The sequence below is a fragment of the Chiloscyllium plagiosum genome, unplaced genomic scaffold (genome assembly GCF_037043375.1).
Source record: "Chiloscyllium plagiosum isolate Xiang-an unplaced genomic scaffold, Cpla_swu_hap1 HiC_scaffold_18, whole genome shotgun sequence".
NCBI classification, from domain to species: domain Eukaryota; kingdom Metazoa; phylum Chordata; class Chondrichthyes; order Orectolobiformes; family Hemiscylliidae; genus Chiloscyllium; species Chiloscyllium plagiosum.
In genome coordinates this window covers 22,859,586-22,912,256 of record NW_028270156.1, presented here as the reverse complement: position 1 = coordinate 22,912,256, position 52,671 = coordinate 22,859,586, and the positions used below count along the sequence as shown (strand labels likewise).

Here is a 52,671-nt window from a genome sequence, read left to right as displayed (position 1 = left end):
TGTAGAGTATTATTCTTTCCCACGAACAAAATTCAGGGATTATAGAGTCATACAGCATGGAAAAAGGTCCTTCAGTCTAACCAGTCCATGTCAAACTGAATTCCAAAATAAGCTAGTCCTACCTATCTGCTTCTGGTCCATGTCCCTCTAAACCTTTCCTCTTCACTTACTTATCAAACTGCCTTTCAAACATTGTAAATGTGCCCACATCCACCACCTACTCAGGAAGTGATTCCATTCCAGGGAGGGGGCAGCATGGTGGCTCAGTGATTAGCACTGCTACCTCACAGCGCTAGGGACCCAGGTTTGATTCCAACATCAGGTCCGTGTGGAGTTTGCACATTCTCCCCATGACTGTGTGGGTTTCCTCCGGGTGCTCCGGTTTCCTCCCACAATCCAAAGATGTGCAGGTCATGTGAATTGGTTATGCTAAATTGTCCATGGTGTTCAGGGATGTGTAGGTTAGATGCATTATGTATTATGTAATACAGGGGTTAAATATAGGGTAGGGGAATGGGTCTGGGTGGGTTAATCTTAGGAAGGCTGATGTGGTCTTGTTGGGCCGAAGGGCCTGTTTCCACACTGAGGGGATTCTATGATTCACTCGCGAACCATCCTCAGTGTAAAAAAAATACCTCTCACTTCTTTTTAAAACCTCTCTCCTCCCAACTTAAAAAATACTCCCTAGCCTTGAAATCCCCCATCCTAGAGAAAATACACCCACCATTCACCACATCTATCCACCCCCCCCCCCCAACCCCGTGGTTTTATAAACCTCTAGAAGGTCATCTCGCAACCTCCTACACTGCAGTGTAGAATGTGCCAGCCCATCCAGATCAGGTTTGAAGAACCCTGGACAGACCTGTGAAACAGCGGAGTAAAGTTAGCACAAACTCTGCCTGCCAGCAGCCAGAAATACTCGGAGCAAATCAAACGGAAAATAACCCACCCTTAATATACTGAACCAATGAGCTGAGCGAGACAGGAGGGCGTTCCCCTACTGGTTGGGAATGTTATCTCCAATACCCCTGAATGGAAAGATCCCACAGGAGTTCGATTCCAAACAGGTGCAACGTGTGCCCACTGACCGGAGACTGTTTCAACTCTCACGGGGAACGTGTTCCGGATAAATATGACTTCGGGGGGTCGGTTCGTCTCTCAGCTAATGACAGTGGGAACTGTCCCTGGGAACTGTTCCCAGCCGCGTGTTTACAACTTCAGTTCCACTTTGTGGTAAACAGGACTGCAGAGAGCGAGGGGAGCGAAGGGGTAAGTGCGGATCAGACCCATTCCCCAGGGAATAATCAGCTTTCCTTTGGTATTGATGCAGGTGGGGAACTGTAACAAGACAGAGTGTCGGTAAGGGCAACTGATCGTATGCCATAAAGATGAGGAAGTGTAGGCATCAATCCCAGTGAATACCAGAAACTAGGAGCTCACAACGTTCTCTGAATGATCTAAACATTTCCCCTTCCTCCCCATCCTAATTGCACAGTTTCAGCAAGCCCATGAAGTATCTGCAATTCCAATAAACCGACAGCTATATCACAGTGACTGCACTAAACGGTAGGTCAAACTCTCAGATTCGCCGAGAGTGTGTTGTGACCATGGTAAATAAATCAACCCCTTCTCACAGCACACATACCTCAGGTTTCAGCTTGGCTGCTTTTTCTGATCTGCTCCAGTATCTGCATATCCCTGTTATGTTGCAGTCACCAGATTTATACATAGCTTTCTGTGTGTGGCCAGACCATTTTTACACATTATTCACGCCTCTTTTATATTTGGAGCCAATTTCCGCCATTTCACTGTGTTAAAGGCGCTATATAAATGCGACAACAACCCTTTTCACTTACATTGTGCCCTTAACAGTAAGATTTGCCTAAATGCCTTTTGGGCGCATTTTATCAAATAAAACCTGAAAGTTTGCGGACAATAGGACAACTGACAAAACACTTTGGCAAAATAACAGTTTAAAGGAAAATGTTAAAGGAGGAGGAACGGGAAGGGGAGGTGGAAAAAGTTTGAGAGAGAATTTCAAGAGTTTGAGGCTCTGGTAGCTGAAAGCATGGACATGACAGATGAAGCGATTAAAATCAGACAAGGTTTATAAGAGGGTTATGTTTTGTGACTCTTTTTTAACTGCTGTTACAGATACACAGCATTGTCTTTAAACATAATTATACTGACCTTTTCATGCAACCTAACTTTCACATTCTCTGTCACACCAGCATCCCTTTCTGCTTAATGAACCAACAAGATCGCCTCCACCATTAATATCCCATTCTAATGTGCCCTTCCAACCTTTAGCGCTCACTCTGTGTGATTCTCCATTCGTAACAACCAGACAGCCAGGCATCATTGCTACCCGAGTAGCTGTTTCCTTCATGTAGCTGATTGCCTATAGCCTTGAAGATGCAGCCCAGTCTGGGCTCTCTCACTCACATTGTTTAGTGCTATCATGGGCAACAATGTGTATATTCATAATTGTGGGCTTCCAGGAACGGTTAGGATACACAGTCCTCTGTACAGTGGGAGTGTAACTGTTGTTGAGGCACTCAGATGTAAATCATCATTTGGAGCTTTGAACTACCTGCCTTGCTGGTGCCCTGCAGCTTTTGCGGCAGAGGCTGTTTCTAGTTTGAGAGTGATCTGGTTTAGTGTCAGATGGTAGTCATAGAGCCAGACCTAGTGGATGAATTAAAGAACAGAGTTTTCACTGGAGATCAAAGAAAATGGCTGGGCTTTCCCAGTATCTGATTAGTGGAAATTTCTGCTCACCCAATCGAAAGTGTTGGGCATGCAGCTTGACAGAGTAAAGGCAATGATGGAAGTAAGAGATGTGTGTTTAGATAGAACTGAGTGTCATCAGGGTACATGTAATGTTGCAGGTTGCAGGGAGACTTGGGTAAACTGCAGAATTGGGCTGAAAGGTGGCAAATGGAGTTCAATGCAGATAAACGTGAGGTAATTCACTTTGGTAAGAATAACAGGAAGGCAGAATACTGGGTCAATGGAAAGGTTCTTGGTAGTGTGGATGTGCAGAGGGATCTTGGTGTCCATGTACATAAATCCTTCAAAGTTGCCACCCAGATTGATAGTGCTGTTAAGAAGGCATACGGTGTGTGAGGTTTCATTGGTAGAGGGATTGAGTTCCGGAGCCGTGATATCAAGCTGCATCTGTACAAAATGCTAGTGCGGCCTCACTTGGAGAATTGTGTGCAGTTCTGGTCGCCATATTTCGGGAAGAATGTGGAAGCATTGGAAAAGGTGCAGAGGAGATTTACCAGGATGTTGCCTGATCTGGAGGGAAGGTCTTATGAGGAAAGGCTGAGGGACTTGGGTCTGTTCTCATTGGAGAGAAGAAGGCTACGAAGGGATTTAATAGAGACATACAAGATGATCAGAGGATTAGATAGGGTGGACAGTGAGAGTCTTTTTCCAAGGATGATGACATCTGCTTGTACGAGAGGGCACAGCTGCAAATTGAGGGGTGATAGATTTAAGACGGATGTCAGAGGCAGGTTCTTTACTCAGACTGTGGTAAGGGTGTGGAATGTCCTGCCTACCAATGTAGTTAACTCAGCCAGATTAGGGGCATTTCAACAGTCCTTGGATAAGTATATGGATGAAGATGGGATATGTAGCACGATGGGTTAGGATTAGTTCACAGGTTGGCGCAACATCCAGGTCCGAAGGGCCTGCTCTGCGCTGTATTGTTCTGTGTTCTAGGAACTAGCTCTGGTATTGGCCATCCTTTTTCAATAGTCAATCAACTTCAGCTACTTACCACCGATGGAGACAATAACATCTATTGCATATTCAAAAAAAAAGTGGATAAAAGTTAGCCAAAAAACTACAAATCCCTACCTCTCACTCAATGCCATGAGAAAATTCTTTGAATATATAGTTTGTACTCATGTTTTGCAGCACTTTGAGGCTTACAATGTGCAGTAGTCAGCAGGTTTTCAGTTTTCATAGAGTTTATGGCTTAATCTCAGCTGTCTAAATGTACAAGACCCCTCATATGGCAATACAAGCTTTCTCAAAGCCTTTGACGAAGTCCCTCATGAGAAACTCTTGGTCAAACATCTCCATATGGAATCTGTGGTCATGGCTGGACTTCCTTACCAACAGAGGTTAACGATGGGGAATCATCCTCTCCTGAAGATGTTGTCTCCAGAGTGAACCCGGGAACCGTGTTGAGACCCATATGCATAAAAGACCTTCCCAATAAGTGAAAAAAACAAGGTATGACTGCATACAGATGACACATCAGGATCAAAACTCAAAGCCCAATCAATACACTGCAAGATGATCTTCTAGAATTGCAGAAATAGCAAGACCAATGAGTGATAGCATTCAATACCAAATAAAGCTATGTGATGTGCATTACCACGTAAAAGATAGCCTTACATTCTGTCATCAAGTTTTCTCAGGTAGATACAAAACCATACCTTAAAAACAATCTTTATTGGGGATTCTACATTTAACAGTTAATACCCAAAGCAAACCGAGTTCTTGGATGTTTGCAGGAATGCCTTTTGCTAAATAATATTAGAATTGCAGCATATCAAAGGTTTGTTCGTTCATTCAATCTTGGAGTGTGCACGTTGTATGTGGAGAGAGATATAAGGTTGAAGTTACCGAATATGTACTGCTTAATTCTGCATGAAATCATGAAGGGAAATACACCAGAGTCACATCTATCAGTAAATATGGGAATCGTTACAGCGAGGGAGGGGAAAGAAATTGACTGACCATGTTCTATAAAGTATGGAATGGATTGGTGGGATTTGGCACATACATGTACCTGGTGCCCTCTGGTGGTGACAATGTAAGATTGCCATCCACACAAACGAGAAAGACCATTTGTTTTCAAGACAGTATATATAGGTGCTTTACTGGCATGGAATGATGGGCCAAAAGGTCTCTGTGCTGTAATACACTGTGACTGTATGACGTTGTATTCTTACATTGATGCTTTATATTTAATTTTGCTGGTCAACTTCAATTTTGTAGGATGGTTGACAAAGACATTTATTTCAAGCTTTGTAAAGCTACTTGCGACAGTTCATATAAAAGAGATCAGTGAATGTTCACTGTGGACATTTCAGATTTTCTTTAGCAAGGGTTCCACGAAATTATATGACTGGTGGTAACTGCTTATTTTGCTGTCGACCCTGCTCAGGCTGTTTTGAACAGTGACTGCTTTGGTGAGATTCTTGTTCTATTTGGTTCAGTTGAAGGAAAGCTTGCGAAGGCGAGATGAGTTGGAGGAATGCTTGCTGTGAATGAGCTGCCCAGCTGATCTCTTCCATTTCCAAAATTAGAACATTTCCAGGAATAATTTTGTGTCTGTTGCAAGTGAAACCTACTTGCATTTTTGAAGAAGCGATTGAAAGAATAATCTAAAACTGTATTTCCTAAGCGAGTTGTATCTGCAAGATTTCAGATATTATCATACATGATTAGCAACATGACCACGTGTCAGAACATCAAAGTACCGGACTCTGGAACATTCTATGCTTTACTCTTCTGCTTTTAAGAATAACCTTTTGGCCAAACTGCTTTTTCCAGAAAGCCAATCTCTGTAGAGAATTTTTTGTCTCTTTTTCTGAAGTTTATGCGTGCAATTTTGCGTGTGTATTTGGAATATTTAGAGGATGAAGTATTTATACTTCTGTATCGCTGATCTTATGTATGTTAACAAAATATTGCATGTTTATTGAATAAGCTTTGTTTTGATAATAAACTGATAATTCTATTTATTAAAAATCTAGTTGATATAGATAAGATAATAAAAGCAGACAGTGCTGGAGAAACCCAGCATGATTCACTGAGGTCATTCTTACAAAGAATGAGCATATGAGAAAAATGTAACAGTGTTAACATTTCAAGTCTGAAGAAGAATCCTATTGGATTGAAAACATTTACTTTGTTTCTCTCTGCACGTGTGTTACCAGACCTGCTGAATTTCTCCAGCACTTCCTGTTTTTATTTCAGCTCCCCACCATCTGCAGAACTTCAGTTTTATATAGATAAGTTACCTTAATAATTAGAATAAATACTTTTATGTTGTGACTTATGAGATGGTGGGTCTAGAGCAACAGTGAACTTTTCCAGCCTCGTTGATGATAGTATTAACAGGCTTTCTTCACAAGAGCAATGCCACAATAGAACAAGCTGCCAAAGTAAATATATACAGGTGAAGAAGGGCTTATGCCCGAAACATCGATTCTCCTACTCCTCGGATGCTGCCTGGCCTGCTGTGTTTTTCCAGCACCACATTTTTCAACTCTGGTCTCCAGCATCTGCAGTCCTCACTTTCTCCTAATTATATACTGCCCCAAGATTTGAAATCTTCAAGACCCTTCTCCAGATTATTTCCATTTGTAAATTTTCTTTGTAAGAATGACCTCAGCGAATCATGCCTGGTTCAGCTTGTGCTACATATATAAATGTTGCTGGAATGTGGATATTAGTCTGTATTGCTCACCCATTAAAGCAGAAACACAAGTGGCGAGGCATTGGAGAAGATTCATGTGATTATTGCAGAACAAGAAGTTAATGGAAATCAGTCAGTGATGTAACTGAAGGTACAATCACGACATAAACAGAGGTCTTGTGAGAAGAATACATAGAGGGAAATGGCACTGTTTATTTCTTTCTTGAATATTCAGTGTTGGTCTCCATAGCCTTTTGTGGTAGAGAATTCTACAGGGTTACCACTCTTTGAGTGAGGAAACATCTCCGCGTCTCAGTCTGAAATGGCCTGCCCACTATCCTGAGACCATGACCACGTTTCCTAATTACTCAGCCAAGAGAAACATTGTCCTGCATACAGTCTGTTTAACCCTGTCAGATTGTTATATGTCTTAATGAGATCCCCTTTCATTCTTCTAAACTCCAGGATATAAGGATCCAATCTGTCCTCATACAACAAGCCTGCCATCCCAGGAATCAGTCTGATAAGACAAAGTGTTGGTTGTAATGGGGGAAAGGCTAGAAAATGATGATGGGATTGAGTAGGTTGGTAGCTGCAGAAAGATGGTGATTGCATCAGTTAGGATTGCACTCACAGGAGTCCAGGAGAATGAAGGGGGAATCTCTTAGAAATCTGTAAAATTGTAATAGGACTAGAGATATTAGATGCAGAAATGTTGTTCCCGATGGTGGGGTGTCCATAACCAGCTGCAGTTTAAGGATAATGAGTAAACCTTTCAGCACTGAGAGGAGAAATTTCTTCACCTAGAGAGTGGTGAGCCAGTGGAATTCACTACCACAGGAAGTGGTTGAAATCAAAATATTATTTATTTTCAGGAAGGAGGTAGATATAGCTCTTGTGAGTAAAGGGATCAGGGATAAGGGGGAGGGCAGGATTAGAGTATGGAGCTCGATGATCAGCCATGATCATATTGGGTTGTGGAGCAGACTCGAGGGGTCACATAGTTTATTCCTGCTGCCATCTTCTATGTTTAAGAGTGACAGCAGAATGGCAGTTTCTTTTAAAAGGGAGGAGAAAATACCCAGAACAACAGCAAAAGTTGAGGTTCAAATATATAACATACATTTGATATTTGTGCTTTATTCTTTAATTCAATTCCAATATAGTTCAAATACAATACTATAAGTTATAATTTGCTGTTAAATTGATTTTAATAGTAGGTACTTATTGTAATCTGTTTCAGATTATGTCTCAAGATAGACAATGGAATATCATTGTCCACCTCAGTCCTTCTCAGATAACTTTGTTGTGGAATGTTGGGAGTGGGATGTTAATGCGAAGTCACCAGCAGTACAACTTTCTCCATGTCGGAGAGCAGTTTACTTTCATATTGATCCCGTCCTGCAAAGTGAAGGTACAGCCGGAGTTAGAGGAACAAAAGGTGATATCAAAATAGACTTTGCTGTGTTCTGGTTTTTAGTTAATATCTGAGAATAAGGGAGGTTTTTCTTTACTTCAAATGTATTGTTAAAATGTTTCACATTAATGTGTTTCCTAGTGTATGAATGGTCCTAGCTGTAGCCATCTACAGCCAAGATGTAGATGGTGATTGCATGATTGCATTGCTGTGTTGGGTGTACTGACATTGCCCTGTGCTTTATATTTATGCTTCATCAATCAGTATTAGACCAATGTAAATAAAATCAACAGTTGCATCAACTTATACTAAATTGGCAGCAATGCTGAAGTAAATTGCATTGCCACAAAGCATTCACTTATGTTTTAATAATCAGCCACAATACACAGGGCAATACGTTTTTAACATCTTCTGTTTGATGTTAATGTTTAACAGATAGTGTGGGCAACAAACACAATGCAGTTTGATATTTTTTCTTGCTGTCTAGTTAGCTCATTAAACATTCCCTTCACTGAGCACTCTTGTTACTGCTGCTGCCAGTTAACATTGTGCACTTATATGCTCAAGCCGAACAACATCAGATTATTTCTGGATCATTTACTTGCAGTTCCCTCCGATTCAGCAACCACAATTTTTAGCAGTAATTTTATGTTGGATTCTCTTTGCCTTTTCAATTTCTTATTTTACAGTTATTTTACAAAAATGTACAAAAATATAACCATGACTATGTGGAGTCCCAAAACTGATTCTGACAATATTAGTTGACAATTATTTAATACTCCTCAATATGATACTGCAGAAGGAGACCATTGACCCATTGTGTCTGTACCAGCTCCCAAAAGAACTACCCATCTAGTTCCATGCTCCACCCTTACCTCCGTAGCCTCCTAAATTAATCACTTTTGAATATATATCCAGCTCTCTTTTGAAACGTCCTGTGGAATCTGCCTCCATCACTCTCCCAGACAGTGTATTCCAAATCCTCACACTCTCTGGGCAAAGAGGTTTCTCCTCATCTCATTGCTAGCTCTCTTGCTGACAATTTTGAAGTTGTGATCCCTAGTTACTGACATACCAACTAGTGAAAATAGAATATCCTTCTTTACCCTGTCCAAATTGTTCATCATTTTGAACACCTCAATAAGGTCGCCTCTTAATCTTCTCTGCTCCAAGAAGAACAAGCCCAATCTCTGTAATCTTTCCTTGTATTGAAAATCCCTCATTCCTTATATCATTCTGCTAAATCTCCTTTGCACTTTCTCTAGGGCTTTAACATCCTTCCTTAAATAAGGTGCCCAGAATTGAATACAATGCTCCAATGATTCGTAGAGGTGTAGCATCACTTCCTTGCTGTAATACTCTGTGCCCCTATTTATAAATGCAAGGATCCTATAAGCCTTCTGAACAACTGTTTCCATTTCAGAGAATTGTGCACATAATCCCTGAGGTCCATCTGCTCTTGTACTCTCTTCACACTGATACAATTGAGCCTGCATTGCTTCTCTGAGTTTCTCCATCTAAATATATTTCCTCACACTTCCTTGCATTGAAACTCATCTGCCAGGTGTCTGATCATTTAGTCAACTTGTCAATGTCCATCTGAAGCCATAGAGTCATGCAGCACCGAAACAGACCATTCAGTCCAACTCGTCCATGCTAACCAAGTTTTCTGCATTTGGCTCATATCCCTCTAAACGGTTCGTATCTATCCAAATGTCTTCTAATGCTGTAACTGTATCTGCACCTACCACTTCCTCTGGCAATTCATTCGTCTGTGTGAAAAAGTTGCCTCTCAGGTCCCTTTTAAATTTTTCCCATCTCGCCTTAGAAATATACCACATAGTTTTGAACTCCCCGACTCGAGGCAAAAGTGATTTTATAAACCTCTCTAAGGTCATTTCTCAATGTCCTACGCTCCAGTGAAAAATGTCCCAGCCTATCCTTATAGCTCAAATCCTCCATTCCCAGCAACATCCTGGTAAATCTTTTCTGAACCCTCTCCAATTTAACAACATCCTTTCTGTAGCAGAGCGACCAGAATTGCACATAGTACTCCAAATGTGGCCTCACCAACATCCTGTACTACCTCAATATGACATCTCATTTCTTATACTCAATGGTCTGAGCAATGAAGGCAAGCGTGTTAAGTACTGGCTTAACCATCCTGTCTCCTGTGATGCAACTGTCAAAGAACTATGTACCTGAACTCCTCAGTTTCTCTATTTGACACTACCCAGGACCTAGCATTAACTGTATAAGCCTTACCCTTATTTGTTTTACCAAAATGCAATCCTTCGCATTTATCCCAATTAAACACCATCTGCTACTCCTCAGCCCATTTGCCCAATTGATCAAGATCTATTTGTAATGTTAGATAACCTTCTTCACTGTCAACTACAGCACAGATTTTGGTGTCGTTTGCAAACTTACTAACCATCCCTCCTAAATTCTCATCCAAATCATTTATATTAATTACATCCATACAATTCACTGTTCTCCCTATCTTTGTATCATCTGCAAATTTATTGATTTTGCTGTCAACACCCATTTCCAAATTGTTCATATAAATCAGAAAAGGCAAGGGTCCGAAAACCGAGCCCTGGGGATCATCATTTGCAACTTGTCTCCAATCTGAGAAATGTCCATCTATACCAACTCTCTGTCTTCTATCTTTTAGCCAACTTCTAATCCATGCTGCCAAGAATCTGTCAATCCCAAACATTTCTAATTTGCCAACCAACCTGCCATGTGGCTTTATAGTAAATACTTTCTGAAAGTCCAAAGATACAACTTCCACAGCACGACACAAATCCACTGCCCATGTCACTTTGTCAGAGAATTCAATTAAATTTGACAGACATGACCTGTCCTTTGACGAAGCCATGTTAACTGTCTGGAATGAACTTACTTTTTTCTAAACGTATATTTGTCTTATCCTGTATTATGCCAAGCCGACAGGTCTATAATTTTCCTTTGTCCTTTTCTCAACAGTGGCATAACGTTTGCAATCCTCCAGTCCCCATGACTAATTCTGTGATAAGAGAGATCTGGAAAATTTCTGTCAACAGCTCTACAGTTTGCTATTTTACATTAGAGTAGTATACACAAGAATATTGAATGGAAATAGTTGTGATTATTCACTGACATTGTCAGCAATGATTTCCTGACTGCCGAATTTGTTTAGAAATTACTATTGTGAAGATGTGGAAAATGAAGAAGTCAATACAATGAATTGTTATTCCAAAATGTTCAGGCACAAAGGAGCATTGATGTGGCAGAAATATAAACCTGTACATTGCTTGAATCAGATGCTTAACATATTGATCCATTGAAAATATCTTTATGAAATGCACCCTTTTATTCATTATTGTGCTGTTTGAACAGGCTTCATCCATGGAGAACATTATTGGGAGGTTAAGTTTCTTGAACCTCCATATGGTACGTCTGTGATGGTGGGTGCTGGAACAAGACATGCACATCTTCATCTTGGCAATTACACATTTATAAACATGCTCGGTAAGTAACCTTAAGAATTCTGTAAAACTTTTATCAGTATGTTAAAATCCTAATGTGTCCAGTTCATTATATATGAACATGGTTCTTTTGTCTGCTCAATTAACCTATCTATATCCCTTTACAGAATTCTTTGCATCATCCTCACAACCGTTTTTCCTACATATCGTTTTTAATTGTCTGCACTCTGGCTGCAATACACTGGGTTCCTTCATTCAAGTAATTGATACAGATTGTTAATAATTAAGATTCCAGCTCTGATTTCTGCAGTACTCCACCAGTTACAATTAACCAAATGAAATGACTGATTTATGCTGACTCTCAGTTTCCTGTTTGTCAGGCATACCCCTATGGCAAACTATCATTCCCAACACCATAAGCTCTTAACTTCTTCAATAACCATTTATATGGCATATTATCAAATACCTTTTGGAAATCCAAATACATCTCATCTACTGATTTCACTTTATCTACTCCACACATCACATCCTTATGGAAATTATTATAGATTTATTATATATTTTTTCCTTTTTACAAAATCTTGTTGATTTTGCTCAATCATGTTATGATTTTCTAAATGTCACACTGCTACCGATTTAATAATGAATTTGAGCTTTTTTCCCAATGATAAATGTCAGGCTAACTGGTCTGTAGTTTGGACTCCTTCCTTTTTTGAATAGAGATGTACAGCCATTGGAATGTTTCCAACGTCCAGAGAACTTTGGACGATTGCAACCAATGCGTCTGTTAGCTCTGCAGCTGCTTCTTTTAAGACTTTGAGATGCTGGCCATCAGGTCCAGACTTCATGTTTAATAGTTTCCCAGCATTATTTCACTGGTGATGGTTGCTATTTTTGAGTTAACGTCCTCCTCTTCACCTTTTGTCCAGTGTCTTCAAGTTTTTTAAGTCTGCTCTTGTGAGAATCCAGTGAATTAAGCAGAGATATAAAATTCACAAGTAGCAAGACACAAGAACTGGTTATTTATGACATTGTGAGCACAGGTGAGCAGTTTCAATCAGGATGGGGGCGTGCTATTCTATGTGATGAGGATCCCAACTCACCATTTGGTGTATGAGCGGTAACTCAGATTTCTCTCCATGATCCTTCCAGACCTGCTGACTTTTCCAACAATTCCCATTTTTGTTTCTGATTTCCAGCATCTGCAGTTCTTTTGGTTTTTATTGAGCTGTTTCTATATTTTTTTCAGTTTATTTGAGGTACATGGGCATCTCTGGTAAAAACAATGACTGCAGATGCTGGAAACCAGATTCTAGATTAGTGGTGCTGGAAGAGCACAGCAGTTCAGACAGCATCCAAGGTTTAGCAGTAAAATCGACGTTTCGGGCAAAAGCCCTTCCTCAGGAATACCCGAAACGTCGATTTTACTGCTAAACCTCGGATGCTGCCTGAACTGCTGTGCTCTTCCAGCACCACTAATCCAGAACATGGGCATCTCTGGCTGGGCCAGTGTTTATCTCTAGTTGCCCTTGAGAAGGTGGTAGTGAGCTACCTTCTTGAACCACTGCAGTCCACATACTGTGGGTCGACCACAATTCCCTTGGGGGGAATTTTCAGGACTTTGAACCAACGATTGTGAGGGAACAGTGATATATTCCCAAATCAAGATGGTGAGTGGCTTAGATGGTGTATCCATGCATCTCCTTCTATTTTGGAAGTGGCAATGGGTTTGGAAAGTGATGACTGAGGGTATTTGGGGAATTTCTGCAGTTCATGTTGTGGATGGTACACACTGCTGCCACTGAGGCCACCAATGGAGGGAGTGGATGCTTGTGGATGTAGTGCCAGTTAAGCAGGCTGCATTGTCCTGGATGATATCAAGCTCCTTGAGTGTTATTGGAGCTGCACTATCCAGGCAAGTGGGGAGTATCCCATCAGTCTCCTGATTTGTGCCTTGTAGATGGTGGACAGGCTTTGAGGAAAGAGGAGGTGAATTCCTCGCCACAGAATTCCTAACCTCTGATGTTCATGGAACCGCTATGTTTATGTCATAGTCATAGAGATGTATAGCATGGAAACAGACTCTTCGGTCCAATCCGTCCATGCTGACCAGATCATTTGAGTTTCTGGTCAATGGTAACCCTAAGGATTTTGATAGTGGGCGATTCAGTGATGGTAAATGTCAAGGAGCAATGGTTGGATTGTCTCTTATCGGTGATGGTTATTGCCTTAAGTTTGTATGGTGCAAATGTTACTCGCCACGTGTAAGCTCAAGCCTGGGTGTTGTCCAGATCTTGTTATGTTTGAACATGGAATGCTTCAATATCTGAGGAGTTGTGAATGGTGCTAAACATTGAGCAATTATCAGTAAACATCCCCATTTAGCACCTTACGATGGAGGTAATGTCATTGATGAAGCAGTTGAAGATGGTTGAGCCTACCCTGAGGAACGTTCATTGATAAACTGCTCAGAGATCAAACTGCTGAGCCTCGTCCAGGATACGGCCAGAGACATTCAGTAAAATAGATGTGAGTGATCTGTAGACAAGTATTTTGAATGTGAAAATGCAGGCCATCAACAAATCAGCATGCAGGAAAGCTACAGTCTGTGTGTCAAATGTTGTGTCTGCCTATGTCAAGCAGGTACATCACCTGTTACTGGCTGGTTCCCAAACTTGCTGGGTTGGATATAAATGGGAAAATCCCTGAGGATTTTCCATGAAACTATTTTGGCTACACTGTACAGCAGTGTTGAGATGCAGGTACCCAGGTAAAACCCTCTCAGAATCATCACCTTGTTAAAATGCTAAATGCAACTTAAATAAAATAATTTGCCTTACCAGTCCTATTTAATAGGTTTATTCCTTACTTGTCATCTTTCCTTTTCTTCAATAATGAGGTGCACCTCTTTCTGACACTCTCATTTCTCATTTCTTTTTTTTAATAGATATTTTTATTAGAAATTTAACATTTTTACAAGTTTACAAAAATAAACAAAACTCTCAAGTACAAACATTGATATACAATTAAATCAAATATACAATAGCCAAAATTTAACAAAAGAAAAAACACCAAGAAAGAAAAAAAAACAAAACTCAACTAACTACTAATCTAACCTACAACTAACCAGAGTGTATATTTAAGTCTCTTACATGCTCGGAATGTGTTAACATCAAATGTAATAAAACCCGTATTCATGCGGGATTCCTCTCCTAAGGGGTCCCGAACCAGCCAAGTTCGTAATCTCAATTAAATAAAGCCCTTGTTAGGATAGCCGAAATATCTGTATTTATGTAATTCAAGAAGGGCTGCCATATTTTATAAAATAATTCGGTCTTTCGGTGCACCACATTTGTAAGGAAGTCAAGGGGAATACATTCCATAATTAATCTGTGCCAATTTGGAAGTCCAGGGGGACCCTCAGCCACCCAGTTCACCAAAATATTTTTCCTTACACAGAAAGAAAGAATACAAAATAGTCTCTTCCCATACATGTTCAGGGAGGGAAAGTTCGAAAAGCCCAAAAGGAGAGATACAGGGTCCACTTTAATTTCCGTTCCTAAAATTTCTGTCAGGGTACTTGCTACTTTAGTCCAATATCTACAGATCTTATGACAGGTCCATAGGCAATGTACAAGAGTGCCCACCTCTATTTTACATTTGGGACACATTGGAGATGCTCCTGCCTTAAATTTTGCCAATCGAACTGGTGCTATATGGGCCCTATGAAGTATCTTCAGCTGGATAGCCTGGGTTCTGTTACAGATAGTAATTCTTCTAGGATGCTGCCTGACCTGCTGCGCTTTTCCAGCAACACATTTTCAGCTCTCAAGTAAAATACCCACTTATTAACCTTTTATTTTCAGACAAGAGGAAAATCATTACAGATCATTGTAAAAACCCTATAATACTAAACACAATTAAGGCTTGGAACATAATGAGGCAAAATGAGGGCAATTCACATAAAACATCCCCCTATGCACCGAAAGTGGGAATATGGGGATTCCAACCGGGGTTTACAGATGCCACTTTTAAACTCTGGAGATCCAGGTATATCTCATGTCTAGGGGACCTATTTAAAGATGGGGTCCTGATGTCTTTTGAACAGCTGCGTCAGAAATTCGGATTACCTAATGGAAACCTCTTTCGATACTTCCAAATTCGAGACTATATACAGAAGAAGACTACATTATTAGATAGTCTTTATAAATCAGATAGAGAATGTAGAGTCCTACGACCAGTGAGGGTATCTTCCGTCAGTACTATTTATCATTTACTACATGATGAAGTATCAGGAGATATGGATAATCTGCTTAAAACATGGGATCAGGATTTGGGACTAGAAGGGCTTATGCCCGAAACGTCGATTCTCCTGTTCCTTGGATGCTGCCTGACCTGCTGCACTTTTCCAGCAACACATTTTCAGCTCTGATATCCAGCATCTGCAGCCCTCGCTTTCTCTCAAAGATTTTACTTGAGAGGCCTCGATATCCAGCCAGATTGATTGTGGATCAGACAAGACCCAATCAGCTATGTAACTTAATAGGGAACTTAACTGATATTTCCTAAAATCTGGGAAGTCCAATCCTCCCCTTGCCTGTGGAAGCTGTAGCTTCTTCAGCTTAATGAGGGGCCGTCTATGATTCCAGATAAAGGAACCCAGCCAGCCATATAATTTACGTAGTGCCAGCCTCGGCAGCATCACCGGAAGCATTCTCATAGGGTATAGGAGACGGGGCAGGACATTCATTTTAATTAGTGCTATTCTACCCAGCCAGGAAATTGGAAGGTCTCCCCATCGCTGGAGGTCCTGTCTTAGCCTTTCCAGTAAATGCACAAAATTATACTTGTACAACTGACCAAATACAGGGGTAATAAAAATACCTAAATATAAGAAGCCCTCCAGGGACCAACGAAAGGGAAAAAGGGATCCGTCCACTAAGCGGGGTATCATAGCAAGGCCACCCATTGGCATAGCCTCCGATTTTGAAAAATTAATTTTATAGCCTGAGAATGCGCTAAATGTATTAATAACTTGGATTAAGCGAGGTACGGACATCAGAGGTTACTGAGGAATAGAAGGACATCATCTGCATAAAGGGTAATTTTATGTTTACCTGTACCAATCCTCGGGGCCGTTATATTAGGATCAGCTCGTATAGCTTCTGCTAGTGGTTCAATTATTAGCGTAAATAACAATGGCGAAAGAGGACATCCCTGACAGCAGCCCCTACCCACACTGAAGCTATCCGAACCTAATCCATTGGTAACCACAACTGCTTTGGGATCACTATACAATGTTGAGACCCATTTGGTAAACACCTGTCCAACGCCAAACCTTTCCAATGTGTAAAACAAATATGACCATTCAACCCTATCGAATGCCTTTTCCGCGTCTAGTGAAACTACTACTCCTGGTATCTTTCTCTGATGACAGGCTTGAATCATATTCAAAACCCTTCTGATATTATTGGATGATCTACGGCCCTTAATAAACCCCGTCTGATCCTCCTTTATGATATGTGGCAGTACCCTTTCTAGTCTCAATGCTAACGTTTTAGAGAGGATTTTAGAATCTACATTTAGCAAGGATATTGGTCTATATGATGTACAATCTTCTGGATCCTTTCCTTTTTTAAGGATAAGAGAGATATTTGCCTCTTTCAGCGAAGGTGGGAGACAGCCCTGACTATATGCATAGTTATACATGTCCATAAGTGGACCAGCCAATATTTCTGTAAATTCTTTATAGAATTCAGCTTGAAAACCATCTGGGCCAGGTTCCTTACCGCTCTGAAGTTGCCTGATTGCGTCAAGTATTTCTTGGACTGTTAGGGGAGCATTTAAGACCGATACCTGTTCCGGAATTAGGCCCGGAAAGGTCAAATTTTTAAAAAATGATTGCATCCTCCTAGTCCTGTCTTCACAATCCTGCGATTTATATAACTCAGAATAAAATTCTCTAAAGCTTGCATTAATCTTTTTATGATCATGAGTCAAAATACCCGTACTTTCCTTGATAGACATAATAGTTTGAGGGGCCTTTTTTTTCTTTGCAAGAAATGCTAAGTATCTACCCGGTTTGTCGCCAAATTCATATAACCTTTGTTTTGCAAATAATATTTCCCTCTTAGCCATTAGGGTGAGCATAGTATTTAGAGCTGTCCTAAGAGCTGTAATCCTTTGCAATTTAATAATAGAAGCTTTTAAGCGAGCTTCGAGCAGACGCTGTTGTTCTCCCTTCAATTTTTTCTGGGTCGCTGTGTAGGAGATGATCAAACCTCGTGTGTAAGCTTTGATGGTCTCCCACATCATTGATGGGTTGCTAGCCGTACCTAAATTAATTTCTAAAAAAGTTTTAAATTCTTGAGAGAAGTACTTTACAAATTTACTATCTTTCATTAGGAAGGGGTCCATACGCCAATGCCAAGGGGATGTCCCATTGTTCCTCGCCTTAGTTTCCATATATACAGCAGCGTGGTCGGAAATTGCTATACTACCTATTTTACAGGATGATATGGAATTTTTAAAAATCAAGGGGGCAAAAAACATATCAATTCTGGTATGACATTTATGTGGATTGGAGTAAAAAGAAAAATCTCTGCCCTGTGGATGAAGACATCTCCATACATCTACTAATCCTAATTCTTTGTTCAGATCCACCAATTGTCTAGATCTGGGAGATACTCCTGCAGTACTCTTGGGAATCCTATCTATTTCCGGATCCATAATACAATTAAAGTCTCCCCCTATAATTGTATGACGGGCATCAAAAGCCATCAATTTTGAAAAGGCTTCCATTATAAATTTAAAGGGGTGTGCCGGGGGGCAGTACAAATTTAAAATCCCATACTCCTCTCCATTTATAAGGGCTTTTATCAAAATATATCGTCCAGATTTGTCTTTTATCTGATTTAGGATTTTGAAAGGGAAATTCTTCCGAACAAGAATAACAACTCCCCTGCTTTTTGAGCTAAAAGAAGAAAAAAAGGCCTGATCAAATCCACCCTGTCGTAATTTCAAGTGTTCTTTATCCAACAGGTGTGTCTCCTGTAGGAGAGCTATATCAACTCTTTCTTTCTTAAGATTTGATAATATTTTCTTCCTTTTAACTGGCTAATTACTCCCCTTGAACATTTCTCATTTCTAACTTGAACTTGCGTTATTTTCCTTATCAGTTTCATGCTGAACTGTTTCTCCTTGAGTTAGGATTTTCCAAAATGAATGCATTTCTGTTCAAAATGGTTCTGTATAGAACTATGTCAACGGTGACATGTTATCTGTTTAGTGCCTCCATACAAATTTGGAGTTTCTGTGCAGCCAAGCCCACAACATATATTTCATATAAATATAGAATCATGGAGTATTATAGTATAGAAGAAGGTAATTTGACCCAGTATGCCTCTACCGGCTCCCTAAAAAGCTACCCAGCGGGTCTTATTCCCTAGCTGTACCTCCGTAGCCCACTTCCAAATATATATCCAGCTCTCTTTTGAAACCTCTTACAGAATCCATCGCCACCACTCTAGGAGAAAGTGAGGACTGCAAATGCTGGAGATCAGAGTCAAAGTGTGTGGCGCTGGAAATGCACAGCCGATCAAGCAGCATCTGAGGAGTAGGAGAGTTTATGTTTTAGGCATAAGACCTACATGAGGAATGGTGGGGTGGGGGGTGGGGGAGTGGTGGTGGCCCAAGGGGGCTGAGAGATAAATGGGAGGGGGGTGGGGCTGGGGGGGATGGTAGCTGGGAATGTGATAGATAGATGAAGATAGGGGTGAAGGTGATAGGAGAGAGGAGAGTGGAGCGGATAGTTAGGAAGGAAGACAGACAGGTGGGACAGTTCAAGAGAGTGGTGCCGACCTTCCAAATCCTAACAAAACTCTGAGTGAAGACGTTTCTCCTCATCTCACTCCTCACTTTTTTGCTGACAATCTTGACATTGTGACCCCTAGTTACTGACATGCCAACTAATGAAAACAGAATGTCCTTCTTTACCCTGTCAAAAATGTTCAGAATTTAGAACACCTCAATAAGGTCACCTCTTAGTCTTCTCTGCTCTAAGGACAAGAAGCCCAGTCTCTCTAATTTTTCCTTGTATCTAAAACCCCTCATTCTTGGTATCATTCTAGTAAATTTCCTTTGCACTTTGTCCAGGGCTTTAACATCCTTCCTCAAATAAGGTGCTCAGAACTGAACCCAGTATTCCAAAAGTAGTCTAACCAACGATTTGTTGAGGTGTAGAATCACTTCCTTGCTTTTATACCCTATGCCTCTATTTACAAACCCATGAAAGTGTAAGCCTTCTTATGAGTATCTCCTAGGATATCATGCCATTACAATCTCTGAATGTTACTGCTGAATGTTATTTTTCATTTTCAAGGAAATCCAATCAGATTAAACAGCTTTTCTAACCTGATCGTACTTCCTTCTCACAGGGATGGATTCTGAAAGCTGGGGCTTATCCCACAAAGGTATAACCTGGCATGATGGCCACAGCAGACAGTATACGGAACCATTTTATGAGAAAGCCACAATCATAGGAGTTGACTTAAATCTGTATGATGGTACTATGACCTTTTATAAGAATGGATGCAATTTGGGAGTTGCATTCACAGGCCTCAATAAGGTAACTAATAATCAGGTGTTGGATATTTGAAATTTGTTATTGTGTGAGAAAAAGTAGTAGAAATTTTATAATTGCTTTTAGTGAAATAATATTTAAACAGTGAATTCATTTAGATTGTTTTGTTTTACTATGTTGATGCTAAACTGAGTTTCATAGGGAACTGGGTGTCACATTCTGCTTTGAGACATGGAAGTCAATTCCAATCGAGATGAACAATATGAAATTCTCCTCTTTCTGCTTTAGTAAGAGTGAAAAATAATGAGCAACTGAATCAGTTTATAATTGATACTTTATTGACAATAAAACAATAGCCTCAGAGCAATAACAAAATGAGAAATTGAAATTTCCAGAATGGAATTGCGAGGAGTTAGCTTTTCAGAAAGCATTGTCGAGTTTTTAAAGTCCCAAATCAAAGTCAAATGTAGATACTTCATGTTGGCTGGATGTAAGGTTCTGTTTCTCAGGAATGAATGTAAAAGATCGCCATAAAACTAACAAGACAGTACTTCTGTGTTACTTCTCTCAGTCAATATATGAGTATGCCATTAAGTGACAAAATGTCAGTACAGAGGATACTCGATTATCCGAAGGACATGGGTGTGGTGTATTTTGTTCGGTTAATCGAATGCTGGATAATCAAATGTCGGATAACATAATTTAGCCAAGCACTGGGGTCTTGCAATCTTGCTGGATAATCCAAAATTTGGATAATCAAATGCCGGATAATCGAGGTTCCTCTGGATACCTTTAACAGACATGCTCATGATATCATCAGTCTATCATGTAACATGTGACCTGAGCATATAAAGTTCTCAGACTCCATCTTAAGTTGGATTTCTTGAAGCATGACATGTAAATGAAAGCTTATTACTGTCTGTGACTGGATAGTATAATTCTAGCACAGCCACATATATGTCTGAGAATCTATTATTTATATATAACACTGAGCTGGAATAAATATTCTGTGGGATCATTCCAAACTACATTATCCACCTCTGATGCACTGATGCATCAGGGAAAGATACCTGAGGCCCAGGATGCACAATGCACATCATGGTTAGCAGCAGAGGGTATCTGTAAAGAACAGATTCTAAGATCTCAGTTGCAGGTATTTGAAAACCTAATTGAAATAAAGAATTTGGACATTCATCAGCATCAATTTCTGAGACTACAGATGATGTTGAGATGTGTCAATAGGCAAAGCAAGAAGACAAAGTTAATTTATTTATTAAAATCTAAGCTTGTTCAAGCTGGAGAAAAACACTCGTGCCTACAATTCCTATTTAATAGAAACTGTGGTCAAATGATCCTCATGGTATAGCTATAAAGTATTCCAAAAAAAAAACAGCTGAAAAACACTTAAAACTGTTGTCTAAACTTAGAAGGTTTGCCTGTGACCAAAGGTATAGTAGTTTTTCTATTTTGTTTCTTCAAATTGGCCTGAATGTAGAGGGAGGCTTATGGGATGTTTCCATTCCCTGTTCCAAAACCAAAAGAATTCTGGATACTATAAATCGAAACACAAACAGAAATTGCTGGAAAAGCTCAGCAGATCTGGCAGAACTTCTGAAGAAGGGTCGCCAGTGCTGAAACATTAACTTTGATTTCTCTTCACAGTTTCTGCCAGATTTGCTGAGCTTTTTCAGCAACCTCTGTTTTGGTTACCCTTCCTTATTTGTTGTGGAGACCATCTAGTGACTGAAACCTGCAACTACAAGGCAATAGCTCAACCCAAAATTGGTAAAGGAACCAACAATGGGGAAAAGTAAAGGGAAACTGAGTGAGAAAAGGGAAAAGTAAAAGAAGAGAAACGTAAAATCAATAAAAGAAATAAACAAACACCCACTGCACTAAACTTCTTTTAAAAAGCAAAGATCTTCAATTGGAAAGTTAAAAATTACACAACACCAGGTTATAGTCTGACAGGCTTATTTGGAAGCACTAGCTTTTGGATCGCCGATCAATTATAAAGCAGACTTTGTGGAATTACAGATATCCTAATTCGATCACAGCTCTATGTTCCAGACCAAGCAATAAATGATCCAAAGGAAACAGCCCTGAAAATCCAGCATGAGAAATGAGGAAGTTCCTTCATTTTGGTTTTACAAACTTGGGAGATCATGACAGGTCTTTTTCAAAAACAATCAAATCCTAATACCGAAACCACAATGCCAGAACGTGATCAGTGACGCTTCCTCAGAACTGAGTTCTCAGAACAGTTCTGAGGAAGGGTCACTGGACCCAAAGCATTAACACTGATTTTGCTTCACATATGCTGCTAGACCTGCTGGGCTTTTCCAGCAAATTCTGTTTTTGTTTCTGATTTACAGCATCTGAAAATCTTTTGATTTTTATGCCAGAATATGATGTCCATGTTACATCAAGGACACACAGCTAGCATCGCAGTCTATGTACTGGCCAGGGATGAATCAGGAAATTCAAGGACTCAAGAATGCAAAAGTTCCAAACACACCAAATCCAGCAGCAAAAGGAGCTTCTACATCCACACCATTGATGAAATGAGCAACAGACCTATATGAAGCATGACGGAAGATTACAACTTTGGGATGGATTTAGTTAGTGCTGCCTCACAGTGCCAGAGACCTGGGTTCAATTCCCACCTCAGGCGATTCTCTGTGTGGAGTTTGCACATTCTCCCCATGTCTGCGTGAGTTTCTTCCGGGTGCTCTGGTTTCCTCCCACAATCCAAAAATGTGCAGGTTAGGTGAATTGGCCATGCTAAATTGCCCGTAGTGTTGGGTGAAGGGGTAAATATAGGAGAATGGGTCTGGGTGGGTCAGTGTGGGCTTGTTGGGCTGAAGGGCCTGCTTCCACACTGTAAGTAATCTAAGAAAACATCTCCAATTTCCCATTGTTTGACAAGTTAACACAAAGATTGCAACCAATGACTGCTTTTTCCAACTTATTTGGTATTCCAGAACATCAGACTGCAACTCACTGGTGGACTATTTAAAGGCAAATGTGTTAAATGGGAAGAGGCCCACATAACATCATCATTCCACTATCCATGATCGAACAGTCTAAGAGAACACATGGTACAAATGTCAGACCAATGATGATCATGTGTCGAGAAACAAATTGAGATTTTTATATTGTATCCAGACAAATGTACGATCTCCAGATCAAGATGAGCTGTCAAACCTTCAAAGTATTACTTGGAAGTTTGAATTATTAATCTTGTAAACTCAGTTTTTGCTGATTTGGAGTTGCTTGTGTTGGACTGGGGTATACAAAGTTAAAAATCACACAACACCAGGTTATATTCCAACAGGTTTAATTGGAAGCACTAGCTTTCGGAGCATCGCTCCTTCATCAGGTGATAGTGGAGGGCTCGATCGTAACACAGAATTTATAGCAAAAAATTTACAGTGTGATGTAACTGAAATTATACATTGAAAAATTGATTGTCTGTTAAGCCTTTCATCTGTTAGAATACCATGATAGTTTCACTTCTTTAATTTGTAAATCACAAAACCTTTTTTTAAAAAGTTGCATTCTCAGGTTAGCTGTTAACAATGGTGATAACTAGACAATATGTTGAAGGTGTTAGTCCCCTGTGTTCTCTGTCTATGCCATGATGTTTAGATTGATTCTAATCTAAAAAGTGAGATAATGGAGTTTTACATGAATTCATGCAGTTTTTGAGCTCAGAGTTCTACATGAATGCATGCAGTTTTTGAGCAAAGTACAATGTAACCCTGCAAGTACAAATTCACCCCACAAAATATATGTGTGTATGTGGGTCTTTGTCTGTCTGTCTGTATGTGTCTGTCTGGGTTGGAGGTTGTGAGTGTGAGAAAGTGTATGCGTGTGTGTAGTGAATGTAGAGTGTCTTAAGTCTGTGTGGGGGTGCATGTGTGAGTGTGGGAGTGTGTGTGTCTGTAAGGGTGTGTGTGGGTGTCTGTGTGCGTGTCTGTGTATATGTGTGTCTGTGTGTATGTGTGTATAGGAGTGCCTGTGTGTGTGAGAGAGAGTGTGTGTGTGTAGGAGTATCTGTGTGTGTGTATACTGCAATGGTGGCCACCTGTAATGTGACATGAACCCAAGGTCCCGGTTGAGGCCCTCCCTATGGGTACGGAACTTAGCTATCAGCCTCTGCTCGGCCACTTTTCGCTGCTGCCTGTTTTTTCCTGTTTGCATAATTATCAAATTGGCAAAACATGGCAATGTACAACCGTATATCTGAGATTATTTGTTGTCTTTCAGTCGGTATGTCAGCACAATTTTGAGAAATCTACTGTATCATTACTGTATCATAGCTTGTAACCTGAGGGTATAAAAGTCTTAGACACAAACTTGGATCACTTGAAGCATGATGTTCTGATGAAAATCAATTTTTTTTGTAGCCAAATGACCTAATAATAGTCCAGATATTTCTATATCTGTGAATCTAACTTTCTTTTATTCATTCAGAGGATATAAGCTTTGCTGGTTGTGTCAGTCTTTACGTCCCACCCTAATCCCCTTGAGACGGTGTGATGACCTACCTTCTCAAATAGCTGCAGTCTAATTTGTGCAGCGACCCTCACAATGCTGTCAGGGATAGAGTTTCTAGGATGTTGACCCAGTGGCACTAAAGGAACAGGAAGACATTTTGAAGTCAAGATGATGAGTGGGTAAAGAGGTTTTGGAATGTGACGATGGTCCCACATATTTACCTTGTCCACCTAGATGGTAATATCATGAGTTTAGAAGGCAAAGTCTGAGGAGCCTTGATAAAATTTTGCAATACACTTTGTAACTGGGACACACTGCTATCCACTTAAGTACGGAGTATTCCAACAAACTCTTGACTTGTGCCTTGTAGATGGCGGATAGTCTTTGGGGAGCAGATTTCTTTCCCTGAAGGGCATTTATAATCCATATAGATTTGTAGGACAATCAACAAAGGTTTCATGGTCATCATTAAACTTTTAATTCCGGACAGTCCTTTAAATTAAATTTCACCTTGATGGGATTTGAATGCAGGTCAACCTGGTTCTCATGGATTACTAGTCCAGCGACAATATCATTACGTCATCATCTCCCCAACATTTACATATAAACAGTGAGCTGCAATAAAGGTTCTGTTGGACACTTTAAAACCATATTCTTTATTCTAAGGGATAACATGAGCATTACCACATGAGGGAAAGATAGCTTGCTGAAGATAAAATGCATGTCAAGTACATCTATCAAGCTGGAGATAACAATCTAATAGAATAAACCACTCCGGTTTCAGATGAGCAAAAATGTCTTATTTCTGTTTAACATAAAATGGTGATTAAAACCCTTATTACAGTTGAAGTACAGAGGTGCAATTTTATTCCTTTTGTTTGATTCAAAAGACTACATTGTAATGCTGAAATTTATTTAATTTCTAGACCATTATATGCCACTGATTTAAGTTCTGTTTGAACCTGACAGGTTGGGGCACCCCTGTATCCCATTGTCACTTCCACAACTGCAGAAACAGAACTTCAGCTTGGGATGAGAAGCTGTCGGTTCATGTCACTACAGGAGCAGTGTCTATACACAGTCATCCAGCATCTAATAGATAAAGTTCACATTGACACACTGCCTCTCCCTGCCTACATCAGAGGACAACTTAAAGAACTTTTAAAGTAATCACTGAAGTGGGATGTAATCATTTTGGGAAGATTGAAAATAATTTCAAGAAGACTATTTAATGTTTTCCATGGATCTGAATATTTCTGAATCAGGAAACAAAATTATGTATTGCCTCAACAATTGTGGAATTGACCAATACACATTTTAAAAAAAAATCAAGATATTTTTCTTCGTACTTGTGTTTGGATTTGGAGAGTGTCTTTGTGTAAAAAGAAGATGCAAAGCAGATGTTGCTGTTGTATTAATAGCAATATCGCTGGTGTTTACATTCATTAACCTGAGGTAGCAATTCCTGGTGTCTGCACACACACTATTAAAAGCTGTAAGTGATTTATTGCTCTTCCACAGAATGTGTCTTTGAAGTCCTGGCAGACAGCAATCATTCAAAATCACTGAAACTGATAAGGACTTCCTCTTTCATGCTATGATATTATTAACTCCCCACCAAGTTATATCTTAGAAAGGAAATTTTACTTAATTTTTTTAATGGCATCATAAGTCATAACTAATCATTGAACAACCTCTCTGGCCTAGGAAAATAAATTTTATAATGGCATAATGTCAAATGGTTCATTATGATAAAAATTCCATTGCTTTCTGATATAATATTTTAAAAACTTTTGTTCGACATTTCAGCTTCTAATGTGTACATCCCTATCTTTATTTCACTTGCTGTAAATTTTATTAAAAGAATAGGATAATCAGAGCTCATCACTTTCAACTTGGTTATTGGTAAGAATTCTTCAGTGTGATTGACTGCTTACGCTGCCTGCTGACATCAGCGTTGCTGGATGCCTGAAGAACTCTTCAAATTGACACTGATTGTTCGATCTTTGTGTATAAATTTCAGGTCAACGAGTGCTATCACTTTTCAGCTGACTAGAAATTCAGGGCCGACATGATAAATTATGATGAATGGACCTGAGTGTGGTGATGTTTTCAAGTCAAAACAAAACAAAGAAAACTGAGAAGTTTACAATTTGCATTGTCAGTCTAACAACTAATTAGTATTTAACAACCATCTCTGGAGGGCAATGCGATACATTGAAATACTAAGTTCAAAGTAATATTAAAGGTTTCAAGCACTGGAATGGAAGGATTTAAGTGAAGTTAAAATCTGCAACCGGAAATCAATCTAATTTGAGCATTATCCAAGATACCACAGAAATTTTAATTGAAGGAGTAAACTTAGTTGGGGTCAGTTTTTAAGGTTATGATGTAACATTGTACAGTTTATGTATATACTTTTCCAGTATCTGTAATAAAATTAAATATAATCACTCTTGGAATTCTGAATTTTAAATTAGTCTCGATGTCATAATTTAACATCATAAAAACATGGGAATGCTCAATTCTGTCAGTTTATTTTGCATAACCTGAATGGAACACAAACACTTGTTAGTCTTAGCAAGCACAACACTTGAAATTATGGGTAAGTTCAGACTATTTCTTAATTAACTCTGGTGATCACTTTTGTCTGCTACTTGTTTCATTCTCAGAATCACATATTTTCCACCCGTAATGTTTAAAAGAGTATAAAGACACAAAAGTTAATATCAATTAATGCTTAGTTTTAAGAAAAAGTGTGTATGTTTGTATTGTGTAAGAGTTATGCAGCATTCATGTGACGGTAACAGAAGCTAAAAAATATGGAATCACTTTACCAATGTAATTTCAAAATTATATCCACTTTGCCTGATGTGAAGGGTTTTGAATTGGCATGTCCAAATTTGATTTCAGATTTTCAGCAGCTGCAATCTTTTGCATTTTTATTTGTGAAGAGTTAGATATCTGCATTTGAGGCAGTCTGTGCCCTACAGAGAAATCTTTGTTGCATGGAAAAATGATAAATAACTTGATTGCAAGCAAAATGTTTCTTCATTACTGAAGAATTTCCATTTTTTCTTGTGGTTTTCAGTGCACTTGCTATCAGAAATTAGTGCAGCAATTTTGCAAAACACAAAGTGAATGGAGTTGGACTGAAAGGAAAGTTTATAGGACAGTAAAGCTCAACAAAGTGGAAGAGGCAAAGATTAAATGAATTGGAATTCCACTGTCTTATTAGATTGAGCTGCAACCTTTCACTAAACAATGTGCGGGTCTTATATGAAAACTGATATACAGTGTTCTCTCATCTTCTTAAAACATACCATTATTTAGGTATCCTTGTATATACAAATACAGAACAACCTCAATTATCCGAATGAGATGGGCGGGGAGTATCTTGTTTGGATAACTGATTATTTGGATAACTGATCTGATCGTAAACAAAGGAAGCCATACTGAACATGATTATGCAAACAAGCATTTTTACAGAGTTTTTATTTCATTTAATGGATAAAATATGTACAAACGCTGGACATTGCTTAAAAATTCATGATATTTTACAAATAAAAGCATTTTTTGGCTAGAGTTTGACTGAAGTCTGTGAAATATTTCACTGACAGTTCGGGCTTGCACATACGTTGTTCTTGTGTGTTCACAGTCACAAATGTTTGTCCTCAGGGAGAATAAGTATCGAATTTTTTTTTTATAAAAAGTGTCAGACTTAACTCCAAGGTCACGTCTCGAGTATATATTTGAAGTTAATTATTTATTAAAGCATACTTGCATCTATATTCCTGTTCAAGTTTACAAAATGATGCATTAAATGGATGAGGACTAGAATTTTCCTACTTCAATTGAAAATGCATGTACGGGGACCTTAAGATCTTGTTTGGATAATCCGAAATTCGGATAATTGATATTTGGATAACCAAGGTTGTTCTAATCAGTGAAATGTGCAAGATCTTAGCAAAAAGAAGCATAGGTAATTTTAAATGGGCATTTCAAGAGTCAATAAAATGTGGAGCTGGAAACGCACAGCAGGTCAAGCAGCATCAGAGGAGCAGAAGCGTTGACGTTTCAGTAGTTAGTTTGTCTGAATTTTTAACTTCAAAACAGCAGTCTTGTAGTCAGGATCTTGATCATGACAAGCCTGAGCTTGTCAGAATACAGGATATACAGGATACAGGAAACACAGATTTAAAGAAAATAATTGATGCCACAATCAAAAGATCAGATCTAAGCTCTGCAGTCTTGCCACTTCCAGTCATGAATGATGGCACATAGTTAAACAATTCACCGGAGGAGGCTCCACGAGTATCCCTGTCCTCAATGATGGGGAACCCAACCCATCATTGCAAAAGGCAAGGTTGAAGCATTTGCACCCGTCTATCTTCAGCCAGAACTGTCAAATGGGTGATCCAACCTGATCTCCTCCGGTGATCCCCAGGATCACATTTGCCAGACTTCATCCAATTTCCTCCGCTTTTAAGTAATATCAAGAAACAACTGAAGGCGCTGGATCCAGCAAAGACTATAAACCCTGACAATGCTCTGGCAATGAGACTGAAGATTTGTGTTCCAGAATTAGCCACGCCCCCAGACAAGCTGATCCAATTCAGCTACAACAGTGGCACCTACGCAGCAAAGTGGAGAATTGGAGACAAAAATAGAAATTGCTGGAAAAGCTCAGCAAGTCTGGCAGCATCTTTGGAGAGAAAATCCAGGTTAATGTTTTGGGTTGAGTGACCTTTTTTCAGAACTTCTTATGGCGACAGTAACATTCATCATAAGCAGCAGCTCGTATTAGCGCAGTGAGTTGCATTACCAATGCAGGAATCAGGGGCAATGGAAATGATAAACGACTGTCTTTCAGGTTGGAGGAAGGTTTGTCATGGAGATCCCCAGTGGTTGTTATTTGGGACGCTTGCTTTTCCTGATTAATATTAATGTCCTGGATCAGGGGACAATTTTCAAGTTTACATAATAAGTTGGTGGAATAGTCTGATAGGTAGCAGATGAGATTCAATGCAGAGAATTGTGAGATGTGCATTTTGTTCAAAAGAAGACTAAAAGACAATATAACATAGGGGATTCAATTTTAAATGGTGTGCAGGAGCAGAGGGTTCTAGGTATACCATGCATAGATCACTGAAAGAGAGCAATAAATAAAACGTGACGTTCTTAGCTTAATTAATAGAATCCAAGGGCAGGGAGGTGATGTTGAACATGTACAGGACAGTTTGTTAAGATCTCAGTTGGAGTATTGTGTACAGTTGTTGCTGCTATTATTACAGGAAAGATGCAAAGGCATTGGAGAGAGTGCAGAAGTGATTAATTACAATGGGTTCCAGCTATGAGGATAGATTGAGGAAGGTGGGGCTTTTCTTCTTTCTCTTTTTTCAGAAAGAAGTCTGAAAGGAGATCTGATTGAGTTTTTCATTCATGTGCAAAGGTGGGCAAGAATTGATAGGGTGAAGCTGTTTCCGCTTGTACAAGAAACAAGGACGAGTGATTTGTAAATGAAGCAAGAGTGGTGTGCTCACCAACCTTTTCACACAGCAAATTGAGTGACACAGTGGCATATAGGTTAGCACTGTTGTCTCGCAGCGCCAAGGACTTGAGTTTAATTCCAGCTTTGGGTGACTGTCTCTATGGTACTTGCATGTTCTCCCCATGTCTGCATAGCTTTCCTCCAGGTGCTCTGAGGAACCACAGTCTGAACATGTGCAGGTTATGCAGACAGACCATGCTAAATTCAATTGTAGTGTCCTGGGTTGTGCAGGTTAGGTGAATTAGCCGTGGTACATGCAGGGTTATGGGGAGGGTCAGTGCAGATTTGATGGGCTAAATGGCCTTTTCTACACGATAGGGATGCATGATGTGGAGGTGCCGGTTTTGGACTGGGGTGGACAAAGGTAAAGCACCAGGTTATAGTCCAACAGGTTTATTTGGAAGCACTAGCTTTTCAGACTGCTGCTCCTTCATCAGGTGGTTGTGGAGCAAGATCATAAGACACAAAATTTATAGCGAAAGATTACAGCGTCATATAGCTGAAAAGATATGTGAACAAACCTAGATTGCTGTTAAGTCTTTCGTCATTTAGAATGGGTTGCAGGTTCAGTCATTAATATGTAAATTGCAGGACTTCTTTTAAGTCACATTTTCGAGCTAACTTAAGGTTTTATAAAAAGAGGTGACATCTCAGCTCATAAATGTATTAAAGCTGTGAGGTTAGAGTCTATCGGTATCCCAATCTTGAGTCAGACTGGTTCAATTTCCAAAGTGGGAATATATAAAATGTTATATGGATTGACAGCCTGTATTGACTGTCTGCAAATTGTACGTTTTTTGAGCAAAATAGTATGTACCTGCAAATATAAAGAGGGTTTGCATGAGTGTGCGACTATGTGTGAGAGAGAGAGAGTAGTGGGGACATGAAACCAAGGGCCTAGTTGAGGTCGTTCTCAGGATTCCGAACTTGGCTATCAGCTTCTGCTCAGTCACTCTGCGTTATTGCGTATCTCGAAGTTTGTCTTGGAGGATGGACACCCGAAAGTCTGAGGTCGAATGTCTCTGACCGCTGAAGTGTTCCTCAAGTGGAAGGGAACATCCCTGTCTAGCGATTAGATTAGATTAGATTACATTACAGTGTGGAAACAGGCCCTTCGGCCCAACAAGTCCACACTGACCCGCCGAAGCGCAACCCACCCATGCCCCTACATTTACCCCTTACCTAACACTATGGGCAATTTAATATGGCCAATTCACCTTACCTGCACATATTTGACTGTGGGAGGAAACCGAGCACCCGGAGGAAACCCACGCAGACACGGGGAGAACGTGCAAACTCCACACAGTCAGTCGCCTGAGGCGGAATTGAACCCGGGTCTCAGGCGCTGTGAGGCAGGCAGTGCTAACCACTGTGCCACCGTGCCGCCCACAGATTGTTGCATGGTATCCATTCATCCGTTGTCATAGCGTCTGCCTGGTCTCACTAATGTAGCATGCTCGAGGCATCCTTGCCTGCAAGGGTAGACAATATTGGCCAAGACACAGGAATACCTGCTGTGTACATGGTGGGTGGTGTCCCTACGTGTAATGGTGGTATCCATGTCGACACTCTGACACGTCTTGCAGTGGTTGCTATGACAGGGTTGTATGGAGTTGTGGTCGATGTTGTCCTGAAGGTGGCTAACAATGGTCCATTTAAGGTTTGGTGGTTGTTTAAAGGCAAGGAGTGAAGCGTAGAGAAGGCCTTGGTGAGGTGCTCATCCTCATTGATAATGTGTCACAGGCTGCAAAGAACATGGCATAGTTTCTCCGCTCCCGGGATGTACTGGACAATGAAGGGTATCCTATCCCATAAGCATCACATGTCAGTCTCCTGAGGAGGCCATTACGGTTTCTCACCATGGCACGTTAGAACTGGAGATCGATGAGTTGAGGAGAAAGTGAGGACTGCAAATGCTGGGGTCAGAGTCAAAAAGTGTGGTGTTGGAAAAGCACAGCTGGTCAGGCAGCCTCCAAGGAGCAGGAGAATCGACTTTTCATGCATAAGCCCTTCATCGGGAATGAGGCTCGTGGCCCAAGAGGGCTGGGCTGAGATAAATGGGAGGGGGTAGAGGTGGAGCTGGGGAAAGTAGTTGGGAATGCAATAGGTAGATGAAGGTGGGGTGAAGGTCATAGGCCAGAGAAGTGGGTGGAGTGGATAGGTGAGAAGAAAGATGGATAGGCAGGACAGTTCAAGAGGTAAAAACAATGACTGCAGATGCTGGAAACCAGATTCTGGACCAGTGGTGCTGGAAGAGCACAGCAGCTTAGGCAGCCTCCAAGGAGCTCCAAAATCAACGTTTCGGGCAAAAGCCCTTCATCAGGAATAAAGGCAGTGAGCCTGAAGCGTGGAGAGATAACTAGAGGAGGGTGGGGTGGGGAGAAAGTAGCAATAGAGTACAATGGGTGAGTGGGGGAGGGGATGAAGGTGATAGGTCAGGGAGGAGAGGTGGAGTGGATAGGTGGAAAAGGAGATAGGCAGGTTGGACAAGTCCGGACAAGTCATGGGAACAGTGCTGAGCTGGAAGTTTAGAACTAGGGTGAGGTGGGGGAAGGGAAATGAGGAAATTGTTGAAGTCCCACATTGATGCCCTGGGGTTGAAGTGTTCCGAGGCGGAAGATGAGGCGTTCTTCCTCCAGGCGTCTGGTGGTGAGGGAGCAACGGTGAAGGATGCCCAGGACCTCCATGTCCTCGGCAGAGTGGTAGGGGGAGTTGAAATGTTGGGCCACGGGGCGGTGTGGTTGATTGGTGCGGGTGTCTCGGAGATGTTCCCTAAAACCGCTCTGCTAGGAGGCGCCCAGTCTCCCCAATGTAGAGGAGACCGCATCGGAGCAATGGATACAATAAATGATATTAGTGGATGTGCAAGTAAAACTTTGATGGATGTGAAAGGCTCCTTTAGGGCCTTGGATAGAGGTGAGGGAGGAGGTGTGGCGCAGGTTTTACAGTTCCTGCGGTGGCAGGGGAAAGTGCCAGGATGGGAGGGGTGGGTCGTAGGGGGCGTGACCTGACCAGGTAGTCACGGAGGGAATGGTCTTTGCGGAAGGCGGAAAGGGGTGGGGAGGGAAATATATCCCTGGTGGTGGGGTCTGTTTGGAGGTGGCGGAAATGTCGGCGGATGATTTGGTTTATGCGAAGGTTGGTAGGGTGGAAGGTGAGCACCAAGGGCGTTCTGTACTTGTTACGGTTGGAGGGATGGGGTCTGAGGGCGGAGGTGCGGGATGTGGACGAGGAATGATTTTCAGGGAAATGGGGGAAAAGCAGAGGCTGGCACAAGTAGTAAGAGTTAGACTGAATATAGAGCTAGTGCAGCCACGATGGGCCAAATGGCCTCCTCCTGCAACTTAACAGTTTCGTTAAGAGACGTTTTTTTTATTTGACATCAGCAGTCGTTTGTGTTTTTCTTTTTCAGGTGATCAGTATCTACAATCCCTGACCCTGGAGAAATAAATAAAGACATTCCTGCCGCCAGGGAGGAACCACAGTGAGGTGCCGGGGAAGGGGGGGAAGCGGCTCGGTGGGACGGACCGGAAGTCAGGGAGGGTGCTTATGGGGGACGTGAAGGATAGGAAGTGGCCGTTAGTAATGGAGGCGTTGTTCGCGCGCGCGCCGTTTCTTGCCGAGTCTGGGTTATAACATCTTCATGTCGAAGGTGTGGGGCCGGCATTGGTATGACCGCATCGATCAGACTGTCATCATCGGGGCGCTACCTTTCCGCTCACTCACCCATGAGGTACGGGGGGGTGGGGGGAGAGAGAGGCGAATGGAGCCTGGGGGCGGGGCCTGGAGTCAGCCCGCATTTAAGCGTGGGGGCGGGGCCTGGAGTCAGCCCGCATTTAAGCGTGGGGCGGGGCCTGGAGTCAGCCCGCATTCAAGCGTGGGGGCGGGGCCTCACGTGACTGGGCGGAGTCTGTATGAAGGGGCGAGGCGGGGTTGCATGAAGTTGGCCAGCGCAGATGGAAGAACAGCAAATCAGGCAGCATCAGGAGGTGGAGAAGTCAATGTTTTGGGTATTAACCTTCGTCAGGACTAGATGTGAGGGTAACGGGAGCTGCAGAGGAGGTATTAGGATGGTGAGGTAGTGATAGGTGGATAAAAGTAGTGGGTAAGACTTGGTTGGTTGATGGGATGGTTAATCTGATTGGTAGCTGGAAGAAAGGTTCAGTAGTTGGAATAGAAGGGAGGGAGTGGGGTTGGGAAGGGGCCATGGGATGGGTGGGAAGGTTATATGAAATTAGGGAGCTTAGTGTTAAGGCCTTTGGGCTGTAGTCTGCCCAGGCAGAAGATAAGGTGTCGTTCTTCCAACTTGCAGACTGATTTGTTGTGTGTGAAGATGTTGACTGATGTTTCCGATGATGCCAATGGACCATAACTGTGGGTGGCTCTTTGCTTTGTTTTGAGCTGGATGTTTATTAAGCTCCTCTTGTGGTGCAGTGTCAGTGTCCCCACTTCTACATCTGGAGGCCTGAGTTCACATCCTACTTTCTCCAGAGTGGTGTGTGATGCTGTCTCTGACCAAGCTGATAAGACAAATATTTTAAATTAAATTAAACTGATGCAAAGGTGAGAGAAGCTAAAGTTGTACCAAATGTAGTTGGGGTTTTAAAGTCTACATTTTTTTTTTGCATTTGTGCTGATTTTGGGCTGCATTTGCCCCAAGATCCAGCAGAACCAATGTCAAAGCTCCTGCTTTACACGGATCATCTGTGTACAGTCTTTAACCATCAGAAAGGACTTGCACCATTTATTGCTTGGTTCAACAAATTCTTGTTGTGAAGGTTTTGTCAAAATGTGCTTAGGATGATGAAGAATCACATACTGGCTTCCCAAGGGTAGGCTACTGTTAGCTGTGCATTGGATTTCTCGAGTCTGTAATATTATCCCAGTACCTTTTTTAAAATATTTTTCTTTGTGATTCACCTTATTTTTAAAAATTATTACTGACCTTTTCTTCCAAAATAATTTCAAAGTAGTAAGACAGTCTTTGTCACAGTCACTTCTAGGAAATTTTCAATCCCTTGTGATTGAAGAAGTTCTCCTGTAATAATTTTAAAATGTTAATGTAAGTTTTGTTTTTAAAGTTACGCTGATTGTCCACATTTCACATGATGAAGTCGTTATAATAGTATCCTGTCATTCCTGGTGTCAATCTAATTTGCATTTTACTCATTTCATGACTCCAATGTCCTTTCTACAATGGAGTTCTCAATCACATTCAACACTGTCATTATTAACACTCCAAGTTAATGCTTTCTTCTATTTTATTGTAATGCATCATCCTTGAAACATTGACATTAATGGTTGGAGGGAGCTTGCTACTTAGTGACTCAAACTGGAGAGGGTGCAGAGAGCTTCACCAGGATGTTGCCTGAGATGGAACAGTTGACCTACAAGAAGAGATTAGATGGGCTTGGATTGTTTCCTTTGGAGCAGACAAGGCTGAGGAGGGATGTGATTGAAGTGTATAAGATTGAGGGATATACCTAAGGTGAATAGGAAGCAGCTGCTCCCCTTGGGCCTCGGTTATGAGGGGTGCAGCTTTATGATAAGGGTCAGGAGATTCAGAGGAGATTTGAGAAAAACATTTTCACTCCGAATGGTGGGAATCTGGAATGTTATGCCTGAGAAGGTAGTGGAGGACGGAAACTTACAATCTTTAAAAAATATTTGGATGCACACTTGAAATATCATTAACATTAAGAGCATGGGACAAGTACAGGAAATTGAGATTACTGCGTATTTTAGTAGTAGTTATTGGTGCAGACTTGATAGGCTGAAGGGCGTCTTCTGCACTCTGACCTGTCCATTAAATGGCGTCAGGCTTTTGAGTCCAGATATCTTAATGAGGCAGAGTGCTGACACAGAAGGAAAGAAAAGGAAGCAAATCCAGCACTGTAGATCCCACTAACGTGTGGGACACGTTGTCCCATGTGCCTGAAGATCTGATGTTCAAAAATGAGTCTGTTCAGTCACAGATCTATGGTAGAAACTTGTGACCTGAGTTTTCACCAGTCTCTAATTGTGTATCAACGAGCAATGATTATATGAAATACAGCATCCCACTTGCCTTTTAGATTTTACAACCTCCAGTCTTGCTTTAAGTAACATGCACTTTAGTAGATTTCTATGTTTCTCTACTCAATTTCAGACTTCAGTTTTTGATTTTAATTTTTAATTGTATTGCATATTTATCTCTTTGCAGTAATATAGCAAGTATAATTGACAGTTCCTTAACCCATATCTGACCTTCTGTATTTGCTGATATTCTTCAATTTGTATTATTGAAAAATTTTGATCGTTCTGTGCAAAAGTCTACGTTGTCTCTGTTTGCCTGAGGTTCACATTTCTGTCTGCTACATCTCCTTCGATGATTCTTTTACTTGATTTACAGTTAGTAAATAAAGAGAATGTTCGAGGAGTGATAACCATGACTGAAGACTATGAAACCAAATTTTTTGTGAATACAACAAAGGTAGGTAGAAAAACAAAACTTAATGGGGAGGTATTCAATAGTTCACGTGCTACTTGGATTGAAGTGGAACAGATTTTTTTAGTGTAGGATCCCTTTGCAGAAAGGATTGATAGCAGGTGAATAATACAAAATAACTTGGAGTTTTGAGATGAGACAGTAACCTTTTAATAGCATTGTAATTTGTAATTACCATCAAATGTCACTAATCATTTTCATATTTCACTCCTACATCGTCATTTCATGTATCACTAAGAATTGTCAGAACAACATTGTATCAAATGAAAGAGAAGAATTGCACGTTATTGATTTTTATTTTAAGCAAAAAAACCTCTTCAAGCATTGCAGTTCAGCTGTTTCATGTGACCAGGAGCCATGGTTGCTGCTTTCTCTATTTTCTCTCCTCTGGAAAGTACTGATGTTTGCTGGGAAACAGTTCCACTCTGGTGTCTGGTATTTTGTCCCAGTGAGCATGCTACATATTTTATTCTAAACCATGTGTCTTGAAGGCTATTTCAATACAATGGATATCAGACACAAGCCAATCATTTCCTTGCATGATACTCAAACATTCACATTTTCATCATGAGTCACTCTATAGCATCATCCATCTGAATGTTGCTCTTTATCTATCTACCTTTCAGTTGGGTACTATGCATTGGTTTCATGTTATTATGATTCGAACTTCCTTAGCAGCTGCTTTGATGCTTTTTGTAACCTGCAAACTGACAAAAAGGAAAGTAATTACAAAAAATACTTGATGCAGAATCTGAAAGCATATAGGTTTTGTGTTATTGGGTTTGTTATCAAAATAGGATTTTTACTGAGGGAGCTCATTAGTATTGTTACTCAGGATGAAAATGTGTTGCAATTGGAAGTTTCCATTTGCATGCAGTCTCTCAATTGTAGCCTTATAAAGATTTCTATATTCATGTGATTCTCATATTTTGGCAAAATAGATGCAGAGAAACCCCAATAAAAGTATGGAATGTTTCTTTACAATTGAATTTTTTTTATTTCTTCACTTTTTATACTTGCATTGAATTTACACCACTTATTTTCTACACTTTCTTGATTTAGTTAATATTAAGTGATGAGTCCTTTCAAGATTTATTCTCACACGCTATCATTGGAAACCAGTTCTTTTCTAAATGTAGGTTGTCAGCCAGTGATGAGCATTATCATTCAGATTTTACCAGGTATGTTCATGCCTGTCTTTGGCAGTGCTGTTGCTTGGCTATGCTTTGTGACCAGAAGCCAAATTATTTGACACATTGATTCTATACTGAGACTATACATAAGAAGTGACTCTTTTTTTATATTGAGAAATAAAACATCGTTTGTAGTGTTGCATTCTAGATGTAAGTTTGTTTGCTGAGCTGGAAGGTTCGTTATCAGATATTTCGGTCACCAAACTCGGAAACATCAGTGAGCCTCTGGTGAAGCACTGGTGTTCGTGACCCGCTTTGTATTTGTTTGTTTCTTTGGGTTGATGTCATTTCCTGTGGTGATGTCATTTCCTGTTGTTTTTTAGGAATAAACCCTTTTAGAGGGTGGTTAATGGGGTCTAAATCAAAATGTTTGTTGAAAGCGTTCCAGTTGGAATGCAATGCTTCTAGGTATTCTTGTGCATGTCTGTTTGGCATCTCCTAGCATGGATGTGTTGTCCCAGTTGAAATGGTGTCCTTCCTCATCTAGTATGTAAGGATACTAGTGAGAGTGGGTCATGTCTTTTTGTGGCTAGTTGATGTTAGTATACCCTGGTGGCTAGTTTTCTGCCTGTTTGTCCAATGTGGTTTGTGTTAAAGTTCTTGCAAGGTATTTTGTAAATGACGTTAGTTTTGCTTGTCTATATAGGGTCGTTCAAGTTCATTAGCTCTGCATAGTTCCCCTGTGCTGCAGTGTGTGGTGGCTCGTTGAAATAATGTTCTAATGGTGTTGAGATGACTGATTTGATTGGATGAGAAGGAATCATCCCAACACCACCCACAAATGAAGCTGCATTAGAACATTATTTCAACAAGCCACCACACACTGCAGTGTAGAGGAAAATCAATATACTGTGTATTCAAACAGGACGGGTACCCAATGAACACAGTCTGCCAATTTCTCAGTAACAAACCTAAACAAGCAGATAAAACACATCCAGAAACTTTAGCCACTCTCCCCTACTTCAAAGACATCTTGGAAATGACTGCCAGACTACTCAGACCTCTTGGTATCATGGTAGTCTACAAACCCACAAACACACTAAAATAGCAGCTAATGAACTTGAAGGACCCAATATGGACAACAAGCAAAACCAATGTTGTTTACAAAATGTGCAAGGATCGTAACAAACACTATTGGACAGACAGGCAGAAAACTAGCTACCAGGATACATGAACACCAACTAGCCACAAAGACATGACCCACTCTCACAAGTATCCTTGCATACAGATTAGGAAGGACACCACTTCACTTCATTTGGGACAACACATCCTAGGACAAGCCAAACAGAGACATGCATGAGAATGCCTAGAAACATAGAGTTCCGGTTGGAATGCCATCAACAGACACATTGACTTGGGATCCCATTTACCACCTTTGAAAGGGTTTATTCCTGGGGGAAAAAAAACCAGGAAATGACATCACCACAGGAAATTGTCACCAACCCAAGGAAACCTGAACACCTAAATAGAAAGTGGGTCACTGACACCAGTGCTTCACCAGAGGCTCACGGGTGTTACTTTGTATGGTGACAAACCGTCTGAAAATGAATCTTCCAGCTTGGCGAACAAACTTGCATACAGTGTTACATTCCATTTGAATACTTTAAGTTAAATTGCTAATCAAAGTTGTGTTTCAGGAATGGGAATCCTTTGGCGTGGAGCAGTTGCGTCTCAGCACAGTTGATATACTCGGAGTACCAAAATTAGAAGACCTGAGAAAAGGCGTTGATTTTCTTACTAAACATCGTAAAAATGGAACCAGTGTCTATGTACACTGTAAGGCTGGGCGATCACGCAGTGCCACTATGGTGGCAGCTTATTTAATTAATGTATGTTGACCAAGTCTTTTTTAGTGAAATAAGCATTAATTATTATAATGAGAGGTTGCTCTGCGTAAATGTTGAGTAGGTATCTTGTTTTTGAAAATTTTAAGAAACTTCAAATTACACAATCATTTGTATTGTAGGATTATGTATCTGTGTAATTTTATACATAAAATACTGAATTTGAGTAACCTTTGCATAAGTTATAGAAAGGTAAGTTAATTTTTACCACAAGACTTTACTGTCATAAAATCTTCATTCCAATTGCAAGATGACAAGTGGAAATATACCTTAAATTTCAGCATCCTTCATTATTCTCTTCACTGCATCTTGTGAGAAGGGATTGTGATTTTGAAGGCAGGTATTGGGGAAAGAAAGCAATAGTTGTGGCCCCAGTCGTGTTTCAGAAATAAACCAATAAAATTTATTAAAAACTGTATGTGGGACCCTGTTGTTCAGTGCCAAAACAGATGCTGGAACTGTGAAGTGAAAACATAAAAGTTTGGAAATAATTAGCGGGTCCAGTGGTATCTGTGAAGAGAGAAATAGAATTACTGTTTCAGATCATGATGGAGCTGTATATAACACTAGGCCACAGCTGGAGTAATGTGTACAGTTTTTGTCCTAACTCTATGGGAAAATTGTGATTGTATTTAAGGGAGCAAGGAATGTTGCTTGGGCTGGAGTGATTTCAACTGTGATAGTTTGAGAGACTAGGTTTATTTTCCTTAGAACACAGAAGGCTTGAGGGGGTATTTGATTTGAGGTATACAACTGTCGAAAGGATATCTATAGTGTAGATAGGGAGGGGCCTTTCCACTGGAAGATTGGTCAATAAGCAGGGAGCACAGTTTTAAAGTAAGCTGTTGGAGGTTTAGAGAGGGTGTGAGGGAACATCTACTCCTTGAGAGGGTTGTAGGCATTTGGAACTCACTGCCTAAAAAGGTAGTAGAGGCTGAAACCCTTTAAAACTTGAATAACTTTTTAGATGAACATTTGAAACATTAGGATGAGAAACAAGTGCTGGAAAATGGGATTAGAACAAATGGATGTTTGAAAGACCGGCACGAGCATGATGGACTGAAGAGCTGCTTTCCATACTGTAAAAATTCTGACTCTTTCATCAGAATGTTAAGTCATTGTCTCTTCAGATGCTGCCTGACCTCTTGTATATTTCAAGCATTTACTGTGATTTAATATACTTTTGAATAAAAAGTCAGTAACAGATACTATGTAATAAGTACCCTTTGATATATGTAATATTGAGAAATTCAGTTGTCCAATCCTGATTTAAATAACTTTAGATAAAGGCAGAATGTGGAATGTGTGAACCTATAAAATGGAGCAACTTATTTGTCCCTTCCTAAATTATCTGAAACTTTGTTTCCCAAAACTGCATATTTCACAATGGAGGGAAAAGATTGTTTCAGATTTTTGTTGTTAAATATTCCTTTAAAATTGGAAGATAAAACTATACTAACATGTATGTGTTATATATAACTGGTTTACAGTATATGTTAAGTTTACAGTGAATTCAAAAGAACATTTATGGATTGATTTTTACCCTATTCCTCCTTCCCCTTTTTTAATTCAGTGTTTTTGTGATAATCTCATAGTAATTTCATTTGCTTTCCTGATTTTAACTTATCTGCCTGCTGCTATTCAGCTGCCAATCTTCCTCCCACTCCAACAATCCAACTTGATCTGAATATTGACCTTGATCTTGTCTCTGTGCAATCCTGATGATTAAATATTTAAAAAAAAACCTTTTGCACTGTTAAAGGTCCCAATTAATTAAACTACTCTTATCCTGAGACTGTTACAACAAGAAATATTTAGATTTCTATGCTGTCTTCAGCTATGTTTCCATTATGGATATAGCTGAGCACTTTCAGATTCACATCATTTTATTTCTAATATCTTTTTTGTGGTTCTTATGTGGCTGATTTTACCAACTATCTTTTGTATTTCATTTGCTGTCTTTTATTAACCCCATATTTGCATTGAAGTATATCTGTTGAACTCAAAATGTTTATGCCTTTTAATCTGAAAACATCTGTTTTTCTCCCCCCACACCTCTTTTTTTTTTTTCCCCCCCGCCCACCACCACGAATTGAACTTTCAACGCTTCTCAATTGGCTTATCTCTACAGCTGCCGATTGTCGAAAAGTCGGTCCTTCAACTCAAAATAGATTTCAGTACAGTTTTAAAATTGTCCTGTGCTGTCTAATCTTCCTCTGAATGCTGACATAGCAAAATCTAGTTAATTGAACGTCCTAAATTCTTCTGATAGGAACAGCATGTCTTGTTTGTTCATACTTCTGCTCATTGTTTGCTGATAATTAATTTGTTTTATTGTCTCTGTAGTTGTGTGACTGAATCAACTGAGCTATAAAATATTGCAAGTTACTTTATGCATATCTAATCATGTTCTGAATCAAATATCTGAACAGTTTACCTCTAAATCTTTTCTTCAGCTGCATCACTGGACTCCAAAGAAGGCCTGTGATTATATTGCTTCAATCAGACCTCATATTATTATTCGTAGTGGACAGTTTAAAATTTTGAAGAGCTATTATGAAGATCTGTTCCCAGGAGAACCAGACATACTGTTCGAAGCAAAACGCTCCGCAGCTTTCAAGTAGTGCGGCACAACATTTGTGGACATTCAAATGCTAATATCCTCAAGTGACTGAAAGGTTTAGAATCGAGAATGATAACTGGCAAGAATATGGTTAAAGTTTCTGCGATCAGCAGACACCAGTTGGTTTGTTTTTGTTTGTGTAGCATGAAAGTGTTGTATAGTTGTACTAATGTAAATATCAATCAGCTTTGAATTTTTGTTGAGATATTTGCTATTTATAGACAGTGTCAATGTAATTTATAGACGAAGCTGGAAAGTTCTTTCTTTTGAAGAAAAATTCAGACACACTGGGAACTTGATTTTAACTTTCACTGGAAACTAATTAACATCAATTTATTGAGCGAGGTGTCAATTGTACATTTAAATGTTGTATTGCAGTGTTTGAGGAGATAGCTTGGGTCAGTAAAGATCTTTCGTTTTTCTTTTTAAAAAAGATTTTGTTGTATGGAACTAACTTGCCATCTGTCCATTGGAAAAGAACAGTAAAATAACAGCATTTGTCATTAATGAGGTTTAAGTGTTGGCTGAACTTTGTTAACACCATAATTCCATGCTGTCAGTAAGGAGCTTTAAGTCTTGCAAAAAGCTTTGACCTGATCCTGCTAAAGGTATGAGATTGAAGTATTACTCTGGAAAAAGTACCCAAAGCAAAATCTAGTTATGACCTGTAATATGTAAAAATGTATTTCACTGAGATGCAATTAAAATCCTTTTATGTTTTGTACATTTCATTCAATTCAGTGAAATTAGCTATTTCTTGTACATTTGGGGAACACTAATTTTGATTTTTCTTGTTACCTGCTACAGTCCATAGGGGAGAATGCTTTGTAATGTTTAAATTACTTGGAAAATAACTAAATTTATGTTATTACTCAATCAAGGAGAAATTATACAAATGTGTGAATGATCACGTGGCATTAAACTGATCAGATATTCTGAAACTCTATCCCAGTTGACAATTTTGGATCAATAGCCTCTTAATTTCAGTGCTAAATTTAAAGTCCACCTACTGCGTTTAGTTATCGGTTGGGTGAAGTTGTGGTGGCCTGGTAGAGAAATGGGAGCCCTGTACTCTGACCAATGATGTCTTCAATACTTTAGTAATCTTCTAGCAATACCATGTTTTTTTTATTCTATCACCTCCATGCCACAGTTGGGCTTAGTTTTGTGTCTTGGATCACATTCCAATTACATTTTACATAGAGCCCTTGCCGACAACCATGGGAGTCTTTCATTGCATCAGTCTGAATTGTGTTTATACCTAAAAGCTTTAGATGTTATAGTTTTTTAAAAATTCAAATGTATTACTTTAATACATGGAGTTGTGAACTACCCAATTTATCAGATTACACAAATGTTATGGTCATGTTAATCTAATTGACAAGTAATAATACAAATGAAATGTTGTGAAGCCAAAATGAAACTAGTTCATAATGAGAATCCCAAACATACATTAGCCGTACCTGCCGTTTTCAGAATTTGGTAATATCTTGTAGTAAATGTTTTAATGAACATGTAAACAAGATCCACCTGAAACAAAAAAGTAAACAAGCTGCACATCTAGCATCTTGCAGCATAATCATTGAGTCATACAATGTTGAGGAGAAAGTGAGTCTGCAGATGCTGGAGATCAAAGTTGAAACTTTATTGCTGGAACAGCACAGCAGGTCAGGCAGCATCCAGGGAACAGGAGATTCGACGTTTCGGGCACAGGCCCTTCTTCAGGAATGAGCAGAGAGTGTTCAGCAGGAGAAGATAAAAGGTAGGGAGGAGGGACTTGGAGGAGGGGAGTTGGAAATGTGATAGGTGGAAAGAGGTCAAGGTGAGGGTGATAGGTCGGAGTAGGGTGGAGGCGGAGAGGTCAAGAAGAAGACTGCAGGTCAGGAAGGCGGTGCCGGGCTGGAAGGATCCGGCTGAGACAAGGTGGGGGGAGGGGGGATGAAGAAACTGGTGAAGTCCAAGTTCATCCCCTGCGGTTGGAGGGTTCCCAGTCGGAAGATAAGACGCTCCTCCTCCGACCGTCGGGTTGTTGTGGTTTGGCGGTGGATGAGTCCAATGACCTGCATATCCTCGGTGGAGTGGGAGGGGGAGTTGAAATGCTGTGCCACAGGTTGGTTGGGTTGGTTCGTCCGGGTGGCCCAGAGGTGCTCCCTGAATCGCTCCGCAAGTAGGCGGCCTGTCTCCCCAATATAGAGGAGGCCACACCGGCTGCAGCGGATGCAGTAGATGATGTGGGTGGAGGTGCAGGTGAATCTGTGGCGGATATGGAAGTTTCCCTTGGGGCCTTGGAGAGAAGTGAGGGGGGAGGTGTGGGCGCAAGTGTTGCACCTCCTGCGGTTGCAAGGGAAGGTGCCGGGAGTGGTGGTTGGGTCGGTGGGGGGTGTGGATCTGACAAGGGAGTCGCGGAGGGAGTGGTCTCTACGGAAAGCTGATAGGGGAGGGGAGGGAAATATATCCTTGGTGCTGGGGTCTGTTTGGAGGTGGCGGAAGTGACGGCGGATGATGCGCTGTACATGGAGATTGGTGGGGTGGTAGGTGAGGACCAGTGGGGTTCTGTCCTGGTGGCGGTTGGAGGGGCGGGGCTCAAGGGCGGAGGAGCGGGAAGTGGAGGAGATGCGGTGGAGGGCACCGTCGACCACGTCGGGGGGGAAATTGCGGTCCTTGAAGAAGGAGGCCATCTGTGTTGTACGTATTTTGAACTGGTCCTCCTGGGAGCAGATGCGGCGGAGACGAAGGAATTGGGAGAATGGGATGGCGTTTTTACAGGGGGCAGGATGGGAGGAGGTGTAGTCCAGGTAGCTGTGGGAGTCGGTAGGTTTGTAGTAGATGTCCGTGTTGATTCGGTCGCCTGAGATAGAAACAGAAAGGTCTAGGAAGGGGAGGGAGGAGTCCGAGACTGTCCAGGTGAATTTGAGGTCGGGGTGGAAGGTGTTGGTGTAGTGGATGAACTGTTCAACCTCCTCGTGGGAGCACGAGGTAGCGCCGATACAGTCATCAATGTAGCGAAGAAAAAGATGGGGGGTGGGGCCAGTGTAGTTGCGGAAGATGGATTGTTCCACATACCCTACAAAGAGGCAGGCATAGCTGGGGCCCATGCGGGTGCCCATGGCTACTCCTTTTGTTTGGAGAAAGTGGGAGGATTGGAAAGAAAAGTTGTTCAGGGTGAGGACCAGTTCGGTCAGTCGAAGGAGGGTGTCGGTGGAAGGGAACTGGGTGGTACGGCGGGAAAGGAATAAGCGGAGTGCTTTGAGTCCTTCGTGATGGGGGATGGAGGTGTACAGGGACTGGATGTCCATGGTGAAGATGAGGCGTTGGGGACCGGGGAAGCGGAAATCCTGGAGGAGGTGGAGGGCGTGGGTGGTGTCACGAACGTAGGTGGGGAGTTCTTGGACTAATGGGGACAGGACCGTGTCGAGGTATGCCGAGATGAGTTCGGTTGGGCAGGAGCAGGCTGAGACGATGGGTCGTCCGGGGCAGTCAGGTTTGTGGATTTTCGACTGACCGAACTGGTCCTCACCCTGAAAACCCTCCTTCGACTGACCGAACTGGTCCTCACCCTGAAAACCCTCCTTCGACTGACCGAACTGGTCCTCACCCTGAACAACTTTTCTTTCCAATCCTCCCACTTTCTCCAAACAAAAGGAGTAGCCATGGGCACCCACATGGGCCCCAGCTATGCCTGCCTCTTTGTAGGGTATGTGGAACAATCCATCTTCCGCAACTACACTGGCCCCACCCCCCATCTTTTTCTTCGCTACATTGATGACTGTATCGGCGCTACCTCGTGCTCCCACGAGGAGGTTGAACAGTTCATCCACTACACCAACACCTTCCACCCCGACCTCAAATTCACCTGGACAGTCTCGGACTCCTCCCTCCCCTTCCTAGACCTTTCTGTTTCTATCTCAGGCGACCGAATCAACACGGACATCTACTACAAACCTACCGACTCCCACAGCTACCTGGACTACACCTCCTCCCATCCTGCCCCCTGTAAAAACGCCATCCCATTCTCCCAATTCCTTCGTCTCCGCCGCATCTGCTCCCAGGAGGACCAGTTCAAAATACGTACAACACAGATGGCCTCCTTCTTCAAGGACCGCAATTTCCCCCCCGACGTGGTCGACGGTGCCCTCCACCGCATCTCCTCCACTTCCCGCTCCTCCGCCCTTGAGCCCCGCCCCTCCAACCGCCACCAGGACAGAACCCCACTGGTCCTCACCTACCACCCCACCAATCTCCATGTACAGCGCATCATCCGCCGTCACTTCCGCCACCTCCAAACAGACCCCAGCACCAAGGATATATTTCCCTCCCCTCCCCTATCAGCTTTCCGTAGAGACCACTCCCTCCGCGACTCCCTTGTCAGATCCACACCCCCCACCGACCCAACCACCACTCCCGGCACCTTCCCTTGCAACCGCAGGAGGTGCAACACTTGCGCCCACACCTCCCCCCTCACTTCTCTCCAAGGCCCCAAGGGAAACTTCCATATCCGCCACAGATTCACCTGCACCTCCACCCACATCATCTACTGCATCCGCTGCAGCCGGTGTGGCCTCCTCTATATTGGGGAGACAGGCCGCCTACTTGCGGAGCGATTCAGGGAGCACCTCTGGGCCACCCGGACGAACCAACCCAACCAACCTGTGGCACAGCATTTCAACTCCCCCTCCCACTCCACCGAGGATATGCAGGTCATTGGACTCATCCACCGCCAAACCACAACAACCCGACGGTCGGAGGAGGAGCGTCTTATCTTCCGACTGGGAACCCTCCAACCGCAGGGGATGAACTTGGACTTCACCAGTTTCTTCATCCCCCCTCCCCCCACCTTGTCTCAGCCGGATCCTTCCAGCCCGGCACCGCCTTCCTGACCTGCAGTCTTCTTCTTGACCTCTCCGCCTCCACCCTACTCCGACCTATCACCCTCACCTTGACCTCTTTCCACCTATCACATTTCCAACTCCCCTCCTCCAAGTCCCTCCTCCCTACCTTTTATCTTCTCCTGCTGAACACTCTCTGCTCATTCCTGAAGAAGGGCCTGTGCCCGAAACGTCGAATCTCCTGTTCCCTGGATGCTGCCTGACCTGCTGTGCTGTTCCAGCAATAAAGTTTCAACTCATACAATGTTGAAACAGGCTCTTTGGCTCATCATACCTATGCTGACCAATAAACACCAATCTACACTGTTACCACTTATCTACACTTGGTCCATGATCTATTATGTCCTTGCGTTTTATGTGCTGTTCCAGATGCTTGGCAGATGTGGCACCGTACCACTCTCTTAGGCAGCATATTCCATATTTCTACCACCCTGTTGGTGAAACACTTTTTTTTCATACTTCTTTAAATCTCTTTCTCCTCCTCTTAAACTTGTGTTATTTGGTCTTAGACGTGCCTGCGATCTGTCCTCTGTGTGCCTCTCATAATTTTGTATTATTTGTACCTCATCAACTAAATTATTTGCAAATAAGAGGTATAACAATTTAAAATAATCAAGGAGATTTGACAAGTTTATTTAAGTAGTATGGAATTAATTCAAGCAGAGATCATTACATGGCTTAACAAAAATTTTGAAGCAGATACAGATGGCCACAGGGAAGTGGAATTAATTTTCAAAGGTTTTTGCAATGATTTCCTGTGCTATGTATAGTGCTATGTTCATGAAAACTTCATCGGAACACCTGAATAAACTTATCCAGATTTTTAAAAAAATTAGGCCTGATGACAGTGGGATAATGAATGCTTAATCTTTTTGAATGTAATTAGTTGAGGGATAAATGTTCGGCAGAAGTCTTTTGGGGGAAAAAAAATTGTTTTTCGCAAAGCTTTAAACCGACATGTAGAAGTGAGGGACCTGTTAACGTTGGCTAATTGGCAGTTCATAGTAGTGTTGATAGTACAGGTTCAATTGAATTTTCAGCTGAGGTAGACCTGCCTCTTCCTGCTGCAATTGAAAAGCATTACTGTCAAAATCTGCCAAGAACGTTGTTCAACATGAAACATCAACAGGTAATAAATCAAGGATCTGCCTTCAGGTAGAGCACTTACAAATTAGGCAATATGTAGGTGACAAAACAGCAGAACTAGTTCCACAAATAGTGAACATTTCCTTCATGTAAAATACAATATATTTCTAAATATGTTACAAATCTTGGAACTGAAGGAGCCATTCAAATCAAAACAGTAACCTTTTTCTGTAGGCTCCTCAAGCCTGAAAAGTTTAGCGATGTGTGAGAAAGCAAGTGGAGGTGTAGTGGACAGTGAAGAAGGTGACCTCAGAGTACAATGCGATCTTGATCAAATGGGCCAATGGGCTGAGGAGTGGCAGATGGAGTTTAATTTAGTAAATTGTGAGATGTTGCATTTTGGAAATCAAATCAGGGCAGGGCTTATACACTTAATGGTAAAGTCAGAGTGTTGCTGTACAAAGAGACCTTGGAGTGCAGGTTCATAGTTCCTTGAAAGTGGAGTCACAGATTTGATAGGATAGTGAAGAAGGCATTTGGTATGGTTTTCTTTATTGATCAGAATATTGAGTATAGGAGTTGGGAGGTCATGTTGCAGCTGTACAGGATGTTGGTTAGGCCATGTTTGGAATATTGCGTGCAATTCTGGTCTCCTTCCTATCAGAAGGATGTTATGAAACTTGAAAGGGTTCAAAAATGATTTACAAGGATGTTGCCAGGGTTGGAGGATTTGAGCTACGGGGAGAAGCTGTACAGACTGGAGCTGTTTTCCCTGGAGCGTTGGAGGCTGAGCAGTAACTTTATAGAGGTTTATCCTATCCATGCCCCTCATGATTTTATAAATAGACAAAAGTCTTTTCCCTGGGTTGAGAGAGTCCAGAACTAAACGGCATAGGTTTTGGGTGAGAGGGGAAAGATATAAAGGGGACCTAACGGGCAACTTTTTCACACAGAGGGTAGTGTGTGTATGGAATGAGCTGCCAGAGGAAGTAGTGGAGACTGATACAATTGCAGCATTTAAAGGCATCTGGATGGGTAAATGAATAGGAAGGGTTTAGAGGGATACAGGCCAAGTGCTGGCAGATTGGACTAGATTAGGTTGTTATATCTGGTCAGCATGGACAAGTTGGACTAAGGGTCTATTTCCATGCTGTACATCTCTATGACTCTATAATTACACTTTTGACCTTATTGATAGAGGGAAGATCATTAAAGAACTGAAGATGGTTGAACTTAGGACACTGTCCTCATAAGTTACAACAGTGATGTTCTGGGACAGAGATAATTGACATCAAACAACCACAACCATTTTTTTCTTTCAGCTAGATACGACTCCAACTATTGGAGAATTTTTCTTCTGACTCCTATTAACTTATACTCAGACCCTTTGATGTCAAGGACAGTCACTCTTCCTCTGGAATTCAGCTTTTTTGCCAAGTTTGAACAAAGATGGCATTAAAGTTGTGATTAATGTTGTCTAAACATAATCCAATTTGAACATCAATGAACAATTATTGATGTTGTTACTGCTCTTTTGATAACCCTACTGAACCACTGACAACACTTTCCACGGCATGCTGATAATCAAGAGTAAATTGATGGTGTAATAATTTATGGATTCAGTTTACAACCTGGAAAATTAATGCAATATTTGGCAGGTGGATTCCAACCTTGTAGCAGTACTGGAAGAGCTTTACTGTAGGTCCTGCCAGTTTAGGTTGGATGCTGAACTTGGCTTGATGTTCTGCACTTTTCATTGAACTGAGGTTAATCTTCTAGCTTGATGGAAATGGTAGATTGGGTAATATTCCGAACCATGAGGTTACAGGTAATGGTTGAATACAATTCTGCTGGTGTTGATAGTCTAAGGCGCCTTATGAAGATTAAGTTTTGAATGAAAGATCTGGTCTGAATTTATCCATTTAGCATGGCAGTAATGCCACACTATCGAGTCTGAAGATTGCTAGATAAAGATGCATTCTGTCGAAGCTTTTCATCTTGCACACATCAGAACAATTCTCAAAAACAATTAAGGAAAACAATACAGGAAAACAATACTTATACTGCATGAGAGGAGAGTGCTGAATTTCGCTTGCCAACTAATGTAATGTAGCCAAAGACCAGCAGATTGTATCAGACAACATTGTTTCAGCTGTTCACAACAAGCAAGAAACTTCATCTAAACAGCCTGCACTTGCAAAACTGACAAAACATTGATCAATATAGATGTACTTCTATGCTTGAACAACATTTGCTAAATTATCCAAAATCCGCAAAGAATTACACTGACAGCAAATTACCAGTCAGGTTCACGATGTGGCATATTTGAAGTTATGTGTATTAATACACATGGCCACATTATTAAACATGCAGAAAGAATACAAAGTAACAATTTCGACTCAATAAAATAGATGACAGCTATTCTCCAATTCATTTTGTAGAGAATTGCCTTACAAAGTTAACCTGTCCAGTTTTAAATTTAAACAGTTTGGAGGTTAACTGTCAATCCTCATTAAATAATAGATTCTCTGTGATAATGTCTCTACCAACCAGAAACCATTTGCCACTAATCAACCTCTCATACAGTATAAATGTTTTCTCGTAAATTAGTATTCCTTGAAAATTGCCATGAAGTGCAAAGTGAAAATCTTTGACAAATATTTTTTTAAAAAGCAACATTTAAGTACTGGTCATTTCCGCCACCTCCAAACGGACCCCACCACCAAGGATATATTTCCCTCCCCTCCCCTCCCCTATCAGCATTCCGTAAAGACCACTCCCTCCGTGACTCCCTCGTCAGATCCACACCCCCCACCAACCCAACCTCCACTCCCGGCACCTTCCCCTGCAACCGCAGGAGGTGCAAGACTTGCGCCCACACCTCCCCCCTCACCTCCCTCCAAGGCCCCAAAGGAAACTTCCATATCCTCCACAGATTCACCTGCACCTCCACACACATCATCTATTGCATCCTCTGCACCCGATGTGGCCTCCTCTATATTGGGGAGACAGGCCGGCTACTTGCGGAGCGTTTCAGAGAACACCTCTGGGACACCCGGACCAACCAACCCAACCACCCTGTGGCTCAACACTTCAACTCCCCCTCCCACTCCACCAAGGATATGCAGGTCTTTGGACTCCTCCATCGCCAGACCACAACACGACGGTTGGAGGAAGAGCGCCTCATCTTCTGCCTAGGAACCCTCCAACCACAAGGGATGAACTCAGATTTCACCAGTTTCCTCATTTCCCCTCCCCCCACCTTGTCTCAGTCAAATCCATCGAATTCAGCACCGCCTTCCTAACCTGCAATCTTCTTCCTGACCTCTCCGCCCCCACCCCAGTCTGACCTATCACCCTCACCTTGACCTCTTTCCACCTATCACATTTCTGACGCCCCTCCCCCAAGTCCCTCCTCCCTACCTTTTATCTTAGCCTGCTGGACAAACTTTCCTCATTCCTGAAGAAGGGCTTATGCCCGAAACGTCGATTCTCCTGTTCCTTGGATGCTGCCTGACCTGCTGCGCTTTTCCAGCAACACATTTTCAGCTTTAAGTACTGTACTACCTAGCAACAGTATCAAGACAGACTTTGATCATTTTTCATAGAATCCCTAATTCTGACAGACTAACTGGACTTGAGGGGAGTTTTTTTTTAAAAGGAGTTATATTGCATTTTCCATGGCCTCATGAAATCCGGAAGTATTTTACAGACATTGGTGTAATTTTGGAGTGTTGTCACTGTTGTAGGAATTCAGCAGCCAATTTGTAAAGAAGTTCTCAGAAACAATAATAACCTAATAATCTGTTTCTGTGATGTTGATTGTTGGGCTCACTGTCCTACTTACCAAAATTATGGTGATATTGAGTTGGTGATTAGTTTAGCATCTCTATATCCATCCAAATTGTTTTAGCGACTTGTCGTCTTCATCTTCCTGTCTGCTCCTGTTGGTCAGAAGGTTACCTGCCTTTAGGTCTGCTCACCAGGTCAAGTGTGATGCAGTCCTCAGATTTTTTTTTCTTTTTTGAGGAGTCCTTATTAAATGGAAATTATGGTTTGGATTTAGCATCGCCCAAAGGCTGGTTTGAAGGTAGGGGTGGAGAGCACATTTGATCAGGTGGAAAATCTGACCAGCTTGCCAGTGGACTAATTGAAACCCTCAAGTAAACAATTATATCCATTTGAAGGCTTCATTTGTTTGAAAGGCCTATGCCAAGCACCTAGGCAAAATTTCCTACTTGGTCCCTCCTTATCAGGCTTTTGAGTCAATCAGAGGACCCAAGATTTTACCATCTCCCCTAGCTGTCTACCCATATTGACCTCTCCTAGCCTTAGCTAGGGACTGACAACATTGCCTTGCTAAGATCCCAAACACTCCCATTTCAGTTCATTGCTGCATTTTAGATTAGATTAGATTAGATTAGATTACTTACAGTGTGGAAACAGGCCCTTCGGCCCAACAAGTCCACACCGCCCCGCCGAAGCGCAACCCACCCATTCCCCTACATTTCCCCCTTACCTAACACTACGGGCAATTTAGCATGGCCAATTCACCTGACCTGCACATCTTTGGACTGTG

At 41.3% G+C, this 52,671-nt stretch overlaps 2 protein-coding genes across 3 annotated transcripts; both read left to right on the top strand.

Annotated features, from left to right (window-relative positions):
• Positions 1-963: 963 nt before the first annotated feature.
• On the top strand, positions 964-26,876 carry LOC122557674 (SPRY domain-containing SOCS box protein 3). 2 transcript variants are annotated; one of them, XM_043705510.2, is made up of 5 exons: positions 964-1,269; positions 7,692-7,862; positions 11,250-11,381; positions 19,774-19,964; positions 25,392-26,876. In XM_043705510.2, the coding sequence occupies exons 2-5, from the start codon at positions 7,712-7,714 to the stop codon at positions 25,590-25,592; spliced, it is 675 nt and encodes a 224-aa protein (XP_043561445.1). In that variant the 5' UTR covers positions 964-1,269; positions 7,692-7,711; the 3' UTR covers positions 25,593-26,876. The 2 variants fall into 2 exon arrangements, with proteins under 2 accessions (XP_043561445.1, XP_043561442.1); XM_043705507.2 differs by having other exon boundaries at positions 991-1,269; positions 7,692-7,889.
• Positions 26,877-33,522: 6,646 nt separating this feature from the next.
• On the top strand, positions 33,523-42,856 carry ptpmt1 (protein tyrosine phosphatase mitochondrial 1). Its single transcript, XM_043705501.2, is given in 5 exon segments — positions 33,523-33,585; positions 33,587-33,706; positions 36,365-36,445; positions 39,291-39,482; positions 41,954-42,856. Coding segments are annotated over 5 exon segments (624 nt in total). The 3' UTR covers positions 42,122-42,856.
• The last annotated feature ends 9,815 nt before the right edge of the window (positions 42,857-52,671 follow it).

Bases quoted from the DNA above. Each gene is read 5' to 3' on its own strand.
- LOC122557674 (XM_043705507.2), top strand. From the start codon at position 7,712: ATGGAATATCATTGTCCACCTCAGTCCTTCTCAGATAACTTTGTTGTG. The intron at 7,890-11,249 runs GTGATATCAAAA...CTGTTTGAACAG, and splicing joins CGGAGTTAGAGGAACAAAAG to GCTTCATCCATGGAGAACAT. The intron at 11,382-19,773 runs GTAAGTAACCTT...TCCTTCTCACAG, and splicing joins CACATTTATAAACATGCTCG to GGATGGATTCTGAAAGCTGG.